Source organism: Saccostrea echinata, unplaced genomic scaffold (genome assembly GCF_033153115.1).
Source record: "Saccostrea echinata isolate AGI-Se365-2 ecotype Australia unplaced genomic scaffold, CSIRO_AGI_Sech_v1 ptg000018l, whole genome shotgun sequence".
Classification (NCBI taxonomy): Eukaryota; Metazoa; Mollusca; class Bivalvia; order Ostreida; family Ostreidae; genus Saccostrea; species Saccostrea echinata.
Window position 1 is genome coordinate 4,342,075 of NW_026889767.1, and position 72,089 is coordinate 4,414,163.

Sequence of the window (72,089 nt, forward strand, 5' to 3'; positions counted from 1 at the left end):
GTATATAGAAACCCAGTTTACCCGGAAAATCTCGTTCATTTCAAACATGATACAGGCTGAATCTTGACCAATTAAATCCTTCGTAATGAAATAATCAATCCTCGGATAAAGTACATATGAAAAATTATCGAATACAAATAAGAAATTTTAAAATACAAATAAGAAATTACACAATGCCAGTGGAAAATATAGAATGCAAATGAAAACTTATACAATTCAAATGGTTTTTTTAAAATACAAATGGAAATTATAGAAAAAGAAAAATTATACAATACAAATAAAATTATACAATACAAATGAAAAATTATACGATAAAAATGGAAAATTATGCAATACAAATGAAAATTACACAATACAAATGGAAAATTTTCAATGAAAATGGAATTATTGCAACGATTGACTTGCCATAAAGAAGCACCTGTGTGTGGAAGAAATCGCCTGAGGCGATCCGAATGTGTACGGTAGCGAAAAAATAAGACAATAGGTGTCACTGCTGCATTATACAGAAGGGCACTCGCCAGATAGCATAGGAAGTAGTTACGCAACATTACGGCGACAGGCAGACCTCTCTGTTCTTCAACACAATTTGGAGCAATTCATCACAAACATTATTGAAATACGAATTCTACAATCTCTCACCCTCTTTTTAGAATAAATAGGTTATTCGAAAAAATATACTTGATTTATATTAGACAAATTAAATGCATATTTAATTTAAAAAGAAAGGTGAAATTCTAATTCGGGAAAGACACAAACTTTTAAAATTTAGCTGCAATTTCTAACAAAAAAAAAATAATTAAATGAAAAGAGGGAAACCACTACTAAAGTGTTGCAAAGTGTTGAAAAAATATTACTTCAGTGGTTTCTTCCTAATATATTCTGTTAAGTTGGGTTAGTGTGCGATGTACATTTCAATGGACGGTAAAGTGAGAGAACAATAATAAATGTGTTGTCGCTTACATGCATGTAAAATTTCTTTATCAAATTTAAAGATTAGAAAAAATGAAAATAATTCCATGTATTTTTCTAAACTTTTTGTAACCAATCTAATAATAATTATTCGAAAACAATTTACATGTAACAAGATCATAACAATAAAATTTCATTTCCAGTATTACTATATGTAAAACTATTTACATTACCTTCCTCTGGGTCAATATTGATTTTTAGAGAGAGAGAGAGAGAGAGAGAGAGAGTAACGAGGGAGGGGAACGGCAACTAAGCATAGGAGATGATGGGGACCTACAGTGTATAATCTAATCTAATAAAAAAGAAAATAATAAAACATTAATCAAAACTGAAACAAATGAAGAAATAAATAAATTAATACTAATAACAATCATTACGATTGTACAATGTACCAAGTGGTCGCAAAAATTTGCACCATGCAAAGTAGCAATAAATCCTTTTTCATGTATACTAGATATTGCGTTTTTCATGCAGCCTGGTGAATATACATGTGTGCTAATTTTAAGCGATAAATCGTTTTCTTAGATATTATGTTTTAGTGACAAAATTAATATCTTGAAGCTCTAGGAATTTACCACTCGCGTTCAGTAGGAAACTCACTTATGATTGATTGAAACCGGAAATCCCGATCAGCTGTATATATGACTTTCACAGATGTCCAAGAACATTTAGAAATGAAGTTACCGATCAGTAATTATTCAAGTCTTAGTAGATTTCGATTTTTTCACAAAAGTTGTCTGTCCTTTTGAATAAGAAAAATAACAAACATCTATATCAAATTAATGAAAACAGGTAAAAATGCAAGTTATACATTTAAAGACGGATATATTTAGCATCTATCTGCAAAGGGAAAAAAAACTGATGAATACTAATTTGTTGATTAATTAATTTATTTCTTTAGATTGAACAGGGATAGGGATAAAGTGCAATTACTCAACACATTTATCTAAAGTTGATTCACACATTGTTTATTGTACATCGTATTCATTATGAATTACTTTACGGATATCAATAATAAAATTTTAAGTTAATCTTAAATGTCTGGGAACTGAAACTATATTTCAAAAACTAAAATAAGACTGTTTCTAAATTAAAAGTATAATAATACACAAACATTTCCATACCACCGCAGCTTCTCCGAGAGCATGAACAATAGGGACAGTACTTATCAGTAAATGTCAGCACTTGTCTAGGTTTTTTCAGCAGGAACAGAAAAACAGGTCAGTAATTGTCTAAGTTTATTAGACCCGACTAAGATTGTCAGCACTTTTCTAAGTTTATCAGCACCAGCAGTAAAAAGGTCATTAATTATCTCAGTTTTGCAGTAAAGACAGCACATTGTCAAGAATTGTCTAAGTTTGTCATTAAAAAATGGGAATGTCAGTATGTTTCTGACTTAGTAGTGCATGGATGTAGTAAGTACGGTTTTGATTGCGATATATCCCCCTCAGAGACAAAAAAATGTAGAGAGATAATATAACATGATATAACACACTTGAACATTAGTGGAGAAGTTGTTTAAAAATGGCATAAGGAAATCACCGTTCTCGTTAATAAAATATTGCTTTGATTGTGGTATATCCTCCTCAGACACGAAAGGAAACAGAGAAGTGATATAACACATTTGAATATTAATAAATGACATAATAGAGTCCAGGACATCGTGATCATTAAATGATATTTTTTACTATGACAAAAAAAATATTAGGAATGAGGAACTGTATTATTTATCCTATCTACCACTTTCTGCGACAAGCCCCGTATTGTTACGAAGCGCTTGCATTTCTAGAGATCATATAGGGACTAGGAATAAATTTTATAATAATATTAGTTATTTTATGGTAGAAATAGAATTTAATTGCAACTCTGGCTTATTGTCCATTTTTTCCCATTGTTTCCAAGGCTACAGACACCATGAGTCAAAACAAGTCACCAACAACGCCATCCCAGCAGAATTCACAGGGAACGGAAAATGTGCGTGCATTATTTTACTTAACGAACTTGTAAATATACTTTATAACATCTCGGAAAAAAAAAACAAGTAAATGTATTGGTGTGCATAAAATTTAAAGAAAAATCAATAACGTTTGATAGAGTATGATTTATGGTCTTAAAACGTATCATAGATATATTTTCAGGTTAGGAATAATCATGCAGACCCACACTATGAGACCCTAAGAATTGATCAGCCAGTGGTAACTATCAAGAATCTAAGAAATTATGCAAATCTTTCGAATTAAATGCTTCAAATATTTTATTTTCTTATATAGTCCTACATATAAAAAGAATTAAACTTGTACACATTCTTCCTTTTAATCAAGAACAATATTATTTGACTCACTTAGAATAGTTCTTATCTCGTACAACTAAAGTTGAATATTATATATTGATAAAGTTTGATGAAGAAAAAAACAGTTGCTATGGTTACCAAGAAGGAAGATGTTCGATTTTGTTAACTTTCTATCAAAATTAAACCCTATGTGCCAGCTTCTTCTATGCAGTTTGAGATTGTATGGTAGTCAAAATTGAAAGCCAAGTTAGTTGCTCATAAATATCAATCATGAAAGTTTTGGGAATCTACATACAAGGGTTCGTATCAAAGGATTTTTATGCATATTTTTTCTGCTAATTTCCATTGGGAAGCTCTTATTAAAGAATTGTATTTGAATTTTTTGAAATGTGATAAATTAGGACACACCAACACCTTAAAAAATTGTTCACCAGTTATATACAAATGTGTGTTTTAAACAGAAAGGATCAGATTAAAACATACAGAGTAAAAGTTGAAGCCCCTTTGTAGTATTAAAACCATGGCAACCATTGCCAATCAATTAGAAATATCATATCTCGTCCTTGGTATATGTTACAAGGCTCTTTTCTCTTCGCTGTTGCATTTCAACCTATAATTGATTTATATATTTAAGTGTATGACTTTATAAAATTGAATTAATAAAATTATCATTTGGAATATTTTTGTTTTCATAGTAACATAAATAATAGTTGATTTACCAAGAATGTTTTTCAAGCATTTAAGACATTAAGCCTTTAACGTTTGGAAACAGTCGTTGATACTTGTTTGCATTGCAGCAAATGTTAAGTATGGGGCTCTGAACATGCTAGAAATGCCATTTGCTCAAGCTTTAAGACATGCTGCCATGGTAACCATGACACTTAGCAACCAAAATTTTGCCTGATTTGAGTTTATGGTATCAAAGACTTTTATCATAGTTTGGAGAAATTCTGAGACTATGCGTGCTACAGCTCCTATATAAAAGTTCAAGACATTATAGAGAATGCCTCTATAAAATACACAATATTCAATGTACTGTATATTTTTATTAATATTTTTTATAACCTCAATTTACAAAATCTAAATATTATGGTATTGGAATTCCCTATATTTATAAAACGGTTTTATATCAGTACATTCCTATACTTATAGAGAAAAGTAGTGATTGATTGTTTGATTCTGTGTTGTCTTACGTCCCGTTTGAGAATTTTTCACTCATATAGAGACGGCACCAAATACGGATGAAGGGCTTTGAATTTAGGCCTTCACTTGGCACTCAGGGCCATTGAGCAGTGAGGGATTTTTATAGTACCAACGCCTCTTGTGCCTCGGTTTTTAAAGTCTCATCCGAAGGACCCGCAACTTTCGCTTCAAAGTGCCGGGCGCTTTGCGAAGGAACAGTTGCTATCTATTTTTTTATCGACTTAAGTCAGTCGAGGCCGTGATTTGAACACTATCTATCACGGAGCGAGCACTCTACCGACCGAGCTACAGATGGCAGAAAAGGAGTGAGGAAAAAGTGTGAGAAAGAAAAATAAACTTTGTTCATGATATTTAACACCGAATACTAGTATTTTGATTTTCATACGATGAATTATTACCTTTCTCAAGATACAGTCAAACCTGTATTAAGCAGTCACCTGCGGGAATTATTAAAAGTGAACTTTATAGAGATGTGACCTTTGAATAGAGGTTAATCTTTTTCAAGAAAAAATATTTTCCAATTAATGTACTAAGTTCTGTGTTTTACAATACAACATCATAGAATATTAAAGAAAAATGTGTATTGGACATCAATGGTCTCACTAAATTTTTTTTTAAATTTTAAATAGTCTCAAGATTAAGTTCAAGCTAAATTTGATGACTCAAACAAAAAATATATTGAGTGTAATAGGGCATTGCATTATCCTCCGTCTAAACAACTGCAAAACTTTCTATTATAAGAAATTATAATGTAATGTCATGAGTTAAATATGATTAGTTTTTATCTAAAGTGCATCTAAAAAACATGTTTATATATAGTTAGTAAGTTAGGTATTAAACTTAGCAACGGTATGTTTAAAAATACATCGCTGCATAATAAGCAGACAAGATATGTACTCTCAGTTGATCCAAGTAGTGCACAATACAAATTGATATTAAATTCACAGGTGTTGTGAGCAATGAAGCGTGACTAATCCTAACGGTCGTCTTACCTAAGTGAAAATCACGAGATAATCAGGACACACTGTGTATACAAAACAGTTAACTAGGGTTTCTACAAATAATACGTTTCCTAGGTGTTGAAAACTTTTTTCTTCTTTTTCTCTTGCACACCACTGTTTTCATTAGGGTTAGTCTCGCACACCACTGTTTTAATTAGGGTTAGTCTCGCACACCACTCTAATAATTAAGGGTTAGTTTTGCACCCCATCCTACATGTACTAATAAGGGTTAGTCTTTAGGGCTAAGTTTTGACTAGAAATTTCGTATTGCGATATATTGCGATACTTTTAACTGCATCGCGATATGTATTGCAATATTTTCAACAAAAAGATAAATAGTTTTTTTTCTTATTATATTAACTTTCTTTTACATGTACAATGTACATAACTATAATAAATAACCAATAAAAGATATATTGGTGATTGAATAACAGCTATGCAACTAAATACATCCATATAACAGCTTTTGCCTTACTGTTTGGCACGATCGCAAACCTTCAACTTTTCTTTATATTTTATGATAGAATTCATGAGCCCAAGCATTTTACTGGTATATCAGTTACTCTAAAACGTAATGCAATACGATATTTTTCCTCAAAATACCGCGATATACCGGAATATTAGTCATTCTATATTCTGAATTTCACAAAAATTTCTTGTTTACATTTAAAGAAAACGTGAGATGATTGATTTCAATCAAACATAGAAACTCCCATTGACAAGGTCAAAAATTCATTTAATAGGCAATACTTTTCGTCTGTGTATCAAAATTGAAACCTAAAGAGAAGTATGCGTCCCAACAACTATGCAAAAGAAAACTTTTTCAATTGTTTTAAACAAACACAAAATTCGTCATTTCAGTCCTCTTAAACTCCAATAAGGGGTAACAAAGTGACCCCACGGACTACACTTTTTACATTGTACTTTTATATTAACCCAAAACCAAAAAGTATTTAAAATTTTGATAGGAAATAAAAAGGTTACAGGGAATAACTTCGGCCACTTGAAATCCCTCATTTTTTCAGAATTTTACTTTCAAAATATAATCAGGTCGGAACAATGTCACAGTTATTTTATACTCGAATTTCATAAGAATATCTTGTTTAATTTGGAGAAAACGTGAAATGCTTAATTTAAATTTCCCATAAAACTCCCAAAAACAGTTTTTTAGGACATATAAAATCGGAATTACTTTGATCTAGAAAAACCTAACAAAATAACTTACATTCATCAGTCTTAACAATCTACAGTGCTCAGTATGATTTTCCTACCTTTAATTATCACTTTTTAATTTTTCTTCCCCTCTTTCATCAATGTTTGGAATCTTTTAGCACGAAAAGTATCTGTGTTCATATAAATTAGTAAATAGTTTTGACAATCTATTCCTTGAATTTAGAAGATATTGTATGTAAATTTTAAAAAGAATTGGCTCATTTAAAAAGTTAGTTTTAACTTCCAAAAACCGGAAATGACGTAACTGGCAGTACAAAACTGTATCTATTTAGGGAATATATATATATATATATATATATATATATATATATATATATATATATATATATATATATATATATATATATATATATATTAGGGATGTCAACGAGTACCCGGTTTACCGGGTACTCGATCGAACTTCCGAGTATCGAATACTAAAAATGGTACTCGGTTACTCGGATGTATATTTTTCTTATTTCAAAGTAAATATTTTTATCAAAAAATAACTTAAATTTGCATACGGTAAATAACGTGTCGTCATCTACACCTGTAAACACCCGTTATTGCCTGTGGCTGTGTATATACATTAATTAGTGACCAATCACCTGGTACACAGCTGTTCTCACCTATTGTTGTCCTTAATTTTCTTCAATGATTGTTTTAATTGTACATCGTTTAAGTGTGGTCTAATTATCTTCGAATCATTTTAAAATTATTTAGTTTATATACGGCAGCGAAATTGGACATGCATAGAAATGCCGCTACCCAAAAGTGAAGAAATATTTAGAAATAACGAAAGATTAAAAAAAATGTTGAAAGTCAGTAGGTTTAGTGTATACCGTGGAAACAACCATCATATGAAAAAAAAAAAAAAATATTAAACTAGCGATCCCAACAACGTCCTTCCTTCTCTTTCCCCAGTTTAATCATCATAAACCTGCGTCACAGATTGTCCTACTTTTGCGTTGATCATATAGATCCTAAACAAGAACTGTAAACCAATTGTAATTTTTCATGTATTAATTGTTTCTTTTGTATTCATTCGATAAATAAATTTAGTACCATAAAATCATTTCCGTTGGAATCTATGTTTATATACGTTTATAAACGTGATAAAAACAGCTTTGGGATTTGATCGAGCTTAACGTGGCTCTAGAAAATTACACACTTGTATTAATAAATTTTACATTTTTACCGAGTACCCGGGTACTCGATCGGAAAAACGTCCGAGTAACCGATTATCAAAAATTGACCGATCTGACATCCCTAATATATATATATAACTTAAAGAATTTAAATCCGTGATGAAAAAAAAGTCACATTTATATTAATAATAAGTAGACCTTTTTGTCGTTCAACAAAAACTGAGGGATTTGCAAACTTTTAAAAATTAGGATACTTTAAGAGCGTCACTTCTTACATAATAGAAACAAAATAAAATAAAATAAAAAATATAGGGTTCACCAAACCGAAAGTCCTTTCGAGATCAATATTAAAACGAAAACCTGAAGAGTAGAGCAAAGGTCTCTTTTCAAAGTTGGCCCCTTGAATTACCTTATTTTTCCAAATTTCATTTTCTTAACTTTAAGTTGGAACAATATCATTGTCATTCTACACTTGGAATTTCACAAAAATATCTTGTTAACTATAAGAGAAAGCGTGCCATGCGTGATTTCAATTTAACATAGAAATATCAATAGGCAATAGTCAAAAACTCTTTAAAAAAAAGAAAAAAAAAGTCCTTTTCAGATATTAATAATAATTGAAACATCAAGAGTATGAATACCCATGAGGAACTTTGCGAAGGGAAAAAATCTCTTGCATAATGATTTTTGACAAAAATGAAAAGTTGCATATTTCAATCCTCGAAAAATCCTATGAGGGATCAAAAAGTGGCCCACGGGTCATAATTTTTACACTGCACTCTTTATGCTGAACTGAGAATCGATAACTGCTTGAATATTCTTTGAAAAATAAAAAAAAAAAATAGTTACAGACAAAGGTCTGTTTTCCCTTAAAATCCTTTATTTTTTTTCCGAATTTCCTTTTCAGAACCTAATGGAGTCGGAACATTCGCAGAGCAATTCTATGCTCATAATTTCATAAGAATATCTTGTTTATTTTAAAAGAAAAAGTCCCATTCCTAATATAGAAAAACTCATAAGGAAAAATTTAAATATTCATAAAACCGAAAGTATTGCTCAGATTAATATGAAACTTTCAGGACCTCCTGTACTCATCAGTGTAGACGTAATTTATTCTTCAGAACAACTTTACTTTTTTTTCGCTTATTTGATCATTTCATCCTCCTCCTTTCATTTTGGTATTTTGTAACCCACTTAAGTATTTAAGATGATTAAAAAAAAAAACAAAACCAAAAAAAAAAAAAAAAAAAAAAAAAAAAAAAAAAAAAAAAAAACGCCGCCATGTATTTTTTCATAGCATTTCCTAAAATCTGTACCTAAAATTTGGTTTTTTTTGCACTTAATATCAGGATTTAGATTCAATTTAAATATAGTCTTTTGCTTATGGAAACCTTAAGTGACGTAACCATAAGTACAGACACTACTAAATCAGAAATGTATTAACATTCCCACTTTACTGACAAACTTAAACACTTACTATCAATGTTCCCCTTTTACTTCAAAACTTAGACAATTACTGACCTTTTAACTGCTGGTGCTGATAAAGTGAGAAAAGTGCTGACAATCTTAGTCGGTGCTGATAAACGTATAAATAATTACTGACCCGGTGTATTGTCCGTGCTGAAAAACGTAGACAAGTGATTAGAATTAGTGACAAGTACTTTCCATATTGTCCTCGCTCTTAGGGAGACTGCAGTTGTCTGAAAATAAGTGTGTATAATGGTTTCAATTTAGAAACAGTCTTATTTTATTTTTGGAAATAAAAAGTTTCATTTCCAGACAGTTAAAATGTGTAAACTTATAATTTCATTATGTAAGGGTTAATGTACGAGTAGCGCTCCATTCCTTAAAAGTATTAGATCCCAGGCGTCGAAGGGGCCGAGGCCAATTGCTCTTAAGGAATGGAGCGCTACGAGTATATTAACCCGCGTAAAATCCACCTTTTTAAATGCTTGTAATTATTGTTTGTTAATATATGATAAAGAATATTTTCAAATTACATGTAAATATACAATTAACTTACTAGTTGTATTTATATATAGCGAGAAAGTAAGGCGAAAAAGGTGTACTGAAGTTATTCAAATCTGCTCTCATTCAACAGCTTTGCAAATTCGATAGCGTAGTGAGATGAGTACTTGACTGCGAAGGTGAAGGTACCGGGCTCGATTAAAACAGTGCCACATTTATTTTCCTTATGTGAAAATAAACTTGTTAAAATTTTCTAAGTTCTTTCCTCACTGGAGGTACGGGAAGGAGAATATGAACAATGTAATTTGCAACTCTCCTTTCCTAAAAAATAATGGAGCGCTCAAACAAAAGAGTGACGCCACAGGTGGATTTTAACGATGTCTGTAAAATAATTCATATCTAATTTTATACTCTAGTAATTATGTGTGTATAAAGTTTAAATAAATTTGTGGTATAATTCCATTTTATCGTCAATCAAATTAAGATTCATTAATTTATTCCCTCATATAAAGGGACTAAATATACCCATATTTAAATGTACACCTTGCTTTGTTTCAATTTTATATCGAACAGAAAATATACTCTGGTTTCAAAAAAGCAATAATAAAGCTTGTAAGGAATCGGGTATCATAAGGTAGTGGGAAGCCGTTTAGGAAACATCTGTAACGATTCTGTCACAAGGAATACCGGTTTTGTTTATTGTCATTTGACAAATTGAATTTTTCAGATACTCAAAAGCGTTTTTAAAATCATACGTTGTTTCTTTCTCTTTTTTTTTTTCTAGAAAGACAAGAATGACAAAGGCAAACAAATAGGAAGTCAGAACGACATTGAAAAAACTATTGAAAAGGTTAAAAGTCACCAATTGTCATGTGATAATTATTGTGTTACAAAGATGATTCTTTTAATTGAATATAACAATGCCCCTTGTTACAAAGATCACACATTTATTCAATAATGCTCTTATATTTTTTAGATGGAAGAGAAAGCAAGCTGTGCGTTATTGATTCTGACAATAGGAATGATGGTAAATGTGTTGCTTTTATATTTGTACAAATATATCCCCATTTACTTTTCCGAATTTAAAATGGAAGAATAAATTGTTAAACGGGATTTTAATGTGCTCATATTATATCGCAATTATTGTTCTGTATAATGTCAATGCTTTCTTTATGTTACTTTTCGCTGAATTTGAAAGGTGATTAGAATATTTTCTTCCAGTGTGACTAAATGTTTGCATTCAACAAATGCAAGATGTTTGCCTGAGGCCGATAGTCCGAAGCCGAGGGGTCTACAAAATGCATTTTGCCCGAGAACGCAGTCAATAAATGTTATACATTTCTGACATATCTGTATCTTGTGCTGGCTTTCATGATGTAAATTTCATTCAGCACCAACGAATGCTAATAGATTTATAATTAGCTGATCCCGCCCACAGTGTGACGTAAGCGGTCCAATATCTCATCAACAAGCCCAATATTTTACTCTGCTGTCAAATATCGATTTTTAAGACCTCTTTGTAAAACATTGGAAATGTTAGATTTTTTAATATAGATTTATGTAGGAACTAATTTTTAAGGTAAAACAAAGATTGATATTCACTAAAAAAAATATCAGTATTGAGCGATCTATGATGAACATTTGTGTGTGTGGGGAGGGGGGGGGGTGCAATCTTCATATAATATATATTAAGCCCCCTTAATATCCGTTATATAGACAGTATGGAATAGGTTATTGTCCTAAAAGTAAACTCCAGCTGTGACGTCACTCTTTTCTTTGAGCGCTCCATTATTTTTCAGGAATGGAGAGTTGTAAATTACATGGAAAACTCTTCCCGTACCTCTAACAAGGATAGAACTTAGAAAATTTTAACAAGTTTATTTTCAAATAAAGAAAATAAATGTGGCACTGCTCAGAATCGAACCCGGTACCTTCACCTTCGCAGTCAAGTACTCGTCTCACTACGCTATCGAAGCTGTTGAATGACAGCGGATTTAAATAACTTCAGAAGACTTTTTTCGCCTTACTTTCTCTCTCTATATATATAAATACTACTAGTATGTTAAATTTATATTTACAGTATAATTTGTAAATATTCTTTATTATATATTAACAAACAATAATTACAAGCATTAAAGAAGGTGGATTTTACGCGGGTTAATATACTCGTAGCGCTCAATTCCTTAAAAGCAATTGGTCTCGGCCCCTTTGGCGCCTGGGCTCCATTACTTTTAAGGAAAGGAGCGCTACTCGTACATTAACCCTTACGTAGACATATTCTCCAATACATAAGTTTGAAAGTTTTTATGAAAATGAATTGAGAAAACTATTTTCACTATTGCTATCATGGTTTTGATGAATATAAAATTAAAAAAAAAAAAGAAACTAAAGATTATTTCAACGTATTAGTTGTTTTATGAGATAGTAATTTATACGAAAGTAGACAAGTCTGTATTATTTACAAGTTGTGGAAGAGGGAGGGGTGTGGAGGGAGTATCCGCTGCTATTATAGAAGAAAACGAATGTTTAATTCCACATGAGTAGTAATTTTTGTGAAGTATTCTTAGACTTCTGATTAGTAACTTTTCTTAACCAGGTACGTGTAATGAAAGACGTGAATTGCAACTATTTCTCTATTTAGGTTACTTCGATTATATTAGTAACATGGTGTGTGATAGCAAGAAAAGCCAAGCTCTGTGAAAAAAAAGAAGCACTAGAAATATTGAATATGGATTCCTTTGTTTCCTGCTCTTATGATGACGCAAGGGAGAAAATTAAAACCGTTCTCATACTAGGATGTGTTTCTGTTGCAGTCAGTCCCCTTTGTCTTCTCCTTCGTTTGCCAACCGGAAAATTGGAAAACGCCTGTTTGATTACATATTATGTTTTGGTAAGTTTTTTTTAATTACTTGAAGCATCGATTAATGACTGTATTCGTTCTAACGTGTAAACAATATGTTAATTTTTCAACCTTTTAGTAAAGTTAATTAATTTCCTTTTTTCTATCATAGTATGTCCTCTTATGTCTTGGGATAGCTGTTCCTCTATTTATTTTCACAATTCAATTGCTGGATTCCAAAACATCAAAAAAACCTATGGTAACAATGTTCATTACTCAGATTAAAAACAAACGAAAAAATATACAATTGTACATTTTGAAGGTTAAATTAATCCAATCGCATTTACGCAACTAACAAGTATTTCATGTAGATCATCTCAATTGAAAATATTTGCTTTTACTGTCCAGGATTATGGCCCATTAAAGAAAGGGATGTTTAACTCCTTGGCACAAAATTTTACTTCTGATGAAATCACACGCGGTAATACAATGTCAGACAGATGGAACAAGTTTTTTATCAAGGTAATGCTCTACATATGTATGTATTCAAATATATTTTATCATAAATGGTTAAATAATAGTTGGCTTTCATCAGCTTTTTTTTTTATTCTGGTAAGTACATTATACGATTCAGTTCATTTTTGCAACACTCTCCTCAAATTGTTTGGAACTTTAATAAGTGTAGCTAAAAGGCTGGCTGAATAAACTATCAAGAAGTATTAGTCTTGATTGAAGAAATTGGTAACTCTTAATCTTAACATATATTCAATAAGGTTGTATCAATCGATACATAAGATAAGATACATAATTCTGTGTATCGGTTTTTGCTTTCGATGAACGGTGTTGCCCCTTTAACTAAAAATAGAAATTTCTGTGAAATGCTTTCAAAACCTTACTCCTTCTACAGTATTGGTCTGATTTCAGTATAACTTGGCATACAAGTAGACTATACTAAGATACATTATTCTGTGTATAGGATTTTGATTTCGATGAACGGTGTTGCCATGGTTACTGAAACTAGAAATTAATTTCCTTGAAATACATTGTTCTTTTGAGTATTTTTATTGAAATTACAAAGAGTATCAAGTACCGTTATCAGGGTTATCGTCTTAATCACGATTCTGAGTTCCACGGAGAAAAACATGACTACGAAATTGGTGGGAAGTATACCTTTAATGTAACTCTTTTTTTGCGGTCGGAAATGCGAGCTTTCCGGTTCCATAGTTCGGTTCGAAGCTTGGGTTGATCCGTAATCAACCATTATGTCTATAAACGAGCCGTAATATCGAGGAACCAGAAGTCTTTGACAAGACTCTAGCTATACTGGTTTGTATTTATAACAAATGAAGAGAAGAGTAGCACTTGGACTTAAAACTTTGCAACAACAATGAATGGAATAATGATAATTTGTTAAATCTCTTTTTGTGGCAAGATTTATTGCAAGTAGATTTAAATTGTAGGAGATGAAATATGGAGATAACGTACAGTATTCAAGCTCAAAGTCCATTTAAACAATACAAATAGGGAGCAGAGCAAACACAGACCTTAAAAACAACGGAGGCGGGGTCAGGGGCCATGGAGTGAGCATCCCTTGCCGACGAGTCACACCCGCCGTTTGTTCCTTTTCATGATCGGGAAAAGGGAAAATCTGTAGCATGTCAGTGTGTAAATAATGGCCTAACAATTAGTGTGAAAAACGTCAGTTAGCATTTGACTGAGAGGATTGGTTGAATTTGCTAACAAGGTCATTATATCGACCATAAAATTGTATATAAACAAACATAACTTTTACAGTCTGTGTACAGTGTTTTGCTTTACAGCGAAATGCCAACCCGCATGCTGATTGGTCGACGCGTAATCTTGATTGATCGATCTGCTAATAAGGGGGCGCAATCAGTACCCATGGTAATTCCCACAGATTGTTGGAAGACCTGATCTCCAAAAACTACATAAATATTGCCAATCAAAAAATATGTATAATCAGATAGCGTTTTAACAAATAATTTTGCAAATAACCAAGAAAAGAAGCCTTTTGAAAGAATTTTACGGAAATTTCTACTTTAAGTAACTATGAAAGGAGATCATTCATCAAAAATCGAAAAAGACAATTATTATGCTCATTTGTGTACTCTACATGTCAAGTATATTAAAATCAGACCAAACTGTAGGACAGTTCACAAAAATTATATTTTTAGTAACCATGGCAACGCTTCTCCAATATACAGAATTACGTATCTTAGTGTAGTCTACTAGAGTGCCAAGTTATATTGAAATCAGACTAGACCTCTAGGTGGAGTTCCGTTTTGAATGTTTTTAACCGAAATTTCTATTTTTAGTGACAATGGCAATACCGTTCATCGAAATCAAAAATCTATATATGGAATTATGTATCTTAGTGTAATCTACTTGTGTGCCAAGTGATATTGAAATCAGACAAAAACTGTAAGAATAGCATTTTGAAAAAATGTTTACAGACCGACAAATGGACAGCTAGACAGACAGACGGACGACGGACACCTTACTATCGCATAAGCTCTTCCGATTTCTGACCAGTAGAGCTAAATACCAGGCTAAAATTAAATTAACACTCTCTTAAATTGGAGGTACGAATAGTTGTGAACTCCTACTTTTGTGCGTCACCTATTATTTAGTAGGGGGGGGGGCAATGTGCAGTTTTATGTGCAATTTGTACGACTTTTACATGAAAGAGAGAGAGAGAGAAATCTCAAATATAGTTCATACCTGGCATTGTTTCAGAACAATTTGAACAGAGAATACTCCACTTCTCATGCATAATTATTAACTTCTTTTCCAGGGCACATAATGTTCAATTTTTGACATTAGCCAATCAATGAGGGCAAAAAAAAAAAAAAAACTTCGAGTTGTTTTATAGCATCAAAGTCTAAATTCCTTTAAAAATATTCTAATATACTTTGCGGAGAGTTGATACCTGATCCATGTTTTATTTTATCCAGTACGACTGCTGCGCTGTAAACCAGGTACTGGGCACAACTAATGACTTTGACAAGACCCCCTGGTGTACAATATCCGGATCCTGTCAACAGACAAACTCTCAAATTCCGAAAACCTGTTGTAAAGATGTCACTGAAGAAGACTACGTCAATGCAACTAGCAGTTGTCATGCTACTGTCAGCGCTGGATCATACAAAGACGTAAATTTTAGAATATAATGTTTATCCTGAAATAACCTCATGAAATAAATGAAAAAACTCATCGTTAATAAATAAATCTAAAATATTCATGCAAGTGTAATCAATTGAAATATATTTCATCTCTGTGTATTGTCTAAGCTGAGTAGATGGGTTTCATAAAGATAAGCATTCTTGATACATGTATTTTTTTTTCACATGATAAATTCCTATCATTGTTTTAATTAATGACACACTGCAAATTTATCTTATTCAAATTCGAACCTTTTCCTTACTTAAGCAAATTGCTGTTAATTAACTTATATTTTGCATGTCTTACAAAAGATATACTAAGTCGTAGGAACGACAGATTAGATCGAAATAATGACAAAACAAGTTGCACATACTAGAAAAGAGTAAGTAAGATAAGAGTAAGTGTTGTTTTCTGGTATAAAATACTTAACTTCCTTTTCGTACAACTTATTATCTCGTTATTATGATAGGTATGTCGTTATAAGAACTTTTTAATCCCAGGTGCAATGACTATTAATTTAACGTTATTGATGAAAATGGCAAGCGTTTTTTTACAATCTATTTATACATAAATGTATGCGAAACCCAGAAAACGCTACCTGCCACATCAAATGGATAAATTCAAATTCTTACACGGGCTCTAACTATATAATTGCCTCCCCTAATATACAGCAATTACATGGGGATAATACTTTCAGGGATTTAAATCTCAAAGCTTACCCTTGGAACCCCCATGGATCAAGTTGGTCCCTCAGGTACTTGTACCGCTGAGGTAACCATCAAATTCTCCTCAATACTGAAAGTAGATAACTCAGTGTTTTGATCCACTGAGCATAAGGGAATTCTTCATTCGTGGTAATCCCTGAATTCCGCAGAATGAAATTTCACCCACCACTGACGTTTTATGTGTATCTGTTGGTTTTTACTATTCATTTTATTCCACCCACTTAAAACTCTTTTAAAGTTTATAAATGTACATATATAGTATACTAGGAATGAATTTTGAGCTATTTATCCTCTTCTCGGAATTCGTTGGGACCCGTAACATGCAGCGTAGGAAGAAAATGTGATACTTTGAAACAGTTTCGATCAGGGCAAGATAGCTGGGTTTTTATAATCTCCACCATATTGTAATTTGGTGAAAATGTGGAGTTAATTTATTCTCCAACAAAGAGTAAAACTCCTTACATTTTATTTCCCTGACCCTAAATTCCAATATGTAGATATACATTTCTTACCTTTCCTATCTTAGGGCTTTGCCTCCGTAGACAATTGGTGTCACTTCTGGCAATGCAGTATATAACAACATCATAAGTCATACTACAACCCTATACATGTTACACGTACGAAAGTATTTAAACTTAATCTTAAATTTGAGATATTACATTTCATTTACGGAAATCTTGGTGCTTCTGAATTAATATAACCAATCACTGATTTGCTGTTCTTGGAAGTGTCATTATTGATTGATTTATTATTGTTTAAAGCCGAGTTGACAATATTTCAGCCATTTTTCAGCGGATAATTTAGTTTATTTAATCCGTGTTGGAACGTTTTTGTTCTTCTGGTGGCCTTCAGTTAGCCTAGTCTTTTTCGAAATCCAGAGAAACGATCTTTTATGTGCCAAGGGGTTTGTACATGTAACCCTTGACACGGGGCGCCATTTAATATCCCATCCGACGGACATAAAATATAAATACTGTAGATTCCTTATTTTACGCGAGTACTTCATATCGCAAAATGGCTCAAGGGCGTTAAATCACGAGAACAATAACTCGCAAAGGGGTGATTTATCTAGAGATTTTACATACATTAAAGCACAATAAAAATAAAAGCGAGAAATCTTATTTCGCGAGTGGTGCTTCACGCGTAATTACGCGATAATTTATTCCTCGCGTATATTTCGGAATCTACAGTATATTTTAACTGTTAGAAATTAAACTGGTCTATGTATTTCTCATCAAAATTGTTTTAATTATTTAATTCTAAATTTTACTGTAAAGATCCGTTTCTTGTAAATATTTTACCTGTTCTTGGGAAGATGATCTTTAAAGATATTTTCTACTGTGATATATCTATTTTTATGCAGTAGTGACGACTCAATATGCGTGAAAAAATCCTCGAAGAGACGTTTAACAAAAAACAAAAAAAACAAAACAAAACAAAACAAATAAACGTTGCAATTACAACTTATTATGTCGTCCTAACGACATGTTATCGATTTTATAACGTATTAAATATGCATTCCAAAAAATTTCAATAAAGTAGAGCAATATAAATAAGTTTCAAAACTTTAACTTGAGAAAAAAAAAATATCCCTCTGGGAAGAATTTCTAAGATACTTTCCTCAGAATGTGTATATTCTTTTTACATTTGGAATTCTGCCACAGACATAATGTAAAAGGCAAAAATAACAAATAGTTATTAATCTCCAAATTCCATGAAGCATAGTGAATCGTGCATAGAAAACGTAGAAAAAAAAACAGTGCCCTGGAAATATAACGGGGAAGTTTAAGTTTAAAATTTTAGTTCCCTGTAAGGGAACTTGACGATGGCAAAGCTGCAGTCATTCCATTTGTTATACACTTTAGTAATTAGTTGGCCATTATCATTTTTAGTCAGTAATACATCGAGCTGTGGCAAACTCTATATATAGTGTCTTTTATTTCGAACTTGGATACTTGGATATATTGAGTCATTAATTGAAAGCAACAATTTCAAATGAAATACGTCGTCGATATATTTTAAATTTTGAGTTGAAAGCCACAAAAGAGTAATTAACAGACCTTTTAATAGTATTCCAATGATTGTGAATATTGTACCTAAACAGTTTAAGTGTGCACTCTGTATATGCTATGGTCTAAATTGAACAATGGTCGTCTGTTTTGTCCTCTTTTTTTTTTTTTAAATTAATAGGAAAAATACATAGTTTTTAATGTCACAGCGACTAAAATTGAATATAATTTACTTCGATTCTATAATATTTTTTATGAGTTTAGATTTTTTTTTTACACAAAACATATTCAATTCTATACAATTCCAAAAAAAATTGCCAAATTTAACTTTAATGGTGGCAGAAATATTAACCTTTGCTTATTATAATGATTAACTTTTGAAATTGTTAATTATTTGTTCAATTTTTTTAGCTCTTCTGGTCGGACACCTGAAGAACTTGTGCGAACGTCCGTCTGTCTGTCTGTGGCACAAGTAAACTATGCAAAGAAACATAATTCTGAATATCTTTTGTTGATTTTAATGAACAGTGTTGCCATGGTTACTAAAGATACGCTACTCTTCCTCCAGTTTTGGTCCAATTTCAATATATCTTTGCACACTAGGATAGTATACTCAGATACATATTTCTGTATATCGGTGTTTAATTTGGAGGAATGATGTTGCCTTGGTTACTGAAAATAAAGCAGTAAAAATGTACGTCAAATATAAAGTCGTAAATTTTATTTTGATGCCTATTTTGATATATTAAAACTATATTCTTCTTTATTTTTCAGAGCTGTTTTAGTCGTGTGATAAACCTTCCTAATGAGAGCCTTAAAGAGTATCAAATTGATATGATAATTACCTGCTCGCTCACTTTGGCAGTAATAATGGTATTTTTTTAAATAAAGACTTGGTTTGTATTTGACAACGCTTTTGACTAAATTTTCAGTCAGTTGATTCTTGTTAACATTATAGAAATGTGAAAAATAGACTAGTGATCATGATTTATTTATTAACTTATTTAATTTATTGATACTTATTTTTTGCAGCTTGCTTCATTCCTCCACGTTCTTGTCCTGATTTTCATCAGTATCTTCAAAAGATCTGAATGCTGTACCAAGTGCTGCAATTGATTTTGAAAGAAACTTGATGCTGAATAAGACGTTTTACATTATATTTTATTAATTTTTAATTTCTCATACCATGTTTAAAATTTGAGTGAGTTTTTGATACTGTACAGGAACATTTTACCAAAAATTCGATTAAACAATAAAGCATTTTGGGTATATGACAACTCAATGCAAAAAAATCATAGATACGACAGTTCGTCGATGAGACAAATGATAGATTACACAAGTCATAGAACGGACATTCCATGGAAATCCCACAATCCATCGATACTCATCGAAGCTGATCGAAAACAATAAACAAAATTATAATTGATAAATCCATTTCATTAACTCATGCAACAAATCACTCAATATTTCAATAAAAACATTATGTGTCAAGATATAAATGTTTTGAAAATACCCCACACATCACCGAGTCTGGAGCATGGTTGTGTTCCTTTGCTCCTTCGATGATTTTTTTTTTCTTTATGCATCGACGCCTTGCAGTCAGCTTATCAAATTTTTAATAAGAGTAAGCGCTTTTGTTCTTTCCTAAACATTAAAAACGGAATAAATAAAATTTTAAAAACTTCCCACCCATAGTCGTGTCTTGGGCTAGGTGATAAAATACACAATCAATTCTTCGTTAGTTCACCCAAACTGAAGGCTATTGTGAAATTTTCTGATCACGTTTTGTCCGGCGTCCGTCTGTCCGGCTGTCTGTCTGTAAACTTATTACTTTTTTTCGATTTTGTCTTGAGCTAATAGGCTCATATATACCAAAGTATTCCTTAGGTAAAGACCATTCAAGCTTATTCAAATGAAGTGTCATGTCATTTTCCAAAGGGGAGATAATTACGAATTAATGAAAAAAAATCATTGCCATTTTTTAATTATTTTCTTTTAAAAGAACCAGTTACAATGGAAATTCATGTAGGATTATTCCCCCGGTAATGAAGATTCAAGTTTGTTGATTCTTGACTCCAAGGGAAAGGGTGGAATCAGAAAGGACGATCATATTTTTACGCAGGGATATATTGGGAAAGGTTCTCTAAAATATTCTCAAGAATCAGAGGGCTAGGAAAGATGAAACTTATGAGAAAACATCCTCAGGTAGTGTAGTTTTAAGTTTGTTCAAATCATGAACCCGTAGGTAGGGTGGGGCCTCAAAGGATTCTTCTCAAGAACAGAAAAGGCATGATTAGTCATATTGGTATGGAATCATTGTCAGTATATTTAATTTTCTTCAAATCATGATCATGGAGTAAGGTGTGAACAAAATAAGCAAAGTTCTATAAGGGAATATATAGAGGAAAACTTTACAATCTTCTCAAGAATACACAGACCAGAAGAGTTAAAACTTAATTGAAAGTTTTATTACATAATGATAGATTCAAATTATTCGAATCATGACCCACAGGTGTAGATTTAGGGCACAATGGGTGATCAAAGTTAACATAAAAATATATATACGAAAAAAAACTTTAAAATTCTTCTTTTCATGAACAGCAAGTCAAATTGATATGAAAGCATTGTAGATAGTGTAGATTCAATTTTGTTCAATTCATGAACCCGGAGCTATGGTTTGTTCAAAAATGGCAATCAAAGATTTGCATAGGAATTATGTATATTATAATGTATAAAAAATCTTCTTTTTAAGAACACCTGACCATATTCAATTTTGTTCAGATTATGACCCTTAGGGGTGAGTGGGTCACACTATGCAAGTCTTACATAACTATAAAAGACAAAAATATAAATATTATTTTTCTCAAGAGAGCAAATGTATTTTGATATGGAAAAATTCTCAGAAAGTGCAAATTCTCAGAAAGTGCAGATTCAATTTCTTCTAATCATTGTCCCTGGGGTATGGTGGGGCCGCAATAAGGCGGTAAAAGTTTTACGGTGGAATATATAGGGAAAACATCTGCTGTTGAAGAACAGTAGGACAATAGTGAGACTCAGACAGACGGAGAGACAAGAAGGAAATCTATAGTTCCGATATCATCGGTAGGGAACTAATTATCACATTTTTTTATAAATGGCAGATACATAGTAAACTCTGTAAAGGTTCTTGTTCGTTTGCAGTATCCTTTACATCTTGAAATGCTAAATCAGACCATGACGACATGGCTAAGATCAATGAAAAAAGGTCAAATTGGAAGTTACAAGCACGTGCATGCATGTGCATGATGACCATGTCATCTTGAATAAACTATTAATATATCTTTATACTCTAAGTATCGAAGCATTTCATCAAAGATTTCATAATCTAATCAATAAAAGCTTTTCTTTGTTGTTTTTTAAAGCATTCACTGAACTTCAGAATTGCTTAGAAAAAGTATTTTTAAAGATCTTTGTCAATTTATATTTTTTTGGAGATCCCTAAATATCAAAAGCCTATGTGAACGAGAAAAGGCGGCCTAATCCCCCCTCCAAAAATGGGAATAGGGTCAGGATCCTATATGTACTTGAGTTTTTCTGGGTTTTTTTCTTTGTTTTTTTTTTTTTTTTTTTTTTTTTTTTTTAATGCAATAGCTTAGTAGAGTTTCCGAGTTCTGAGACGAAAAATTGGGCAAGCAGCCTTTGATTGAAAATTTTAATACTAAATTTACATTAAAAGAAAATTCTCAAAGAAATCGACCGGTATTACGGATCTAAAGTCTGTCTCAATCACATTTTATTCACCACCAATATAGAGGTGCATGTTAACGTATTAATGATTGTTCAATTAAAGTCTATCGATCTAATTATTTAGAAAAAAAAATAATCGTAAAAATTGTTTTCCAAATAAAATGTTGCATATTCCTTCTGGAATGCCATACAAAGAAAATGTGATAGATTTTTTTTCAAGGTGAGTTGTCCAAGGAAAGTGAATATCTACACATTTATTGCTTAACTTTGAGTTGTCGTTATTCTATTCATATTTTGGCAGAACTGATATAGCAGGCATTGTCACTGTAAATATCAATTTCTCGTACAGTCGATTGTATAAAGATGGACCTCCATGTACATGTACTTAAATGTATTCAATGTGATATATTTAATGGTATTATGTGATATATTTAATGCTATTCTAAATAAATTTCAATCCCTTGATGCATATTTAGAGGTACCTCTGCATACTGCATAATACATGTTGCAAGTTCATTGTACAGTAAGTATAGAATTTCATTTAATTAATAAATAGGGGTCCAGTACAGGCGCGCCCCTTCGTTTGAGGGTTTTTTTTTTTTTTTTTTTTTTTTATAAAAGCAATACTTCAACTATCTGCCCTGTCTCTTTTATCCCATCGTAAGGAAGATGTGGGAAATATACAAACGCGCTTCTGAGTTAGAGTTGGGTCGAATTAACAGAAATAATAAATATTCATTTTCTGGCTTGCTACTTAAATTTTGCCTTATTCTTACTTGCTTTCTTTATTTTGCATAGCAATCACATTTTAGCGTCATTGTTCTGAAGTTGTGTTAAATCAGATTCGTAATTTTCATTCGTCGACTCGAACCCAGACAAAGTGTCAGTTGTAAACACACCAGAGTTTCAAAGAGTGGAATCTTTTAAAATCTTTTCAAGAACTATTGGAAGAGAGGAGATTAAACTTTATTCATTTAATAGCTTTCAGACGTAGTGTAGAGCATTGCCTTCCGACGCTGGAAGAAGCATGTACATTGTATACATAGGCTTTTACTATTGACTGTCAGACCAAATGTGCCAAAGGCCGACTTCAGAATACCATTAAATACTATGAATATATAACAGAATTAATTAAATTCTGAAAGAAAAAATGGCTACGTATACCGGGTATGTTTTTTCTGACATTCTTTTTATCACATTGTAATGTCATTTATAAAATGTGTTATATAATCGCTATAAAGATAAAAGGAATGTTATCTACTCGTACATGTACAGTTTGTGAAGGGGATACGTATTTCATTCTCAAAAGTGAGGGAGAGGAAGGGGTACTAGAAGATTTTGAAAAAAAAAACCTGTCCTTGACAATATTGCAAATACGTATATTCTATCCTCCTCTGGGAAGAAAGTAAATAATCTGACCCTGACTGGCGATACCTACATTGTACAACCGCCCCTTACACTACGTAGTTTTGATTTTTCATGCTTGTCAACCTTTTCAAGGAAAATCTGTCTATAATGATCTTGGAAATGCACATTCAGTCCTACAATGGTATGAAAGTAAATAACCTGACTCGACAAAATTAGCTACCCCCTCCTCAACCGTAAATCAAATACCGGTAAATGGCCATCCCTTGATTAATAATTAATAGTGCAGATTTATTGATATTGACCTATATTCTGTCATGGTATATATTACATGTATATCAAAACTTGCGGATTTTGAAACATAGATAAGATTTTTTTATTATCCTTTCTATAAACAACCATTAGTTTTAACTGCACATTTAGTCAAAATAACTGTGTGGCTTACAGTAAGAACTTTTAGGAATTCTTGGGAAACTATGTAAACAAGGATACATGCATTATAGAGGAGCATTCCCTCGCAAGACACCATATTTCTAAACGACCTGAAAGCCAAAGACAAGAAACCTTTGACTCTTCATTGCAGAATGCAACTGCCTTCTTATAAATAATTCCATTAAAAGAAAAACTAGCATGATTTTGAATCACGTTGTATAAGCATTGTGTATTTAGAGGTACTTACTGTTTGTGTAGCATCCTAAAGATTTGAATCCTAAAATCCAGTGGACCTTTTCACAAAAACTCTCATGAATATGACAACAAATTCCAATTCTTCAAGTATTTATTGTAGTAGATCACAAAAACTCTTATTTTTCTATTACAATATACAACATTGTAAAATAATACATTAGAAAGGAAGAAATATCTGTGTTAAGCTAGGAAAAAAAAACTACAGAGTTGTGAAATTTTATCTTAGTTGTAATGTTTGTTTTTTCTCTTTTTTTTTTCTTACAATGTTGTAAAAGTCCCCGCTCTGTTAGACTTTGTCACAGCGATTCCCATCACTGCACAAATATTCCTTTACTGTGCAAATAAGAGTTCTGCTTGACGTATTTATACTTTCTAGGCTTTAAACTTAACGTCAAGAAAAGCGTTATCTTTGAAAGATCTTTCCTACAGGTATAACGAAAGGTCTCCACTCTATCTCTAATGACTTCTATAGAATTTCAAAGTATAAAACAATTCGCATGACTAGCGAAGGTTTCTTTGCATGAGGTAAGAGTTACGGATTTCATATCAAAGTTAGGTTATCTGAAAAAAAAATATGTCTCTTATAATTATATAATTTGATTTCTGTACAAAACAATTCCTTTCAACTACAATAGAACAAATTTCCTGCAATTGTTAAAATAAGAAAACTACTCCATAGTGCAGATAGATTTCCTCTTCACACATTTTATCAATGTACTTTAGTTTTCAATATTCTACATTGATCTTAAGATTTTAAATCACTTTTATCAGCACCTGTGTTTTGAGCATTAAATGGTTATTTGCAATATCAGGGCACTACAATTAACATAGCTTTACAGAAAAAAAAGATGAATAACTGGAGTTATTTCAAGACGAACGTTTGCATAACAACTGAGATTTAAAGGAAAGTGACGTCCAAGTGAGTTTCTTTCTATGTAAGTTCTTTACATTTAAACCGTTCAGTTCAGGAGCTCAGTCGGTAGAGAGCTCGACTCGTGATCGGGAGGTCGTGAGTTCGAATTCCAGCCGCGACAGACTTAAGTCGATAATTAAAAAATGGGTAGCAACTGTTCCTTCGCCATGCGCTTGGCACTTTGAAGTGAAAGTTGCGCGTCCTTCGGATGAGACCTGAAAAAACCGAGGCACGGTGTCACAGCAGGTGTTGGCACGATAAAGATTCCTCACTGCTCAATGGCCCTGAGTACCAAGTAAACGTCAAAATTTGAAGCCCTTCACCGGTATATGGTGACGTCTCTTTTTGAGTGAAAAAATTCTCGAATGGGCCGTAAAACAACATACAATCAATCAATCTTCATATTTAACGTGGCTGTTATGGAGGAAAAAAAGTCTTACAATCAATATGATAATACATGTAGTTATTTTTGAACATAAGACAGATCGGGCAAAAGGAATTGGTTGCTTTGTGTCATGTTTGCTATGGCAACATTCCTTAATTTAAAAAAAATGCGCTTTTGGAACATGATCATAGTCCGGTTGGTTACGATGCAACTAAACAGGAAAGTAACAGCGACATTTCGCAATAGCCCAAGACTAGATATCATCATATTTCATAAGATGAAATATATGGGAGAAAGCCATTTAAAACCTTATTAACCTTAATTTAAAAAAAAAATGCGCTTTTGGAACATGATCATAGTCCGGTTGCTTACGATGCAACTAAACAGGAAAGTAACAGCGACATTTCGCAATAGCCCAAGACTAGATATCATCATATTTCATAAGATGAAATATATGGGAGAAAGCGATTTAAAACCTTATTAGCATAGAATAAAAGAATTGAAAAGTAATAATTAATTTAGATTTTTGTTAAAAAACGTTTTTGACAATGAATTGTTGAAAGAATTTGACGATACCTCTTAAAAAGAGAAATTGAAAGCATCGTCACTATTTTCTTCCACCTTCATGCATCTGTCTTGATTTCCTTTTCATGGAGTTCAGAAAGGTTTTTTCTTTCTCATAGGGATATTTTTCTACTCTTCTAACAAGACAGAGCTTAATTAGTCAAGGGTATACTTGCAAGTTAGTTACGAGTATGCTTAATTCGGAACAAATGTGAACAAATGGATTAATATGCTTGTAAGTAGGAATTGCTTGGGAAACTCTGGGTACATGGGGCCAAAGTTTATCACCCTGGGTACTTGGGGCCTCTGAGTACATGAGGCGAAGTTTATTACTCTTGGTATAATGGGCCAAGGTTTATCACTCTGGGTACATGAGGCGAAGATCATCACTCTGGGTACATCGGGCCGAAGTTTATCACTCTTGGTACATGGGGGCGAAGTTTATCACTCTGGGTACATAGTTCCGAAGTTTATCACTCTGGGTACATGACGCCGAAGTTTATCATCCTGGAAATGAAACAATATGATACGAATTTGCTTTTTGGAAAAATACTACTTAAGGTTAACGAGCATACAGAACATACTCACACAAAACATGTCTTCCATTTTTAGGCGGATGACACGATTATGATTGTTTGTGACAATTGCGCCCCATTATTAGCAGACCTTTTTTGTTTTCATATGAAGCAGAATTTGTCCAAAATCTTTTACTTGAAAAGAAGAAAACACTTGCTGCGGCCTTCAACTCGACATTTAGACATATCGACGACGTGTTGCCAATTAAAAATTGTTATTTTCATTCTTATGTCGATACGATATATCCTTGTGAGATTGAAATAAAAGATAGTACAGAGTCTGACACATCTGTTTCATATTTGGATATTTTACTTGAAAAAGACGTTAATGGTAAACTAACAACCAAGCTTTATGATAAACGTGATGACTTTAACTTTTCAACCGTCAATTTCCCTTACTTATGCAGCAATATACCTTCATCACCTGCAAACGGGGTTTATATCTCTCAGTTCATTCGATACGCAAGAGCATGCTCTACGTATGTACAATTTCTAAAACGAAGTAAATTATTGACAAACAAATTGATGAAACTAGAATATCAACAGTCTCGTTTAAAGTCATCATTTCGTAAATTCTTTGGTCGATACAATGACCTTGTCAGCAAATGCAATTCATCACTGAGTCAAATGCTGACTGACGTTTTTCCTACTGGTTGTTAGGCCATTATTTACACACTGAATTGTCGACGGACTTTCCGTTATTTTCCGATGATGACAAGGAGCACATGGCAGGTGTGACTGTTCGGCAGGGGATGCTCACTCCTCCATGGCCCCTGATCCCACCATTGATGTTTTGAAGGTCCGTGTTTGCTCTGCTCCTATTTTGTATTGTTTAATGGACTTTCGAGTTTGAATACTGATCGTTATCTCCATATAATTATTTTATACATATCATAATAAACTGCGGATTCTCAGTCGAAGTCAGTCTGGTTCCTTTCAGGCGTTGACAAAACTTTTTTTATGGTGGAGAAATTCGGAAAAGACTGTACAACAACCTCTTGCTATCTTTAATCGTGCGATAGGAATTCAATACCCTGACTTCTTTAAACTTTAAACTTCCATCAGCATAAACATCCAAGCGAATGTAGAAAATACAGACTTACTTCAAATAACGAAATAATAATCTATTTGTTGGCATCTTTCTTAAATATAATAACGTTATCATAGCACACTTACACTTTCTGAAACAAAAAAGTGGAGGAGGGGGGAGCATGACGTTTGAATGATATAAAATCTACAGCAAAAGAATAGACTATTTTTTAGATAGTGAGAGGCTCCAACAAACCCTAGTACTAAAGACCTAAAAAAGTGATAATCATGTTGATTGAATTTGACATACATGTATTTTTAATTCTGTTAATATCAATTAGCTTACCAAGTCTGGAGTATCACGCTGCTAATCTCTCCAAAATTATCAACCTCACCTTTGTAGTCACGTTATAGTGAAAAAAATTGTTGAGCACATTTTACTTTTAATTATTCCTTTTTAATTTTAAAAATTTTTCCTCATCAGCTACTATAACGTAAAATATAAAAAACAAATCTAAAACCATTTCTTTTATGAAAAGTGGTCTCCGCAATAAATGATTGCAATATTATATTCTGCTTCCTGTCAATTTGTCTCTATATAATTAATACCAAACTATCTTCGCCTAGTGTTCTAAGGATTTATATAGTGTAAAAATACTATGCCGAAATAGTGCACGGCTTCTTTTTCTGAGGAAAATCCGACAGCGTCCACGCCGGGGATCGACCTCACGACCCCAAGATTGTCAGTTTGACGCACTACCGATTACACCACAGATGCCGTTATCTTTATCTTTGTTTTTTAATAAACTTAGTTTCAAATATCTGACACTAATAGAAAAAAAAAAGAAATATGTTTTTTTCTTAAAAGGTTCCTTGCATCTTTTGTTCCCTAACCCTCAACTAAAAAATTTTGAAACTATCTGTACATAGTACCTTTTTGCATGAAACGCTCAAGAAAAGATTATGACGTACATGTACATATTTAGCACGACGTGACGTCATAATAGGGGTGTACTAACATGTTTGTAAGAGGTTATGAAAGATTGGAAAAGGAGAAAATATTGTCGGTTTTATGCAACAGTCAGCATAATAATAACAATAGTGTTATGTTTTGCATGCACTATGCCTAAATAGTAGTCAGTGTTTAACATATAGTGCACTCGCCTCCGGTTCATGCACCATGTGTCAAACTCTGACTACTATTTAGGCATAGTGCATGCAAAACACAACACTATTATATATGTATAAGCAACGCTTCGGGAAGCGGGGGCAATATTGCGAAATTCTTATTCTCAGCTGCCTGACATAGAAATGATAGAGAATTGGCTGCATTGTTCTCTACATAGGTCTGTATTGTTATATTGGCTTTAATAGTCGTATTGTCTACCCTTTTGACAACTTTTACTACTTGGAATCGCAGACCAGGGCAGAAAAGCACCTCTTCTAGGTTAGGATCATATGCGTACATATGAATAGGCTTTGGTCCAAGATTGGCGAGAAAGTTTTCAATCTTGATGATCAATGCAACGTTATTTTTTTTTCAGTGCACTTGGCGTAATTCTTTGACGTGGATACAAGCTGGGTTCAAACGAAAATTCTGTTTTCATAATATTCCTTGATATCTGATTGAAGTAGGTCCATACCACGATATGTAGTTCCTGTAAAATCGGTCAATGTCGACAAATACATGAGCACACTCATTAAAACTACTGCAGCTGGGGTTGTGCGCTGGTCCTCTGACGAAACTGCTCCACCGGAACAATTATATCCTCTCATTATGGAATTCATTTTCCTATAAACAGCATTAGTTGTGTATAGATATATGAACCTCTCTTCAAATACTGTTTTGGCATTGAAGAAATTAGAGGCGTTCCTTGAGAGAAATTACTTCAAATATTTAACTATGATGTTAATGGTGTGATTTTTATTTACTGTTTTATAAAGATCTTTAAGTGCATCATGAAATCTTCCAGTTGTCTGTATACTTGGGTCAATAAGCTCGATACCTTTATTAATGTAAGTCATTCCATATTTCCGAATTTCCTCACCGCATTCACTGTCTTGGAGAGTTGCAGCTCTACACAAAAAGACTGTGTAGCTTATAGCAAGTACCTGGAGAAGTTTACATATGGTCATTCTAAAAGTAAATCAGAAATCTGATTTATATAAATTGTTTTGCAATATCTTATTTCATACACTCGTTTTTAGATTCATTCATGATTGTCTCAGATTTTGTTATTACAGAGAAGTGACGGCGTAGGATGTACTTTGATATATTTCGAAAGCCTTAACCCACCCGCGAAAGTGATATATTTATATATTTTATTTTAAAAAGACATTGATAGTAAACTAACAACTAAACTATATTGATGTGATTACTTTATTTTTTCTGTTATCAACTTCTCTTATTTATATAGCAATATATCATTGTCACCTGTATCTGGTTTTTATATTTCCGAGCCGAATCGCGACGCAATTCTATGTTTTATGTACGATCAATTTCTAAAATGAATTCTACCATACATTAAGATACATAATTCTATTTATTGCTGCATGTTGCAAAGTTTCAAATCCAAGTACTACTTTTTCTTTGCTACATATATATGTACAGACCAGTAGAGCTACAGTCTCATCAAGGACTTCTGGTATGTAACTCTATTAATGGAGAAAGATAATTTTTTTCCTTCTAAATAGAAATTAAAAAAAAAAAAAAATTAACACATAGTGTGTCACAACCTTAGCCCTAGGGAACATTTAGGCAAACATGTATTCATACCAAATAAATAGTTACTTCATAACCTGATTAATACTCTTATGTTGATGTGTTGATAAAGTTTATGCAGTATTTTACCATTTCATGTTTAAGGATATATGCAACGTACCTTACATGTACCAACTGATAATTTTTCAAGATATTCTTAATTAAAGATTATAGTGCAATCAGATGATTGTAGACAAAAAAAATCAGCATACATTAACAAGGATTTTGAAAAGATATCAATTGATGAAAATTTTTGTATAATTCAAAGAAAAATACACAAAAATAACTAAATATATATTCTAGATGTTTTGTTTATTCAAACTTGTTTTAGAAGAAGTGTACAACAGCATATATAGACATTGAAATGTAACACACGGTTCCTTTTAGTATTGGAACTCTTCCACTCCAGGGAAAAAGACAATTAAGTTCAAACTACGTTGCGTATGTCCTTAATATCTCTCGCGAAAACTGATTACCCCTACTTTGCTTCATAAAAAGCATATGGATCAAACAGAGTTATATTCAAATATGCACTTTCTAGAAAAGCTTTTACTATCTGGCTGAGTTGTTAAGAAGAATGTTATACTTGTGTCACGTTTATAAATACTATCATTCTAATATCCACCCAAACTGAACATGATCCATTATCTTAATTTCCAATGATTAAGAATGATACGTTTGGCATGTTCTGATCACACGGAATAAATGAAATTCAAAAAAAAAAATGTTTTTGACAAGCCGTAAGAAAACGAGCTTCGATCGGAAAAACTTACAACACTTCCAACACAAAGATACAATTGAATTAATAATATTTATCTAAATTGTGAAATAAAAATGCTTTCATAAATGAAGAATAATTTACAACTTCACTGAATGTAAGGCATGTTCTGCAGAGCGGGAAACAACAATATGCGATACAATATATATGATGTCGCAAAAATATAGGAGGATAAAATACTTTCTCTATTCATCATCATCATTCTTGTAAAGTATATGTTCATTAAAAAAATAAATTATCTTCTAGTACAAGCAATTAAAAGATGCAACAATTCCCAAAATACTATCATCAAAGAATCTTACCAACATTCCAGGTTGGGAGAAGGGTTTCCATGACTCATGTATTTTCTACCTATGATTTATCTCATTAAGATGTGCTCCATGTGTTTCACAATGAACATTTAATATATCCAATCCATATTTTCTTGAAAATGTTAATTTATGTAAATCAAAATTAAGTGATACATGTACAATAAGATTAATTTTGATAAAAGTGCTCTCTGAAATGACATACACAGTCAAGCATCGGAAATAAGTCTTGAATTTTTTTTTTTTTTTTTTTTTTTTTTTTTTTTTTTTTTTTTTTTTTTTTTTTTTTTGATATTTGCATTCATTAAGTTTAATACAGCCTATCATGCTATATACATCAGGTTAAAAAAGTGCATCTGCTTTGCCCATTCACGAACAATATACAGCATTTGAGCTTTTGCAATGAAATTTTATATTACAACTTCATGTGTCCTATCGAAGACCACTATTAATTTAAATGTCAAAAGTCAAGGTAATAAATTCATAAATTCTGCCTGTGTGCAAAACTTTTATTTCAGGATGATATCCCAGGAAGCTTCTGAGCTTTTGCAATGATATTTCATATCACAACTCCCTATGGCTGCGCCCGCCCCTTTCAAAGTGTCCCGCCCCGTTGTTTTAAATCAAAAGTCAATTGGAAATTTGTTGCCATCGATCAAAGTTTTAGAGTTACCCCCACCCCGTTTGTATTAAAAGTCACGTGATACTTATTTAAGCACAGGGACATGTGGGGAGTTATAGCAGATAATGGAGGGTTTCGACAGACTTTACATGGTAAATCTACTAGAACTGTTTAAAAAATGCTCTGATGTTTTTAGAGGTCATTGTTTGCTCCGCTTCCGATTTGCATTGTCCTAATGGACTTTTGAATGTGATTATTGTTCATTATCTCCATATTTCATTAGATACCATGTGTTGTGTTAAATTTTGACAATATCAAACGTGTCAAGAACGAAAAATTGGACGTTATAAGGACAGTGTAAACTTGAGATATTTTCAGAAAAAGCACAAGTATTTGTTGGTCAAACCAAAAATATATCTTTAGTAAAAGGTCATTGAGAAGTGGTGAATAAAATATATGGAGATAACGAACAGTATTTAAGCTCAAAAGTCCATTAAACAATACAAAATAGGAGCAGAGCAAACACGGACCTCCAAAACATCAGAGGTGGGATCAGGTGCCAGGGATCACTTAGAGCACCAATATGCACAAAGTGTTTGCATATGCACCCTAATTCATTCATTTTTGCGTTGAGTGAACAAACGTTCATTATTACAGTGCGATAAATATTTTATATAAAAAGAGTTTTCTGTACATATTTTAAAGATTAAGCAATCAAGTGTATTTATTAATATTGTCATTTACAATTTGAAAATATAGTGAAAGAAGATCGTAATGTAGATGTTTAGAGTAATAGGAAATAAAAAATAAACTCAAATGACAAATCGGAAAAAGTAAGAGGATTTTTTTTTTTTAACTTGAGCTAAGACCAGTGCAAAATTTGCATTATTTTTTATTGCTCTAAAGTGCCGTTTCGCATTTACTTTTCATTCAAATTCAGGACTTCTAGAATTTCTTTCTATTAGACAGCGTTGCAGACATAGATATATATCTGAAAAGAATACCTCGTCATAATATTGTCCTGGTAATAAATAAAGCAATGCAAGAGGTAATTATGCCTTTTATTTATCAAGTACCATCGTTCCCAAATTAAGAGCCTCTGTTATCCATTACACATTTATGACATATTATGTGCACCTCTTCTCACAAAAGGCTATAAGCATCACGATGATGCAAACCAATTAGGTCAAATTAAGAAACTATAAGCAAATTAAGATAACTGATAATAGAGGCTTAAGGTCATCATGCTCAGGAAGTCTTTATGGAATGGATAATTAGCTGTACTTTCCACTACGTACGTCTGTATGGTGATATTTGCTTTGACAACTGAATTTTCTATCTTTTTGACTACTTTTACAACCTGAAATTGCACACCTGGACAGAAAAACACCTCTTCTAGGTTTGGATCATATGCATATAAATGAATAGGTTTGGGTCCAAGATTGGCGGGAAATTTTTCGATCTTAATAATAAATGCAACATTATTCTTCTCAGTGTACTTGGTGTAATTTCTTGACGTGGATACAAACTGGCTCCAAACGAAAATTTTGTTCACATAATATTTGTTGATATCAGATTCTGGTAGGTCAAGACCACGATAGGTAGTTCCTGTAAAATCGGTCAGTGTCGACCAGTACATCAGTACACTCATCAAAACCACTGCAGCTGGGGCGGTACGTTGGTCTTCTAATGAAATTACTCTACTTGAACAATTGTGTTCTCTCATTATAGAATTCATTTTCCTATAAACAGCATTAGTTGTGTATAGATATATAAATCTCTCTTCAAACACTGTTCTCACGTTAAAGAAATTTGAAGCTCTGCTAGACGGTATCTCCTTTAGATACTTATCTGTAATGTTAATGATGTGATTTTTGTTCACTGTTTCATATAGATCTTTAAGAGCATCATGGAATCTTCCAGCTGTTTGTATACTTGGGGCAATCAGCTCGATTCCTTTGTTTAGGTAACTCATTCCATTCTCCCGAATTTCCTCCGCACATTCATTCTCTTGGAAAGTTGCAGCTCTACACAGAAGGACCGTGGAGGATATAGCAAGTAGTTGGAACATTTTAGATATGGTCATTCTAAATGTAAAACAGAAAACACTTTAACATAGATAAAAAGGACACATTACATACATCATTTCAATAAGTTAAAACATTGATTTTTTTTTTATTCAGTTAGTAAAAGCTAGATTACATACATTCTGAAAGAGTGCACAGAAAAGAAAAATAGGACAAGATATGGAATCGAATTGATAATGAGAATATTTGAATCATTGTACTTGATACATATTTTCAACGAATGACTAGTAAGCATGGAACTTAAAAATATGTGTACTCATTAGAAAAAATTTCCATAAAAAAAGATTATCTCATGTACATTTTTGGGAAAAAATAAAAAGTGAATACGGATTTTATTCTTTCATAGAAAAAAGTCTTCAGCAAAAGATAAAATGTCACGCATATTTGATAAAATCTTTCGAACACTGTGACATACAGGCGAATACCCCAATAACCAAGTACTGAAAAATTTGTAGAAACCATTGAACACATTAAATGCTTTCAAAAGATTACATATACATGCATGGGGAAACTCTTTAAATTTGTTGTTCGCAAAAACGGATATAATTGTGGAATGCTTAGATAATAACGAAATTGGTTTATTATATAGAGGCTAATACACCCTGCATCTTAAACACACTGGAAATGCATAAGTCTTAAATAGGCTTCATTCAAAATACAACCTAGCATCTAGACGGAATGTTTTGTTTATAACACAATTAACTACTTTGCATTGAATCATTGCAAGCTGTGAGAAATACTTAAGGAGGGATACCTGGGAATGTCGACGAAAATATTAAATACATCCCATTTGTGCCAGCATTGATCATATTAGTATAATATATGAATCTGTATCACGTTTACTTTAATCTACATTTACATTAATGCAATAAGTACTTTGATAGCCAAGTAACCCATTTCATTGCTTATTTTTGTCATAATTATCTCATCACCAAAACGCTACTTCTTTTCCTCCTTCAATGAAAAAATAGACTGAAAAACATTTTCCTTTACTTTATTTTTCTTGTTCGCTATTATTGTTTGAATCTTCTGTCGAAAACTGTTAAACCGTATACAGTACCGTGCCCAAAAATGATTTTGTTATGACTCTGCCGCAAAAGAATATGATCGATGCATTCACGAGCAAAATAAAATTCCAATAAAAGATAAATAAATAAATTTCTTCAAATAAATCTCTCTATTCTACTTGTTAACTTCAGTCTTATTTCAAAAACTGACCAGCAAAATACCTGGAAAGAAGTTTGTGTAATAATCTCTAAAATGCCATACCTTGCAATCCACGAGTGAGCAATCCAAAGTTTTGATTGGGAAAAATATATTCTACTAAATGTGAAATATTTGACACATGCATTCAGGTGTATCTAGAATATTTTCAATGCGTGCCCTTTGTACAAGATTTTTTTTAGTAAACAAAGACAGCTCTCAATATACCTGTAAACAGTATTGTGTGTACCTCAGTTGTTTTGAGCAAAAAGAAGGGAAAAAATAAAACGATAGAACCTTTTACCAGCACAATGAAATAAATATCTGATAATATCTCAAAACAGTGTCAAATTACATCTGAAGGTGATTGTCAATATACATTTCAATATACAACAATCAACAGTTAACATTAATCGATTATAATTGTTTTGTTATTTAATGCTTGATTGTTGCTTCTCTATTGTTCTCTTATTATATGCTTCCGCTGCTTAAATACTTTGATTCATTGACACAGTATGTATACTTTTAACATACATGTTCAATATTTTACATTGTATTTTGTAGATTGTAAATGGAAATGCATCTTGGGATCTACTTCCAGTGCATCTATAAATTAGCGTGTTTGTTGGCGAATAAACTGGTTGATAGGCGCGTAATACATTGTATATCTGTGTTCTGTTGTTTATTCTCTAGATGCTTAGAATATAAATATTTTATGTTCGGATGCGTGAAACGAAGGATAACATAAAGGCATATTCCCATGTTAAATAATCACACGGAGTTAAATAGTTAAAGCGAGGTGAGGTATCAGTGGAGAACGGTATACCGGGTATTTAGAAACAGCTTATAGAGACAAAAGGGTTACATTATCAATAATGTTTATATACATGTGCATAGCTGACCTATATAAATCGCTTTTATAACCTGTCAAGCTTGCCATTTACAAAATATTGATTCTGTATTTTTTTTGTATATAGTTGTTTTGCGAGCTTAATTTTTTTAATAGTTATAAAAATTGCTACAAATTCACTCATTTGTATTAGCTAATGGTTATGAGTGAGCGAGACATCTCACCTTATGGTCAGGTGATTATTCTGTTGTGTATGATTTAGGGTGTTTTGTGCTTTATGTAAGTGATGGGTTTGATTTAGGTAAAATAAATAAACAAATTATAAATATATCTTCTACAGATATTTACATACCTTGTCAAGTGACATGATGCTAAATATCTCGACTTGGATTACAAAGAAAAACAGTAAGTAAGTCTTTAGCCATTATTACAGCCTTCCCTTGTAAATATAGATATTAATTCTTTTATCAGCAGTGAGCACAGGGATACCTTTGACCATGACTGCGCTATGACTAGTTATGGATTTATAGTTTCCGCCATATATTTAATATGACTATATTGTATTTGTTTTAGTGTGGCTAGTCCATTATTTTACATTGTGTTGATGATGCTTTCGCTTCTATATTTGTCATAGCACAATGTCATTTTATTTAGGCAATGTTTTTGCCCTCAAGATTGATTGTTGCTTGTGCTAAGACAATACTTTTGCCTTTAAGATTGACATATTTAGGGCAATGATTGCCTTCAAGATGAATTTTGCCTTATAAATTTTTGCATTTGCTTATGCCAAGGCAATGCTCTTGCCTCTAAGAATTACAAATTTGCTTCTGCTGTTGCCTTTTAAAGTTTTGCCTGTTGTTTGAGTATACATTGATCATTTTGACTTTTTAATGCACCTGATTCTAGCAATGATTGCAAGATTTACTCAGTATGTTCATGTCCATGTGTATATAAATTAGATTCATATGACGTATGAAAGCCAGTTCCTTGTTTATATTGATTATTTCCCGCTAATTGTTCCAAAATCTGAAATTATTTTAATCTAGGACAGATAATGTTTTCATCACTATTATATATTCTCATAACATATTCATATAAATCATAATTTGCAATTTTTGCCACATGCCTACTGGTGGCACAGACTGTGCAGCAGCACTGTCTCGTGGCAAATATTGGGCTTACCAGTAGGTTCACTGAACTCTTTTTCAATATTTTAGCAAACATTTTTAAGTGCACATCTGTGCCCAGGGTTCATTTGCATTTCTAGGGCAGTATATTGATGCCTCGGCTCCCTTATTTAAGCGGTCGTGACCCATTCAGCCAAATAAAAAAAATAGACAACACTTTTGCTATTCTGTTGTTTGATACAATCATTCAACCGGCAATCCCTGCTTTTAAGGTGAATTTATCTTTGATAATTTGAACTTCGGTATCTCTTACACTGATATCTCAAATACTATGGATAGGTCAAGTTCATTTGGGATTCCCAGTCACTTTTTCTATATTATATTTACCCTCAATATCTTGAACTCGTAGATATCGCAAAGTTTTTCATGGTCCCATCGAGTTTGAGAGAACGAGGTTTGTCTGTGTATTCAAAGGAAGTCCTTTTGCTTTCTCATTGTTACCCAAAATCCCATTTGGAACCATAAAAAAGTTCAACTGCACTACCCGAAGATGCTTGCATACTAAAATTTAAAAGTCATGGCTCTGTTATTCTTGCAAAGACTTTTAAAAAGACTTTTTAATAGTTCCTACATACCTCCATGTTTGAAATATTTCATCTTTTCATTGTGGCCACAACATTGCATGGAGACATGATTTGAACAGACTATAGAAGAAAAAAAACTCAGATCTCTAAAGAAATAACTTTATTTTTCCATGTTTTTATTTTATCCTCTATTGTGTCACAAACCATCTAAGGTACCCATAATTTTTTTCAATATTTAATTCACACTGCCTGAGAATGCTTGAATATAAATGCTACTTATCATGACATCGCCAACCTTGAGAACATGGTTTCAAAACTAGATTTTTCCCCTTTGCACATATCAATGTAAACTGTCGATCCCAATCTCAAGAGTCATTCATCAGCATTACAATTTTTACAACAAATGTATCAAAGGTGCAATTTACTTCTTAATCTATTAATTACACTATGTGTATTAACATACAAGTAGCTTACAGTTACATTTTGCAATTGAACATTTCAGTTTGATATTAGTAGAAAAATAAGAAAGTGTTATTGCAAATTACTGAAGGGAATACATATACATACTAAATTAATTCTGATTTTCTAAAGTATGCTATACAACATGTAGATTATGTACATAAAAATTTTCGATCTACAAATCAAGCTCTTATCAAGTGAATTATGGTAAAAACAGAATTTGAATTTTAGACAGACCTATTGGTTGCCAATAGATCTACATGTATCTTTTTGTTTGTAAATTTAAAATGAATAATCTTGGTAATAATTAGAACCATTTAAGTATGAAAAAATCAGGTATATTTTACAAGGATTTTTGTAAATCTTCGAACACTTCTTCGAAGATTTTTTTTAAATCTAACTTTCCTTGCGTTTTATGTTCTATATTTATCATATTATACGATCCTTCATCTTTCGTTTTGCAGCTTATTATCAATATTTATACTTGCAATTTTTACAAGAAATACATGTATTATGTTGTATTACAATCAAATTTAGTTTTCGGTGTAAGTTTTCAGTTCTGCAGTAAACTCAGTGTTTCAGAAAAACTCGCGTTGCTAGACTTAGAAAGTGTGACATGTGTCTTAAAACCTTGTGTTGTATATTGCTGTCTCAATTCTAAAGAATTGTGCGTGTCATTATGTAACAATTGATGTTCGATAAGAAAGACACAGAAATATGGCTGAAATGCTTCCGACTCGGTGTTATTCAATTATAAATCAATCAATCAATGGATTTCTTTTCGATTTAAGTTACTCAATTTCTTTTTTTGAAATGTGATCTCCAAATCGTTGCCTAAAATAGCACTTGTCCTTAAAAATGATGTTCAAAAAGAGTATTGTCGGCCTTAAATCAAGAACTACGCACGCTAACTCTCGATTCCCGCCTACATTTTACACCCATTTAATTCAATACTAATGGCAATTTGGCCGTAAAATCTTCGTTGAATGCAAAGAACAGTTCAATGGTAATTGACTGATAATTTTGATACCAGTGTTAAATAGTTAATTACCCTTAATTCCAACTCTTTAAATAAGGGGGGTAGACGATATTTTCCATTGAAATCGGGCTTTAAAACATCAACACATTTTAAAATAATCTTGGATATGAATAAATGTTCCATAAATCTTTTCTTATGTGTTACGCATATAAAATTAAACATATATTATTAACAAAATACAATGTTTTAGTTGTAAAACCCTTTGAAATTGGTGAAAAAATAAGCATTTTTGTAGTTTTTTGTCTGTTAACATATGTCCCCCCCCCCCCCCGTGAAACACAAAAAGCTTTGGTATAAATTTGTAAAATGACAGTCCATATTACCTGTAAAAAGGAATTTTTGTTTCACGGGAGGGAAAGATGTTTTAATAATATTTTCCGTTTTCCGTTGATTTCTATAGTGAAAAACACAAGTTTTATCCAAATTATAGAGTTACCTCTCTTTGTTTTCCCAAAAAAGTAATGCTTTATGAAAATTCATATAAATATCTATATAAATATGAAAAATCATTCAAATGTGTTAACTTTTGAAAATTGACTTGGAGGTAGGCGGGAGAACAATGCTATCGTTCGCAGTTCTTTCGGATTGAGTATTTCAAAGCAAATGCACAAAACTCGTGTTATCCTATTATAGAATAGATGGTAAATGTGTAGGCCTTGATGTGAATGCAAAATCGATACAATGCTTTTGCACTGTTTAATGCAGTAGATATAGGTAACAGCGAATGTTAAGAAACATATACATTCTACAAACTGTTTTTAAAAAGATGAAAATTCCTTTAAAATCTTCACAACCTCTACTTTATTGCACCAAAAGAGTTTTTCTTCACACTTAGTATCTTAAATACTTATTTCGTTCGTAATCTTAAGACCTTACATCTATGTTAAGAAAAATTTAATGTACGAGGTCGCCGTTAAACAATGCGAACTGTTAGCTTTATGATCGGGATTTAGAAAATTGTCTATTAAAAGAATCAATTCCGCAGTTTTTTGGCAACACTATTATTGGAGATTTATAACTCGGTAAATAAAAAAAATCAAATAAGTGCCGGATTTCTGCTTAAACGAATTTTCTCAGAATCACCTTTCCAGAACAAATTCACAAACGCCACGGCTATGTTTTGACGTCATCAGTTTGCACCGACAACTGATTTGTAAGATTCGTTTACTTGAGAGAAAAACGTTATCTATGGAGATATTTCTTTGAAATAATTAAGCATTGTTAAAAAAATTGTTGATTATGATGTATGCCAATTTTTAACTTTATATAATCATTAAAAAACAAAAGATATTGAAAAAACAATTTAAAAAACCCAACAATATTGAAAATTTTGCTCGGACACCCTCGCACATGTACATATATATGTACTTGTAGCTTATATTTTATAGGGGAAGTGATTTGATTTGCTTATTTCATTTTTTTCTGTGAGTGACCTTTTTGTTGCACACTACTTAAAGTGGCCATGATTTGTAACAGATCTCCATTACATGCGATGGGGCTGTTGAAATATCAATATGACTGTTTATATGCTATTTAATAATCACTCGCCCATGATGGATGTGTTTAGATCCAAAAAGCTAACATGTGTCTATATCTTACAAAGTAAAAAACATTCCAAAGGAAAACAATGAATCTTCTCTGGCTTATGTTATAAAAATCATTTATTTTAAAAGCATATAATCTGCTTCTGAAATAGCATGGTAAATTGGAATCTGTATCGAATTTAGTTTTCACACTCACGTGACTTTTGCAAAAAATGTTTTGTATTTCGAAGAAAAAAAATCAAACCGTGGTAAGAGTATATTCTTATTCAAATTCTACTAATAGCTGTCAATGAGGCATAATTTTCAACAGTGATGAGAGTACTGTAAACTGGTAGAAATAGTCCCCCCCCCCCCAAAAAAAAAGCTACCTTTTCAGGAACATACTACTTTTCATCATTACTTATTATCATTAAGGTCTTCCGTCTTCGGCGGACGACCTTCTTATTCTTAGGTTTCTTTTCCACTATTTTTATTATTATAAGGTTTTTTTTCTTACCGATTTTATGCAAGCGAAAGCTCGAACAATTTTCCTTAAACTTTCAGGGCAGGTAGAACATCAAAAATCAATTTATTTTTTTTTTATTTTGACGACGTCATTTCCGGTTCGGAGATTTCCGTGATATAGTGGTTTTCGGATTGTCACTTTGCCCAAGCGTTATCTCAAGAACCACAAAAGGAAGTGCGACATTTTCAGTGATGATAGAGAAATATATGTAGAAGTAAATTTCGTTTTCCATTAGTACCGGAAGTACGAAACTCCGACCCTTGCCTGAAAAAAGTCATATCCGGAATTTTAAAATTTCTAACTTCTTTTCTATGATATCTCTTTACCTGGAAATGTTTTGCTAAAACATACTTCGACGTATTTAGCTCCAATCTTTGGTACTTTTTTCAGCTCTTCAATGTCTTTTTTATTTAAATATTTTGGATTCCAATCTTTCTGCATGAGCATCACTGAAGAGACATAATTTGTCGAAATGCACATCTGGTGCATCAAATTGGTATCGTATATGATTTACTTATAGAACGCAGGTAGTGCAGAATTACAAGATCATGGAAATTTGGCTAACCTCTTAAATAGAGGGACCGAAAATTTATTTTCGATATCTCTAAAAGTAAAGAGAATTTGTAATACATCAAAAAAAGCAAAGTTCTTTAAAATGACAAGTAGCAGCTAGTGAGATCGTCAAAAGACGTCCAATGACGTCCGGTCGAACAGGAATTAGTCAAAATTGTTTGTTTTTACATAAATTGGCATGGGATTGAATTATAAATGTCGCAGAGGACATCCGACTGTAAATGTAGTCACTTAATAAAGGAATAAAAGGGAAATTTTGTTTCACCTCAACTGATCTTTTTTTTTAATTTTATTCCTCGGTAACAAGTTTAACGGTCTTTGATATAAACCCATTAATCTTATAATAACATTAATACACAGTTCAACATACATCATATACTCAGCTTTCACAGGTCTCAGATTTTATTAATTAAGTCTTTCTCCATACATCCCTTTTCAACCTCACGCAGATGTTTCGGACAAAGTTCGCATTTTCAGTGTTGGAAACTATGTCTTAACTATTCCTTTCTAAATAGTGTTTAAATCATATTTGCGCAGTTGAACAGCTGTTTAATGCTTGCTTTATTTCTTCTGCAACATCCTTCATAGACTTGAGCTTTTCTGCAAGGCTGTTTAATTTCTTTTGGTTTGCAATTATTTTCTCCCGGTTTTCAGAGAGTTCTTTGATCGTTTCTTCGATGAATTTTATTCTTCTTTGCAAAATAACATCTGTAATCTTTGATATTAATTTATTCAATGCATCTCCATGGTTGCTTTCCATTGAATTGCATATTTTGGATCTATACATTAATTTACATTTCTCATATTCTTTATCTATTAGTTTCTTTTTTCTACTATCTCTGCCTAAAAATGCAATGATTGGTGCCGCAATAGGTACTGAAGCTACAGCTATAGCAAAGCCCGCCGCCAGTAGTGGAAACCATATTGGAGACGTAGCTATTACCCCAGCAACATACGGGGCAACTGATTCCTCTTTATAACTTATTTCTCTCTCCGAATTGCCTTCATAGATATTCCCTGTCCATTCATTTTCTATTCTTTCTATTTCGGAGGAAATTTCTTTATAGAAATCCAATATTTCATCTTTGATATTCTTGAACTCCTCAATTACATCGGGAGACCGTACTTTTTCATATATGTAGTGATCAATTCTATCTCTGACATCGTCACCTAGTGTGGTTGGAACATAAGTTACCTCCATTATAGGCTCCCAATCCTTTGGATTCAAGATTCTCTCCTTGCCAACATCCGATGACATGTATTCAAAGCTTTCATTTGCTTCTTTTTCTATAAATAATTTAATACGTTTTCGCCAGTCATGGCTTTTCTGAAAAAAAAATAGGTTGAATAAATGTCCTTTATTCCTCTCCAAGCGAATAGTTTTTTTTTTTTTTTTTTTTTACATCTTTCTATGTGTCTAAAGTTTCTTTTCTGTGATTTTGTTGACAAAAATCATGCAAACAAATTGATGCATGAAATTACTGAAATTCTTATATATTGCAAAGCAGCATTAATATGTAACTCAAAAATAAGAAATTGAGTAGGCATTTAGTAATTTGCAACTTCATTTTTTTTTCTTTTACGACGGGTCGTTGGTGAAATGACATGGGCTACTACGATCAAGTTTATAGCCAAAATTACTATAGAAATAATTTGCACATTTAAAATCCTTACCCGAAATATAAAAGGTGAATATAACAAACAGTAATCGATCTCAAAAAATCTAAAAACAACAAATATGTGATGAGGACAGAGAATATGAACTACTAGCAAATCAAGAGGAGGGGGGGAGGGTCAGGTGCCAAGGAGGAGTAAGCATCTCCTGTTAACCGGTCACACCCACCATGAACTCTATGTATTGAATATTCCATAGTCAAATTCAGTGTAAAGACAAAGACCTAATATTTGGTATAAAACATGTTAGGAAAGATACTATCCAATGATAGGTTATGCTTGCCAACAAGGTAAATATAATAGTCAAAGAATTCAGGAAATGCCGACTTTAAACGAGGTTATTGAAATACCTGTACCATGAGATGACTAGAATAAATACCGTTTTGCATTTTTCTTTGAGCACATCAATCTGCATTTGATGTTCTCTACTTTTTTTCTCTTGTTCATCCTTTGTTTTATTTATCAGTTCTTGTCTAGTCTGAACTCCTGTGCATACATCATCCAACAGTGTATAAAGATACCTGAAAATGAAGTACAAAACAATTGAGGCACATTAATAACTATCTCATTTTCATTAAAAGTTTGTTCGTTTTGTCATACAAGTTAGGTTTCAAAACGACATGCTTTGTATTCATGAAGAATTCTCACCTCCACAAAAGCTCAAAGAATACGCGATATAGTAACTATATGTATATTTATGTACATATGCACATACACGCATGTATGCATACATATATTGCAAACATAAATGCACACATTCCTACCTACTTACATACATCTTAAAATTTCTACATTCCTCCCTCTCTCCCTTCCCCTTTCCATCTTTTCATTAATCTATTTATCAATTCGTCCGTCGTTTCGCCCATTCATTCATTCATACATATATGAATACATACACACAAAAAACGTACAACAGAAAAGTTTGGATGAGGTGTGCTTATAAAATCTACTCAAAGGGGTTCAAAGAAAAGACTTTGAAATTACCTAAAATGTTCTGTGGTTCTTATATTTTCATTTTCCTTAACCATCTTTTCTAAAGACTTTCGAAATATATTAAACTCTAAAGTGGCAGGTTCCTTTTGATATACCTAAAATACAAATATAAAAAAAGAAAGGATAAGGTTTTAGAGTTGCATTCTTTTATAACTTTAAATAAGCTGCTTCTTAGTATATTTGATATGAATGGCTTACAGGTTGTAGTAGTTGTTTAGTGATAGAAAAATCAGATTTTATCATATTTCGAAAGTATAAATATACATGTATCATGATCAAATAAACACTGACGCTAAAGAGCGATTTTTGTATTTTAGATACTAAAATCATATGGGTGTGCACAACTGATTGATATTTTTGATATGATTGCTATTTGTTTTTTCTTTATACCTTTTGTTGTGTTGAGATACCTTTAAAAAAAAAACAACCAAACAAACAAAAAATAGAAGTCATGTTTAAATGTAATGATTTTGCCATGAAAATTTGCACTCATCATCAAATATATATTTTCTTATAGTTAATAATGGAAAAACAACAAAAAATACTTTTAAAAAAGAGTTAAAAACATTAACAATAATGTATCTTCATATTTAAGATGATCTACTGTTGATAAAAGAGCAATCGTGTCTAATGAACAGAAATGCAGTACTAGATATCTTACATCTGTTAAATTCATTCTGAAGATATTTTCTTTCCTGACTGAAGGCCAGTGTCTATTAATCCTTTCTGATACTTTTTTCCAAGTCTTTTCGATCTCATCTTCATCGCTGCTGTCTTCTGGGTCTTTCTTTATGGAATCCCATTTATTTGTTACGAAAATGACACTTCGTGGATCAAAGCAAGGCATTTCGTCATCCATTTGCAAGTTGGTAATAGCTTTTAATATTTCTGGAAGCTATGATACATTTTAGTGCAATGTTTGTTCATTTATGTAAACATATGTCCAACAAAAAGTTATTTATTTAAAAGAAGGTAAAGAAATCTATTGATTGATTTATGTTTACATTAATTAATCTATATTCGTTGAAATTGAAAACGATAGAAAATTTTAAAATCTTTTCATTTCTGTCGTAGTAAGTAATTGAATATAACAATTATATGACAGCTACATTTTTAAATAATCAGCAAGCAACATGAAGTGTAAGAAAAATAAAACATGAACTTAACGAACAGTAATGAAACTCAAAAATCCATTGCAACAGCCCCAGAAAATCTAAGACATCAGCGTAAGGATGAGGTTCATTGAGGAGTAAGCATAAGAACGGTATTATGTAAATAAAATAAATTCTATAAAATAGAGTCGTGTATGAAAACGGCACAAGGTATTTTTTGTTAATTTTAGCAAAACCTGAGTCTTTAACTATCAAATTTAAATTTGTATCACTTTTGCAATAATCTTTTAAGCATGGTCAAATAAAATCTCTATATGCGGCATTTAAATCGCTACTTTGGAAGAATCTTTATTTATAATCTTTATAACAAACATACTTTTACGAATACTAGTATCATAGCTTGAACATTAGAACACAACAGTCGTCCATAAAAACGGGATATGTAAAATTTAATTCATATTCAACATTAATCCTACTTGTATCAATGGTCATCTGCAAACCTATTTTGAAAAAAAAAAAAAAACATCCTGATTCTACACATATTTAAAGGATGCCTCAGACTCTTATTAGCAATATCTTTGGAGACCAGATCTCCAAGCAATCATTTGGAATTACAATCTGTCAAAACCGTTTCTATTTTCTACAGGAGCAGAATTTATTCAAAATTTTCAACGTGAAAGGAACACTATTGTTTTAATTCAACATTTAGAGATACCGACCACTTTTTAATCAATTAACAATATTCATATTTATTTATCCGTTTTTTGATATATCTCATTGAGCTAGACAGAAAAGAATATACAAAATACTATAAATTTGTTACATATTTGCAGGTTTTACAAGTAAACGGCAAACTAACGATTTAATATTATGACAAATATGATACCTTCCATTTCCCTATCCTTAACTCCCCTGAAATAAGTATCAAAATACCAATTTTACGTACTACATATTTTCTCAATTGAAGATAAAAAAAATCTGCAAGATCAAATTCTACGTATACATGCTGCTAATTACAACTTCTTTACCAAAGTCGGCCACTGAAAATACGTTGTGGTACAAAAACATTAACAATCTTGTATAAAGTCAACATTTCGCAAGATCTAAGTACAATAACTGTTGCAAGAACGATCGTTACATGTAGGTCAAATGTTTACTATTGTTTTTCTTACGAAATATTAGTCTATTATTATCACACTGAATTTTCTTCGAATTTTCACGTTTATACAAACATGGCCTTTGGGTAGCCTCTATTTAACCTGATTAAACCTGATTTAATCTTTTTTAAAAGGTCTATGCATATACTCCCCACAAATTGTATAGTTTTAATGGACATTAAGTATGATCACTGCTCGTTGTATTCATTCTCAAATAACCTTTTTTAAAATGCATATTACATAATGTCCATATCAATTTCTAATTAATTATTAATTTAAATTACCCTGTCTCTCTGCATCCCCCCTGCACTTGCCACATTGATTACAAATATGAAAGAAACAGCATTTGGCAAGTATTCCATCAACTTTTGACTGACTTTTCCTGAGCCTCCAATGCCTGGTGTATCAACCATTATTGTGTTTCCCTGGGAGATAATAATAAATGGAATATCAATCGGGTTCAATTTTGTAAATATATAATAAACAGAAGAAAAAAAAATCTTGTCATCAGTAGCACAATTTTAAGCGTAAAGATATGATTCAATGCATCATAATAAATACCTTCAAAAAGGATACTGGTAATCCAATATCAACACTTTTATACTTCCTACTGCCTTTTTCAATTGTCATATCTGTCAGATTCTTCAAAGTATCTCGAAGAGTTTTTTCTCCATTCTTTGATAGTACATCAATGTCAGTCATATCTATACACTCAACTTCACCATTTTCTAACTCAGTTTTTATTGCCACTTTGTCAGAGTTTCGTATTTTGCAGACTGTTGATGTAGATTCCATATTTCTACCTTTGAAAATTCTCATTTCCAGTATTTTATTAATAAGTGTGGATTTTCCCGCGCTTGTTTCTCCTGTTAACAGAATTTTAGACTGACATATAAAAACTTTGTACTCTGTAGCCTCTATTTAGTGAGGTTCACAAAATATATACAAAGATAAATCTAAGTTCCTACATGTACCTTTTTCTTCGTATTATACATAAAATTAATTAGAACCGTCCAAAATGGACAAATACCCCCCGCTGGGTTTTCAAAGAAGGTGTCAAGTCACTAATACTAGTATTTGATGAATCTAAGAAGTGTTAACAATTTTCTTTAAACATAAAGAGTGAAAATTTACCGGTAATTGCTCATTTTATTTTTTTTAATGAATGAATCTAAAGCGCATCCTGACAAAACATCAATACTAATAAAACATTGATTTCTATTACATTGAAAAAATAAATAACAATTTTTAACGTATTTTTCTATTGGAAAATATGGACGCATTATTTATTCATTTATTCTACAGTTACTATAGGTCAAGACCATTACATACTCTCAGGTCATAAGCAATCTTTGTGTGAAATGGAAACTCCCAACATCCCAATATTATTCTCCATAGGAAAGATACAGCCCGTACACAAGTTATAAACTTTTGATATCACTGACCTTGAATTTGTACAAATGACCTTGGGTCAAGGTCGACACACCCTCACGTAATTAAAAAATCTGTGTGAAGTAGTAGATTCAAGTTTATCCATAAGGAAAAATACGGACCAGTCATGAATTATAATTTTTTTCTATCAGTGACCTTTAACTTGCACAAATGACCTTGTGGAAAGCTCGTCACACCCTAAGATCACAAGCAATCTTTGTGTACAATGGACTCACCAAGTTTATCCATAAGAAAGATTTGGACGAACACGAATTATGAACTTTTTTTTTTCTCTCAGTGACCTTGAACTTGACAAATTACCTTTGGTCAAGCTCATGGCGCACCCCCAAAGGTCACAAGTAATCTTTGTGTTCAATGGACACTCACCAAGTTTATCCATAAGAAAGGTATGGACCGGACACGAATTGTGATCTTTTTCTTTCAGTATCCGAGAACTTGCCCAAATGACCTTGGTTCAAGGTCATGACATATCCTAACTCATATACAGTCTTTGTGTGATTGATTGATTTATTGTATGTTGTTTTACGTCCCATTCGAGGATTTTTCGCTGATATAGAGACGTCACCATATACCGATGAAGAGCTTCAAATTTTGACCTTTACTCGGCACTCCGGGCTATTGAGCAGTGAGGGATCTTTATCGTGCCAACGCCTGCCATGACAAGACCTCGGTTTTTAAGGTCTCATCCGAAGGACCCGCAACATTCACTTCAAAGTGCCGAGCGCATGGTGAAGGAACAGTTGCTACCTTTTTTTTATCGACTTTGGTCAAGCGCAGCAGAGATTCGAACTCAAGACCTCCCGAACACGGAGCGAACGCTCTATCGACTGAGCTACCGTGAATGGTGTCTTTGTGTTAAATAGTAGATTCAAGTTTATCTATAAGAAAAATATGGACCCGACACGAATAATGACCTTTTTCTGACAGTGACTTTGAAATTACACAAAATACCTAGTGTCAAGGATATGACACACCCTCAGGTCATAAACAATCTTTGTCTAAAATGGAAACTCACCAAGTTTATCCTAAAGAAAGGTATGGACCAGACACGAATTATGAAATTTTTCCTTCAGTGACCTTGAACTTGCCCAAATGACCTTGATTCAAGGTCATTACACACCCAATGTCATGAACAACGTGAAGAAGTAGATTCTAATGTTACTCCCTTAGAAAGATATGGACTGGACACGTTTTGCACAGACAGACGGACAGGCGGATGGCTAGACGGACGGACAGACGGACAAGGTGATTCTTCTATACTCAATCTTTGTTTGCAGGGGGTATAATAAGCATTATCATCATTTCATGACTTTTTTCTAATTTCAGAATGTATTAAGAAAAAAAAACATATAAATTAAATAACATTTCAGCACTTCTAGTGATGTTCAAAATGATTATTTAGAAATACCTCAATTAGAATCCAGCACTTATGCCACTTATTGTACTTTGATACTTGAAACTTGTTAAAGTTGCAATACTTCAATGATATATTCTTGATGAAAAAAATATAACTGAAAAACGCGACACCCAAACCTAATGCAAATAATAATAATAATAATAATAATAATAATAATAAATTGTACCTGCTACAACAATGCCATGATCTGATCTCAGAATGTCCTTCTTTCGCTTAGCAATAGACGTCATAAAATCTGGAGATGCTTTTTCCAGGCATTGTCTAAGGTTTGTGTCGTGTTCCTTACTTTCAATAATCTTCATTAAGTCATCAAACATGGTAACAATCTCCTTCTGAATATCATTGTGGCTCCTTGTATCTCCTTTTATAATTAATTGACTACATTGCAAAGAAAAAAGATGAACCAATTAAAAGGTACAATTGTTTAGCAAGATATTTCGAGAGAAAAAAAAAACCTTAAGCATACCTTATATGGTAGAGTGGTAACAATGGCGAATTATTTTTATCGTCTGCTCTGAGACTATCTTTAAGATAATATCATTATATAATTATAATAAGTTGATACATATTGCTTCTTGTGAAGACTAATTTTTTTATCTTGCTTACAATGACAAAATTTTTGTGAATTTGTGTCGTTTGTGTCTACATCTCGTAAAAAAAACAAAGAGAAAAAAAAGTTATATCCCACTGGAGGGATAAGTAACTTTTTAAAAACATCGATTTAAAAAATGCATTCAGTCCTTCTAAAGAAACTCAAGAATGCAAAACAACATGCCAAATTGGTCACAACGCTCACATTTTTTACATATACATTCTGTACAAGATAAAAATTTAAACACACTCTACAATACACAGGTAATTTGTGTTGAATATATTTCAAAGCTTAGAATAACATTTATATTGTCCCGACTGTCAAAAGAACACAGTGCTTGATTTTCTTTCTTTTTTTCTTTGTTGTTTAACGTCCATCTCGAGAATTTTTCACTCATATGGAGACGCCACCACGTGGAGAGCAGCAAATTTTGACCTATGCTCGGCACTCAGGGCCATAGAGGCATATATCTATATTTTTTGATTTACTGGATTTGACTTAGAGTATATTTTTTGCATAAAAAAGCAATAAAAATATATGTAACTCAATAGACGCCTTCCTTAAAAGGAAACGTGTTTGAGGAGGAGGGATTTTCGTTTCTTCTTTAAAGAAATGAATGTATAATTTCGAACTCATTACATTTCAAAGTATTATTGATTCTGTGAAAACCCAACGATATCAAATGTATGAAATTTCACTACCCGGATACAAATTCCTTTTCTGATACTTGCCGATGAAATCCTGGAGATGTTTTCGGTGGTAACTCTAAACGATGACCACTGAATTTGCTTGCAGGAGTTTTTGTTAAAACGTGTTGTTTGGGTATCTTCTGTGACTCTGTTGAAGGTGTCAAAGTTTTTTCATGTATTTCCCGCGATGTATTTGGTTGAAAGTCATGTCTACATTTGAATATATATAACGTTGAACATTTGTTTGCTATCTACAGTTGAAAATTGCATAAATAATAAGACACAATATGTAGTAAATTTATAACTCGTTTCAGTAAACATGGTTTAAATAGGTAAATGATGGTTATGTGTAACGTTTTATAAAATGAATGTTGGGAAAACGAATAAGGCATTGGAAATATTGGTCTGATAAAGTTCGTCCAATAGAATCCCTGTCAGAACGGAGTTAAATAGTCTAACATCAATATGTTTAAATATTACAAGAAATACACAAGTCAAGTAGCCTGACTCAAAATACAAAGCGACAAATTACTGGAATAGTCTGACTTTGCAAGTGATTGGATAAAGATATTCGTACGCAATTAGCAAGTAAAAAAAAATCAGCAAAAGGCAAGTATGAGTATACATGTGAAAGATTAGTATATGATGAACTCAGAACAATACCTTGTTTGTTTTTCGACAACATCAGGTGATTTCTGATCTTTGCTCGACTTTTTCAAGATCTAAAGGAGGAATGAAAAATAAAAATGTAAAACGTCGATTTAATCCTCAAATCCACAGTGCATTTTAACATAGTGTGATATTTGTCTAAGAGGTATTGAATCACACTGCCTGGAACAATGTTTTGTAATTAATGTGACAAATTCAATATATTCGATTTGAAAAAAAAAGTTTTCCAATAAAACACACACTCAACAAAAAGCAAGATATCAGTGTAGGATTAATATCATGTTTTCCCCTTTTTTCTGGCAAGTATCTTTTGTCATGCCAGCTTTTTAATGTCACAAATTATGCCTAAGGTATTTATGGCTTGTTTATATAGGATGGTAAATGAAAATTCGGTCCTTTTCTCGGTATTAAAATTAAAAGAAACGTTCAAATTTTATTTTTTTTTAATTAGGAAAGTTAACGAAGCTTGTTTTCAGTGCCCATTTTTTATTCAAATTTGAATAATATTTGAAATTTTGCTTTTAAATAAGCATTGCTTTAAATAGCAAATTTTCATATATACTACAACAGGGAAAACGTTTTGAGTTTTAAAGGAATTTAGTCATTTGTAATGTTCTTTCTGCTTCAGTACACAACTTACAAGCTAACCTATCTATGATTTTCAATCATAAGATATATACATTGTATAAAATACATGGTCAGTGTCCTGAAATATAAGCGATATTCAGGTGAGGTAAGATATAGTGCTAGACTTGCCGCGCACTCCATCACGATTTGACTTAAGACTAAATATCATAATCAAATTTAAGACAGATATCATGTATTTTCTTTATTCTGCAACATACTTTTACATTTGACATCCAAAACGAGCTATTTTCAACAGATTTAGGCACATCTTTTCAGTTGAAACTATGAAGCCATATCATAAAACATTGCAATATATATATATATATATATATATATATATATATATATATATATATATATATATATATATATATATATATATATATATATATATATATATATATATATATATATATATATATATATATATATGATGTCACAATCCTTCTAGACCGTCGGAATGCATGCACAGTCTTTATAATAGCATTGACCGAATATAGCTTTGTTTAATAGGTTAGTTTTATTCAGTCAACGCAAGTGGTGGCTACAGGAAAAAAACATAAAATATTTATAATTTTGAACGAAAAATATTCCCAAATATTTATATATAAAAAAATCACTTAAATTAGGAAAAATCGGAAATTGAACAATTATGTACTATGTCCCAATAGGGCCATTTGGAAAAGTACAACACTTTAGAAACAACACATTAGTGTGAAGAGACATCATGCTAGCGCAAAATGACAACGCGCCGGCGCCATGTTTACAGCGCTTACATAAAACACGCCGTCCAGCTTATGCAACATTACACAGCACGCCGTTTCCCTAACGCACAACAGGCCTAACGCTAATGCAACTTTACACAACATCCCATTGCGCTAGTTGCGCTAAAACATAACACGCCGTCACACTATCGCCATTTTGCACAACACGCCGACACGTTAACACAAAACACGCCGTCACGCCAGCGTGTTGTCACTTCAAGCTAGCGCGTTGTTTCTTACGCGCTGTTAAACTTTTGCATTGTTCTAACGCGCTGTTAAACTTTTGCAAATGTTCTAATGCGCTGTTAAACTTTTGCAAATGGCCCTATCGGGACACAATAAATTATGTGATTTGTCTTGAACTTTTTGTATCCTATCATATAAAATCAAAACTATTACTGAAACATGGAAAAAGTATAACAAAAGTGCTTCCTTTGAATACGAAGCATTGCAAAAATCGTAGAAACACTCCTCTTAAAGGGGATTAATATACCTCTACTGATTTTTCCCTGTATAACATTAGATTGTTAGATGTGATTAATTCCCTAGAAATTATTATGGTTGGACTAATTCCCATGCGTTAGTCAAGTGAGCTAATCCCTGCTTCAAAAGCTATTTTCCGGTAATCCGTGATCCTCTAGATTTTACTTTTACATTGGTATAATATGTGAATGGACTAATCCCCGTGTGTTAGTTCAGTGAGCTAATCCCTGTTTTGAAATCACGCTATCTGAATCCTCTAAATTTTACGTGTGTGTCGGTATAATAAAACAGTTAAAAGTATATCACTGCGGGAGTTAGCAAGATTCCAGTTCCCCTCGACCAGGACTATTTCCCTCGGCTTCGCCTCGGGAAATAGCCCTGGCCTTGGGGAACTGGAATCTTGCTAAATTCCTCAATGATATACTTTAACTGTATACTAACCTATCTTATTCTAAACAATACAAACTACCTACTTTTAAAGAGTTAAACAGTTCAATATAACATACTTAACTCCATATTCTGTGAGATGTTTACAATTTCGAAAACTTAAACTGTTTCATTTATTGATTACCTTCTTAGTGGAATATACTCGTTTAAGGTTTATAGTGTACTGAATAAAAAATACTCGATAAAATAGCCTAAATGAATTGTATCAGTTGTTACTTTAAATTACTTAACTCAATATGTTTTTCAGCTTTTTTATATAGTGAAATTGGTCATATATAATATATTCCTTACCTTTTCCAATTTCTCTGTGAAAGGAGACGCCTCAGAGAATAATTTCGATGAAATATGTGGGCTTTTCTTTTTTACCTCATTAACCTCAATAGGTTCACTATATACACTCTGTTTCAAGGCAGGCTCCGCAATCTTTGCCACTTGTGCCTGAGTCCTAAAAGTAAAAGGTTTCTATCTTATAAAATCAAATAAAACCAATTATACTGCAAACAATGCAATAAAGAATCAATATATTTAGGGCTGATTGATTGTAAAATATTTGGCATCAAAACGAGAATGTTTTACTGATACAAATATCTAACTTAAGACCTGTACAAGGTCCTCAGGTCTATGAAGCAGTGTTTGTTTGTTTTTTTTTTTTTTATCATGCCAAAACCTATTGTGACAATTAATCTTGTTTTTTTATTCTTATCCAAAAGACCTGTAACTTTCAATTCTAATGTCGGACGCTTGGCGAAGAAAATTCACTACTCTTGTTTACGACATCTGTTAAATATGACGCGATGGACGAGAATCGACTCCCCCCCCCCCCCCTCTCCATATTACAAAACGATTGTCCTAACACTAGGCTACTGTGACCGATCAAAGAAAAAATGAACATACATACGCTTGAGAACTGTGTGCGGGAGATTCATGGACCGTTGTTTTTTTTCTGTAAAAGGAGATAGAAAAATAGATTAATAAGTGATCTTAGAACTACGTTTTACGTAATATCATTAACAAAATTATACGTCGGTGATAAATGAATCTATTTTTTTATCCTGCATATAGGACCCTTGGTCATAAAATTGTGAATATTTGCATCATACTTGATATAAGAGTGCTAAGCTTGTATTTGTTGTAACCTAATGCTTATTTGAGATTATCGAAACCATATTTCCAACAGTAACAATTTTAGATTGTCTTTTTTTGCAGAGCCTCTTAAGTCTTTTTTCTGTTAATCTGAATCAACTGTTTGAAACACGTTTAGTATAAATGTTTATGCACTCTGTTTTCAAAAATGATTCACGTGACTTAAATTGAAAATTGAACAGTGAAAATGCAATTTCTTTTATTTCTTTTTTTTATATTGCTTATTTGCTTTGTAATGTTGCAGTTGTGCGAAATAATACTTTTGGAGGTACATATATCTTCAACTTTTAATACAAAGCATTAGGTAGGTTGCCAGCAGACCTCAAACAAATTTATGAATTGATGAATTGTAAGTTTGATGAATCAATAGACAAAATTTCGTTTTTTAATCCAAACAATGAATAATTAGAATGAAGCTTACAAACCTGTGCTGTGTAGTTTGGTATTTGCTGTCTGTGGTCAAATCCGACTGACTGCTCCGTTTAATGTATTTAGAAGGAAGGAAAGAGAAAGAAAGAAATTCATTAATTCCTGAAACGTTTATCAAACAACTTTGAAATTAACTTAAATTATGCAATAATATGTTTTATTTTTTGCATTTGCAGACTTTAAGCAATAAACTTTTTACCTTGATTTTGTTTTCTTACTTATTACGTGCAATTCCATTTCCAAAAACATACAATGCAATTAATGTATAATCATCGTTAATGATTCTTGATTATCAATATTTCCGATATAGATAAATGTTCTTTTTCTGCACTTTTTCATTCATGGAATTCAAGATATTTTAAGATAATTTTCAGTTGTATATTTTTTTACGATTATTCTGATTTTGTATGTCTATGATTATGGTTATCATCACTATTATCAGTTATTTTCTTGGAAGTTAATTTGTTATTTACAAATACTTCTGGTACTTCAGAAAAATATATATACTACTCCAAAAAAATCAAGAGAATATATAATGAACAAAAAAAAAACCCACCTCGAAAACTTCCGAATGATATCCCCTACTTTTAATGCTTTTTCCTCCTCCATTTTAGGCTCTATAATTTTGAAATGAAAATAAAACAAATCGGAAGTGTTCTCTTCCATAAAACTATATGTTCATCTCAGCAAGTTTTCTCTTCACCCTTTACATCCTCTATGTTGCTATCCGCCCATCAACAGATGTATAAACTTTTTATCGCATTTTCTCTAGAATCCAGGACGCATTTTTTTTTTTTTTACAGAATTGAATACTCTTGACGTGAAAACATTGCTTCTCAAATATGATTCACTATATCATGTTTCAACTTTTAAATTATTTTTTCAATTGATATGCAAGGTGTACAAGCTTCTTCAGAATGATGATGCAATTGGGGAATTATGCACGACTCGATGAAAAATTCATCTTTTTTTTTTACTTTCATTGAGGGTGCCACATTTGTCATATTGGTTTAACGAATCCCACGAAATATGGAGAAATGATTTTTTTTTTTTTTAATTCGTCTATGATGGGCAAATTATATTGGTTAAATATTCTTCAAGAGAATGCAATAGGGGAAAAATTTATAAAAAGAATCCTCTAGAGAACAGCAGGTACCATAGGTGCTTGCTGTGACCCTTGTGCTTCTTGTTTGTATCTAAACTGAGTGCAGACGAAATAAAAATACGAAAACCAAACTTTTTGTTCATAGAAATATATATTTTTACAGGAATCAAGCTGAAAATGTCTCTTTCCTCCATTCCCTTCATTGTTTCTTTCCCTAACGACTTAAGGAGGTTGGATCCTGCCATCAAAAGTAATGAGATTTTTTATGAAGTATATTTTTAGAATATAACAAAAAATTGGGATCAATGCGCTTCTTTTGGCGCTACATAGCAATTAGTTTGACTTTTTTGCACTGTAAATACGTCTTACACATAAATCATATTTTAAAGTTTTTTTTCCTCCATTATTTTTATTCAAATAAATTATGGGAACAAACAAAGTATTATTTCATCTTGAATAGTCTCTTTAAAATTTGTGACAACAAGAAAAGTTTCAAGTTACTCCGCATTTTCAATTATTTGACCTTTTTGCACTCAAAAAATTTTATTTTTCTTTCATTAAAAATTGAACTTAAATTTATCTTATATATTAAGAAAAGAAAATTAAAAATGGGGGTCTGTGATGTTAATTTTTAGATATTACTAAAATAGTGCTGATTTTAAGCTGAAATCAGGACTGTTCTTTTCTTGATTTTCACAATATATTTGCTATATTTATCAAATATGATGATAGAATTCATGACATTTTATTTAATATATAATTTAGGACCAGTATAAAACAGTTCACTGCATAAAATAACCCTGTGTGCAGATTGCATGTGGAAATAGGAATCCAAACTTAACATACTTTAAAAACTTCAACAGAAAAAAATGATCATTTTCTTATTAAAAAAAAAAAACATTCCGCCATAAAATATAGTTCCTCAATTAATGCTTTTGGTATGGAATTTAATCATGGAGTTTTTACTGAATATAGTTTAACTGGCATAGTAAAATCCCAATTTATTATAAGAATTAAAAGATTATGTGGAATTTTTGAAATATATGTTAAGATAAAAATCTACTCAAAAGCCCTGGAGCGAACCTCGTTTAAGCAGCATAAAGGCGATCTGACAAGTGCACGAGTCAAATCTGTAACTTAGTTTTGTAAAAGGTCTAAAATCCAAACACCTGAACCTGTTTACATTGTGTATATATCCATGTTCACGGTAAATTATTATGCCAGTCTCATATTTTCCCCTTACGATTTATTTTCATTTTTACAATTATTTCTACAGTAAATATAAAATCCGGTCCAAATAGCCATTACTCGCCATCTTTAAACAGATTGTTTGTTTAACCTCTCTTGACCTACTGGCTAAAAATGGACCTACTCATTTTTTTTTTTTACATTCCAGGACACAATATTGTCTTCTTTTTTTTTCATCCCGTCAATAAAGATGTTGAAATTTTCTTAAAAAGGTTTTTTCCGACCCACCTACCAATTTATTTCTTTTTTAACATGAGTCGGGAAAGGACATACAAACATTATCTTAACGATTGCCTGACTCAATTACAACAACAAACCGTCTTTGACCTACATGAATAAGAAGAAAAGACCCCTTTAATTCTTAACTACAAAATGCAATTGCCCTCTTTTATGGAATTTCATTAAAACCAAAAAAAAAAAATAGCATGAATTTTAATCAAGTTGCATTTTCATAAGCATTGCATTAGAGGTACTTACTGTTGTATTAAATCATAAAGAGTTGAAACCTACAATCCAGTGTTGAAAAATGTCTCCGTTCTGTTAGACTTTGACACAACGTTTCCCATAGCTGCACTAATCGTCCTTTACTGTGCAATTAAGCGTTATGCCTGACGTGTTGATAGACTTTAAACTCAACGTCGACAAAAGCGCTATCTCTGAAAGATCTCTCCTACAGGTATAACGAAGGGTCTCCACTCTATTGACTTCCATAGAATTTCAAAGTAAAACAATTCGCATGACTAGTGAAGGTTTCTTTGCATGCGTAAAGATTTTCATATCAAACTTAGTTTCTCTGGGGAAAAAAAAAACATATGTCTCTTATTATATAATTTGGCTGCTCTACAAAATAAGTTCTTTGGACCTAAAATAGAAATGTTTCCCTCCGTTTGTATAATAAGCATACTTTTTTGTAATGCAAATGATATTTTTCTCTTTGTACATTTTAACAATGTACTTAATATTTCAATATTATACTTTAATTTTTGTACCATAGGACTGGCGGTAAATTTAGATTTTGCTTTGATGTTGCTGTGGTGTATTTGCCAGAAGAATCACAGTTTTTTAAGTCACGCCCACTTTTTGGCATCAAGCCAGACTGTGACAAGACCTTGACTGATGAATGAATGATGTTAATTTCCAGACCTTGGTAATGGCTGATGAATGAATGAAGTCAACATTTTTAATTTAAACATGCTAACATTAACTTGCCAAAATTCGCCTCGTAATTTTTTTCCGTATTTTTTCTATGCGTTTCCTTATTGAGTAAATGATACGTTCTATTTCGAATTCTCGTCTTTCTATTTTCTTTCTCCAAGTACACGTAGCATCAGAAGTCCCTGCGTTTTTTTTACTTCGTAAAGCATTTCGAACTTTCATTAAAATGTCAGAAATCATTTCATAGTGTCTATCAGGGACTAGTTAGAATAATCTAACTGTGTCTTGGGACTGCTACATTGCCAATACCACGGAACGAATTCTATCGTTAAACCGGGTCCTTAGGACGGTATCATTTTAACGATAGAACGATCTAGTATACATGTCCCTGTTTCTATACGTCGATTGCCATATACGGCGATGTTTTCCATTGAACCCCCTCCCCCCTTATATCTGAGAATTTGAACGGCGTTTTCCATTGACACCCCCTTTAAAAATAGCGATCTCGAAAGATGAATTTTCTTTCAGAGTTGACGGCGTCAGTATAATACATGTAGTTTACAATCCTTACGCCTGTACCTGACCAACAAATCATGTCTTCTGTGTTTTCAACATTTCGAAAGTACATCATCACATGCACCCATTCCGAATTTTTTATCAGTGATTTGCAGCAGCAGTGCCGTAGCAAAGTATGATCCTTGCTGATGTAGACAGCTATTTACACTATATACTTCGGGCCGTGGCTTGACACAACGTAGTAGGCGGTGCTAATCATCAACTTGTTTTTCTCTCATTAGTCCTCTGGTACAAGTAACTTACACAATAGATATTAATTGGCTATCGGTAAATACACTCACAGTTTTTATTCACTCGGGGCACCGCCCCTCGTGAATGAAAAACTGTGAGTGTATTTACCGATAGCCAATTAATATCTATAGTGTAACTATAACTAAGATTTAACATTATTTCTTTCGACATGTATTTGAATTTTTAATAATAATATTTGTTTTTTGCCTGATATCACTTCAATTAACATATATATACAGAAGTAAAATGAATTGAATAACGCAAGAAAGTTGTCGTGACTTTTTGCAATAGCAGAAGACTTCTTATTTTACATGAATTGTAACGTATATATTCATGTGCTGCATAAACATTAAAAATGGGACCAATGAGATATAGTACTTAATAATGAAATTTTTAACTAAAACCAAAGCTACCGTGCCAGGTTGAAAAGGGGTGCATATAGCAAAATATTTGCTGAATAGAATCTGAAACTTTTTAAACGGAGAAGGCTGCATACGTTGAACTAATTATGAATATAATTATAAAGGCGATTGTTTCATTTAAAACAATGTTTATTAGCTACCAAACAATTGTACAAATATAGACTTTTTGGTGAAAATATATTTCTCTTTTATTCCAAAAGTAACTTATTTTTGTCTGCCTATAAGAATATTATTGTGTGTATAAAGTATATTGCATTTAAATTATTCCTGAAAAAGATATATCCTGAAGCAATATATATGAGTAAGTTTTGTTTGTTTGTTTGTTGTTTAACGCCCCCCTCTATATGAGTAAGTATGATAACAGTTAATACATGTAAATGGTTTCTAAAAAAACGTGTATAGTGATGACACTTCACCTTTAATGTAAACGTCGAATATATATATAAAGAATTTAATTTACCATGGAGTGGTATAAGCATTGTACATACGATTTTAGAAGAAAAAAAATAAGTGTAGAACAATTATTCCTTTGTATCTTTCTTGAGGTTATGATTACATACATGATTATTTATGTATAGTTAATTTTCAATAGGATCTCTTAAAGTGCAAATACATGTACGTGATTTTGCATTGAATAATCACTATAATTTAAATGCATCGTTGAGTTTGTTTAATAAATGTTATTCCTCTCATTATCAGTCGTGTGTCTTCACTCCCTCGAGGTTGCTCTTTTTTCCGTATTCATAGCATGTTATGAAACACCTAGCTGGGTTCTATTTAACAAACAATGATCGTTCTCAAAGAAAATCTGTGAAAAGGGCACAAAACATGAACCCTAAAAATTGCAGAGGTTGGATCTGGTGCGTAGGAGGAGTAAGCATCTACTGTCGACCGATCTCACAGGCCGTGAGTCCTAAGTATTGTTCAAGTAAATGGAATATTCCGTAGTCAAATTTAGTATGAAGAGAAAAGACTTTTTTTTTATTGAAATCCTAAGCCAAAATACAACCAAATAGTAAGTTATATTTTCTAAAAAAAGTTTTAAAAACGACCATAGAATTTTTGAAATGCTGACTTTAAACGAGGTCATTGAAATTCCTGTAAGATTAACTTATCTGTCACTAGCCTGCCTCGGTTTAAAAATTGATCGTTCTAGGAGCATTCTGTTGTGCATCGAATGTGTTTAGATTAAAAAAACATACAGGTGTTATCAGAATATTACTATGTAAAAAAGTATAGATTGATGATAATCTTGTTTGTCCTACAATATAGTCTTAGTATCGTCATGAGTCATCAAAACATCAAACAATGAAACAGATATAGCACACTGTGGTGTCTTCTTTTTAGTTCACTAGGATACATGTAAATCGAGTAGACATATGAACGGAAGTAACTATCATTTTGTTAATTGATAAAATGTCAATATGTCTGAATGTCGAATTGAAGGCCACAAGAAGTTTTTTTTTCTTCTCGTGTAGAATTAATTCTGCTTCATTGGAATGTAAAGACGTTGCGCACAGTGTTGGTACTATAAAATCTGAATCTTTAGATGTCGTAAAGAAACTGGCGTTATCAAGATGTTAAAGTTACTAGAAATTAAAAATGAAATTTATTATTTTATCTAAGGTAATAAATTATTCTAAAAATTCTCTTTTTAATAATCTAAAAATATTTTAGTTATGATATGGCTTTATTAATGATTGGTTATTACGGCGAAATTTCCGTGTCCAACGTTACATAAATTATTGTTCGTGCAACTACAAGATATAAAAAGATCCACTTTCAATCCTCTAAATTAAATGAAATTTAGGAAATACAATAATATGTATGCATTCTTTGTGATATTGCTGAATTTTAACATTATTTTTTTCAATTTCACGAGTTTGGGCTGAATCTGCAGTGCGTAAGTAAAATGTCCAACAGAAAAAAATCGTTTCCCAACGCTGACATTAGCCTCCATGGCGATGTGTACCAGACATAAATGCAAAACAAAGATAAACTTTGATGAATAATCCTTAAGAACATATATTTCTAAAATTAGTTATGTTGATACATATCATATTACTGCTAATACGTAAATATTAGTAAGGCTTTGTTAAGTGTAGCCATTTTGTTATGCACATACAAGCCGCTGTACTATTACTTAATATGTCTTAGTTGCATATCAAAAATACATAAATTCATGTCTTATATATACCAATCATTACTGTATCGGCAATAATCTGTTCCACTAGTAATAAAATGTTAGATAACAAAAATATTGTTCTCAGGTACAATAATTGTGATTTGGCAATTTGTAACAATACATTGTCTGTAAACTTACATGTATACAACTTTCACTTATATCTGAATTTTAGATTGTGTTTCTATTTTGTCATTTATTATCTCTTTTAATATTTTATTCTTTAAAGAGTGTTATTGCTCTTATCAAATGAAAGCAGACAGGTATAAGGAAATTTATTTTATTCTAAAATACTGATCCCCTACTTTGTCCCCACCTTATCCCTCGAAGAGGCATGATTCAAACAAACTAACAAAAATTGAATAAAAAATACTAATTTGATTTTCGTGTGCTTATAAAAAAATTTTTACAGGCAAAAGAATTATAAAGTTCTGCTTGTGCATGCCATTTTTACTTCATTTTAGACCAAACCAAACCGCGCTGTTACATAATCTCTTGTAGTTAGGCATTCAAATTGAACTCGAAATTCGCCCTTACTCTTCATACAATTGTCTTAACACTTATGTGCCTTTCAATAATTTGTATATTGAATGATGTTTAATTATTTATTAATTAATTCCGATGACACCACTCACATCCGTGCTTTCGTCCCCTGCTGGGTAAAACTCATACCTGCAGTGCGTTTCTTGGTTTTTACTGGCATCGGCACTGTTGACAATACCCAGCTGTCTGCACCTGTTAAGGTACTGATACATTTGTATATAATAACGAGGATTTCCGAAGGTTTCCCTCTTCATTCTGACCAATCACAGGTCTAGTATATCAGTGGAGGAAAAACATTTGTCAATTTATGAAAAAAAAAATTGCAAGGGCAAAGCCATTATGTAATTTTCTCCCGCCTACCCTCCTCTCACCAATTTTCTATGTTTAGTAGTTTTTTAAAGTTTAGTTTTAGTTAGTTCGAGCATGGTTTCATTCCTCATTTTTCATTTCGCCTACACACATTATTTAAGAAATAAACAACAATGTTCAAAAGTTCTCTGGGAAATGAACTTGGTTGGTCACGTGATGAAATCCTGTGAAGCCCGAAGGGCTTCTCAGAAGATTTGATCACGTACCAACCAAGTTCATTTCCCATAGAACTTTTGAACATTGTTGTTTATTACTTTTATTTACATTTGAGACGTATATTATGAAAAGAACTGCATTTATTACACGAACAGCCGGCCGTATTGCTATGTTGTGACGCGCAATGTCATAGAAGCTGTTTGGTCTTAAGAGTTCGCATCGCTCCAACATTTGAATTCTTACATTGATGTTCAGCAGTCCAGTTCAGGAAATATCTGTTCATAATAAAAAAACCATGATTGCTTCTGAGAATGATATTACTATTATTGTATGAGTTCTTAATATATAAAGTCAAAAACGGTGGTATCGTCTTCAGTTTACATACCTTCAAAGGAATTTCGGGTTAAAAAGGTAAGCGTGATTTTAGGCTAATTAAAAACATTCTTCACACCAAAGAAAGAACTAATGTTATTTGTTGAACGAAAATAAACATATAAGTTTCAATAATTTTTTTTCTTTTTCATCGCTTTAACGGCTTAGAAGTTCCGAAACCAGTGTCACCGTGACAGAAATTTGTAGACAAGATATCATCTCGCTGTGTGATTCGGTCTCGTCATGACCTCTGTCCCCCTAATATGTTCATACAGAATTGAACATATTTTCTCTTCAATAGGTTCATCTAAGAAAAATATTTGCAAATGTAAATAAGATTGATTGATTGATTCTATGTTGTTTTACGTCCCGTTTGATAACTCTTCACTCATATAGAGACGTCAGCATATACCGGTGAAGGGCTTCAAATTTGGACCTTTACTCGGCACTCAGGGTCATTGAGCAGTGAGTGTTCTTAATTGTGCCAAGGCCTACCATGACATAGGGCCTCGGTTTTTAAGGTCTCATCCAAAGGACCCGCAATTTTCACTTCAAAGTGCCGAGCGCTTGGCGAAGGACAGTTGCTACCTATTTTTTATCGACTTACTAGCGGCTGTGATACATTTTTTAGTTTCTTAACATAAAAGCAAACTGGAAAAGAAACTTAAAAAAAAATCTCAGCTTTTATTTGTGTGTGTTTTTTAAAGTGTATTTAAATGATAAAAAAAACTATCTGTGCCCTAGATAATTTTTGACTTTGGACCTTGGACGTCTATAGTTTTTAGTATTGGACATTGAAATAGAGTTTATCAAACCATATTTGAATTACGTAATAGGAAATCATATAGAAACGAAAGAAGATATTCACACAGTTTTAGTGGATTTTAGGTAAGTCGTGTTTTTGTCTGTGTTTAAGGCTATCTATTGTTACAAAATTGAAAAAAAAAATCTTATTTTGAAAATGTTTTTAACCGAAATAAACAATTAAATCTTCCTCGGATTAATTGGCTTATTGATCACGCACATACCTTTATCGCCATGGCTCTTTGATGATAAATTACATCTATGTTTTTCTTTGTACTAGCTGCTCTCACCATCAAATTTAAGATATCCTCTTTCCAAGTTGCCCCTGGACTTAATAAATAATACTACGTGTTCTTCCTGAAAAACATCGTAATTTTGACATTTTAGATTACCAATTGTATATCATCTAGGCCGTAACTGCCGTTAAGGCAAGTGAGGCAAATGCCTCACTAAAATGTTAATTTTTTTTGAAATGTGAGAAAGTTTTACGTGAACGTTAACGAATTATGTGTGTTTTTGTTCTAAATTCATACTTTTGTTTCAATTTTTGTAAATCGATCATTTCACCAGGTGCCTCGATATCATTTAGAACGCATGTAAAAAAAAAATTATTCAAAACGTAAAATCTTTCAGATTATCTTTTCATTACTAAAACCCAGGACCCCCCTCCTTTCCACCGAGAATCCCTATCGGGACCCTTGATCCGCTTAGGACTCGGGAAGTCCCCAAATCCCTTGTCTCACTAAAGGTTTGAGCCTAGTTACGGTCTTTTTAATGCGTTACATGCTCAGTTATTTAATTTGATATTAGTTATTTAGGAATTTAGTTTATACATGAGTGTTCTGTAGAAATATCTAAAGAGCAAAGGAATAAGCCATGTTATCTGTTGCTATTTGGTTATTAAAATAATCAATCAAGGAAGAAGATGTTAATGATTAAGAAATTGAATTAATGTTCATTTTGTAATGGTTTCTTTTCTTTTCTTTTTTTTAATATACATATTAATCTAGATGAACTTCAAACTCTGATTCAGTATAAAAGTGTGGAAAAAAAGTGTAAGAAAAATGTTAATATGTATTTTAAAAGTAAATATTTCATCTGGTTTTGATCTCAAATTGTACGCCTTAAAAATGAAAAGAGTCTTTCCAAGCAAAAACCTACCTTGTGTCAATTTTTTTTAAAAATTACTTTTTTCTTCAAAAATTAAGTACAACTAAGGATGAATATAATCTGTAAATATTACAGGTATATCTTGCCTCCTTACGGATTTACAGGAAATCAAAGTATATAACATTTACAAAGCTGACGTCATATTTTATTAGTTTTTTCATGTACCACGACGTCATTTTTGTAACTTATTACTTATTCGCAAAGATTTAGTATTGTGTTCCTGTTCTGTCAAATATATGAGGCAATTTTGTTATAAGTGTGGTTCTTGTTCTTTTCTATGAAGAAGTGGAATTTATTCTTCCCTGATAATCAAATATAAGCATGTGGAGTTCAAATAGACCTATGATGCCCTGACACAAAGATACAAACACAACCACTTGCAAGCTCATTTAACACAGTATACATGTATACGGTTACATCTTAACGCTTAAATTCAGCTCATAACTTTTAAAATCAGCAAGAAAAAGTTGTTTTTTTTTTAATAATTCCCATTATTTCTGGTGATAAATTTTACTTATCTCAACATTAGCCTCCGAAACACTGACCAGAGAGATAGAATAATTGCCCTCCTTTTTTTCTTTTAATCGAAGACTACATAAACATTATTTTGGAGTATTGCATAATGATGCAAATAATGAAGAATCTTTTTAAATGTCCAATTGTTTTGCTTGCTTTACTATCACCTTATTTGCTGAAAAAAAAATAATAGAGATGTGTAGAGTAATGGAAGACAATAAATTTAAGATCTGATAAACAATACACGGGCAATGAGGAGATGTAAAGAATATAAAATTCCTAGTATACATGCAGAATGTGTAATATATCAGGCCCGTAGTACGCGGGGTTTGGTGGGTGTGCACCACTTTTTTTCTGAGAATAGTCTCTGCTGTACTTTTGAAATTTAAATTTTCATTTAGATACACCTTGCATCCCCACCCCCCCCCCCCCCCCGCCAACATTTTGTTGCTGAAAAGATTGAAAATTGACAAATATAAGGATTTTAAAAGGGAAAGAATACGGAAAAGAAATTTGAGAAAGCCCCCCACCCCCACCCCCGAAACACACACATTCCAAACAGGATTTTGAAAAAAAATCCTTTGAAAAAAAGTTACTATAAGTCTGTATAGGAACTGTTTATAATGCACTTTTCAGATTTCAAATTATGGAATAAGATCTCTTGAAGAACAATTTAAACAAAATCTGAAAAACATGAGAAAATGGGTAATGCATACAGTTCAACTTTAAATAAAAATCAATAAATTTCTATAGCCACATATGGTGTACAGGAGTAAATTGACATATAAATGTCGTAAGTCTATCTTCTTGATCAAAAGATGTCCTTTAAGCATCTATGGAAATGAAACTCAAAATTTTAAACAACCTTAGGAGATCTTATCTGAAGCACGTGTAATTGTTTGACAGGTTGATATAACGCAAGTTCAACATGGAAGGTCAACTGAAAATGTTCTTGTTAAAAGCGTAAAAACATACAGGCAAAGAAAAATTCAGAGGTATCATATCATACGAGGGTTGTCCCAGAAATACGCGAACATTTTCAATATCTTTTGCTTCACTAATACTTTAAAGTTAAAAATTGGCATACATCATAATCAACATTTTTTGAATAAGGCAAAGAAATTTCAATGAAATATCTCCATAAATAACATTTCCCTCTCAGGTAAACGAATTTTACAATTCAGTTGTTGGCGCAACACCGACGACGTCAAAACGTAGCTCGTGGCGTTTGTGAATTTGTTCTGGAAATGTGCTTCTGATAGAATTCGTTTAAGCATAAATTCGGAACTGAATTTAATTTTCTTTTATTTACCAAGTTATACATCTGAAATACTAGTGTTACCAAAAGATTGCAGAATTAATTCTTTTAATAGACAATTTCTCAATGCCGATAATAAACCTAACAGTTCGCATTGTTTAACGGCGGCCTTCACTTAGGCCTATGTCGTCCATCTCCTGACCTTTAGTTTGTCTTCATTTTTGTTGGTCTTCAAAACGCCTTTTCTATCGGATTACCAGTCAAGCCATCTTCAAACCTCTTCAACTAGGGATAAACCTGTGTCCGAGATTTATGTTTTTGTATTTCCACTGTTGATATCTCTTTTATCGTATTGAAAGGAGTCTTATCCCGCTCAACAAAGAACTGCTTAATAATTTGGTGCTCCACATTATCTCCAGACGTTACCATTTTTGACAATATCTAATTTAAAGTATTTTGGCATATAACGTCATATATTTGTCATAAATGATGTCAAATTAATGAATTTTCATATACCTTTAAATGCTGTTTTTATATACTTTTGACATCACAAGCCTAAAATATTTTGTTAAAATACCGAAAATATCATTTTCCAACAACGTGCAAAAATTTACTAGTTTTGGTCGAATAGTTTCTGAAATATTCAAAAAGTTCGCGTTTTTCTGGGACAACCCTCGTAGATACATGCGTACCTGATCTGTTGTCTGTCATCTCAGTGTGTTTTATTTGTAGTTTTAAAAGCTAAACATAAATTGAGCAAAGAAGAAAAACGTATTTTATGTAAGATATCTGCTCAGTTATCTGTTTTAAAATTACATTCGATTATCTTTCGAATTAAGTGCTTCTCATATATAGAAGAAATAATATTTTATACCGTTAATCAGCCCACGCCCTACCAATACCCTTTACACACATGCAAAGAAGTCCATTGTATATCCACTGTATGCAGCAAAGGGGTGGGGGGTGGGGGGTCCTACACTTCATTAACTTCGAACATATGACTCTCCTTACCAACTTACAAGGGTTGTGTAATGTTCTAGACAAAACGCTTATCTCAACTTTGTGAATCCAGGCACAAAATTTTATTTCATATTTGAAAACTATGGACCTTTGATAATATATAAAATGTGGTTACTATGCAGGAAATGAGGGGGGGGGGGGGTGTAAGAGAATATATTGACAAGCAAAGATAAATAATGTACGTGTACATGTCAAATAAGGCACTTATCATACTTTAAATTTTTTTATAAAAAGATACACATAAGTATATTAAATTTAGTTCTCCCCTTGATTACCCGATTTTAGCTGAGATTTATAAGAATTACCTGTGTATGTCAAAGTGAGACCAAGATAAGTAAACTGATTGACAGCTTCAATTTCTTCATCATTATAATGCTATTTAAAATTTTGATTCAATCGACCAGATTACCTGAATACTACTATTTTAATTTTACTTATACTTAGAGACAATTTCCAATCATTACAATATGAATAAAGCACACCAAGCATTTTTTGTACTCCCTAAGGAGAATCGAAAAATAATACCATGTCATCTGCATATAAATTAAAAACAATGACATTTCTTGGAAATTAATATCTTGACAATTAGACAAGATAAAAGCATTCTCAAAATCATTTGAATATAAAAAAAGAAGTAAAGGAGACAGTGCTTCTCCCTGAAGGACTCCTTGTTCTATATCGTAAATCTGGAAATTTGTACTACAGATAAATGTTAAGCAAAATTGCGCGTGCATTGCATTCGCAAAAATATTTTTCTTAAAAATAAATCAACAATAAAAAATGTTATCAACAATTTTGCAAACAGCTAGTGTCTATTTTAACACCGTGAACAGGTCTTCATAAGCAGTGATCATTTTCAGAAACCTGTTTATACTACAGGCTAATTTACGGTAAGTAATTACCCGACGTGATAATCCGTGCGTAGAGAGTGCCTTCACTACATTCAATATCGCCCGAGAGTTTGACTTGCAGCATGTCTCGTTTAGATTATTTCTTCAAGAAAGAGAGGCCAGTTGTTTATCTTACAACTAATCCTTATCAAGTCAGATTGTTAACGAGATTTTTGATTTAATAATATGTTATGAAAACAGTTCAGATGTTTTATCTTTTCTTATATTTTTATCTGGATTTTAAACTTTGGCATCGTTTATTGCTGTATATACATGCATAATTTATTGTATATATGTGTATATGTGTTATTTATAATCTGATTATTGAACGTTGGCATCGTTTAATACTGTATGTACATGCGTAATTTATTGTATTTACATGCGTAACTTATAAACTGTATTGAAGATTTTAAGCGCTTTTTTATTTTAGCGCCAATGACAATTCGCAAAATTTTGAAACGTAAAAATTAATCAACAGCTTTTTGACCCAGATTCGCAAAAAAAAAACACATCGACGTAAAAATTTCCAGATTTACGGTGACTTCTCTAAAAAAAAAAAATCTAAAATTGTTTTTGTATTTCATACAACTCCTAACATTCTTAAGCAGACACCATATACTGTAAAACATTTTCCCCTTGATCCCTTATGGGCTTTTTGAAAAGATAATTTCTGTTAATACTAGCGAATGCCTTGCGGTAGTCCACAAAACAACAGTAGAGTTTTTTTTCCCATTTGAAAGATGTTTATGAATTAAACTTTGCAGTGAAAAAATTGCGTCTATAGCACCAATCCCTGGTCTGAATCCAAACTGCGCATCAGATAAAACAAAGTTAATTTCGGATCATTTCATCAGTCTTTTATTAATCATATTTGTAAATATTTTTAGCATACAAGTCATGAGGGTAATGCCCCTATAGTTATCTGTTACATTTAAGGATAGAAACTATTTCACCTTCACACCATGTGAGAGGAATATTACGTGTATAAAATATAATATTAAATATTCTTGTTAAAAGTGGGCTTAGGTCTTCACACATATATTTAATATACTCATTTACCAAATTATCTTTTCCTCGCAATTTTCTGCTTTTCAAAACAGTTTATAGCATTTACAACCTCTTCAACAGTTATATTAACATCTAGTTCATCACATACCGTTTTCATATCATATTCTATATTCGAAAAATCAGTATATTACATCTTTACAGATTCCAAGGTTTCTGAAATGTTCTTCTATACTCAGATAACAATTCTTTTCTAACCTATTACGATTCTTAAAAAAAATATTCTAACTGGCTACCTTGACATCGCATAAACTCGCATTTTACCGTATACATACATTTTTTATAATCGTTTTTACATTCAATCATAAACTCACATTTTACCCTATACATACATTTTTTATAATTGTTTTTACATTCAATCAAGAGTGAAAAATTCTCGAGAGGGATGTTAAACAACATATAAACAAACAAAAAAACATTCAATCAATAATTGGCTATTAAAATAACGTTTTTTTTTGTTACAATATGGCTCAAAAACCTCATTCAGACAATGTACAAAATTAGAAATAGATTCTGAGATATCTACACTATCCTCCATAGAGGATACTATACCATTTAAATCGTGTTGTAAATTTTGTAAATTCTCTCTCATTTCAGACATATTATCTTGATTCCACATAAAATAAAGTAACCAGTATCAATTATACCATTGAAATCCTTAGAAATGTAGTCCAGTGGTTCTTCCATATATTTATATAAACTAAGAAATATTGGGGCGGGATCAGACCATTCATTGAAATCAAGAACTTTAAAATCGACTACATGTTCAAACAAGTCATAATCAAATACTGCTAAGTCTATTACACTACTCCCCGGGTGATTGTAAAAAGTCAGTTTACCATTAATATCTCCGGGTTTTCGACCATTACATATTCTCAAACCAAAAGATTTACACATTTCAATCATACGTTTAACAAAATTATTTGTATTACTTTCTTCTGTTAAACGCACTGACATATCACTATCTGAATCATATTTAAAAATATCTTTCAGCGTTCTATGTAATGCACTCGAAATTTTATGTAATCTAATCAGTTTTTATGTAATCTAACTGACTCACCCGACTATTTCAATCTCCATTAAGACCAATTAAATCAAATTCACTTTAGCTTAACATATCACATTCCA

General features: G+C 32.1%; 2 protein-coding genes across 3 annotated transcripts; one reads left to right on the forward strand and one right to left on the reverse strand.

Annotated features, from left to right (window-relative positions):
• The first annotated feature begins 12,437 nt into the window (after positions 1 to 12,437).
• LOC133189406 (uncharacterized) lies at positions 12,438 to 21,071 on the forward strand. Of its 2 annotated transcripts, XM_061324780.1 has the most exons (6): positions 12,438 to 12,681; positions 12,803 to 12,889; positions 13,039 to 13,152; positions 15,606 to 15,803; positions 19,322 to 19,420; positions 19,580 to 21,071. In XM_061324780.1, exons 1-6 carry the CDS (start codon positions 12,520 to 12,522, stop codon positions 19,661 to 19,663), a joined length of 744 nt encoding a protein of 247 aa, XP_061180764.1. In that variant the 5' UTR covers positions 12,438 to 12,519; the 3' UTR covers positions 19,664 to 21,071. The 2 variants fall into 2 exon arrangements, with proteins under 2 accessions (XP_061180764.1, XP_061180765.1); XM_061324781.1 differs by lacking the exon at positions 19,322 to 19,420.
• Positions 21,072 to 42,754: 21,683 nt separating this feature from the next.
• LOC133189453 (uncharacterized) lies at positions 42,755 to 56,488 on the reverse strand. Its single transcript, XM_061324824.1, has 10 exons — positions 56,436 to 56,488; positions 54,599 to 54,752; positions 51,981 to 52,039; positions 50,203 to 50,414; positions 47,729 to 48,033; positions 47,452 to 47,592; positions 45,560 to 45,793; positions 44,890 to 44,993; positions 44,285 to 44,426; positions 42,755 to 43,558 (listed from the first exon to the last, which is right to left on the reverse strand). Exons 1-10 carry the CDS (start codon positions 56,486 to 56,488, stop codon positions 42,755 to 42,757), a joined length of 2,208 nt encoding a protein of 735 aa, XP_061180808.1.
• Between the last annotated feature and the right edge of the window lie 15,601 nt (positions 56,489 to 72,089).

Coding starts and splice junctions, on each gene's coding strand:
- LOC133189406 (XM_061324780.1), top strand. CDS start 12,520: ATGGATTCCTTTGTTTCCTGCTCTTATGATGACGCAAGGGAGAAAATT. Junction 13,153..15,605: donor GGAACAAGTTTTTTATCAAG/GTAATGCTCTAC, acceptor TATTTTATCCAG/TACGACTGCTGCGCTGTAAA. Junction 19,421..19,579: donor TCACTTTGGCAGTAATAATG/GTATTTTTTTAA, acceptor TATTTTTTGCAG/CTTGCTTCATTCCTCCACGT.
- LOC133189453 (XM_061324824.1), bottom strand. CDS start 56,488: ATGGAGGAGGAAAAAGCATTAAAAGTAGGGGATATCATTCGGAAGTTT. Junction 50,415..51,980: donor GTTGTCGAAAAACAAACAAG/GTATTGTTCTGA, acceptor TTTGCAATGTAG/TCAATTAATTATAAAAGGAG. Junction 44,994..45,559: donor TCAGAATGAATTTAACAGAT/GTAAGATATCTA, acceptor TTTGTATTTTAG/GTATATCAAAAGGAACCTGC.